The sequence below is a fragment of the Strongylocentrotus purpuratus genome, unplaced genomic scaffold (genome assembly GCF_000002235.5).
Source record: "Strongylocentrotus purpuratus isolate Spur 01 unplaced genomic scaffold, Spur_5.0 spur5_scaffold_2, whole genome shotgun sequence".
NCBI classification, from domain to species: Eukaryota; Metazoa; Echinodermata; class Echinoidea; order Camarodonta; family Strongylocentrotidae; genus Strongylocentrotus; species Strongylocentrotus purpuratus.
In genome coordinates, this window is record NW_022145605.1 from 14,111,963 (window position 1) to 14,172,910 (window position 60,948).

At 37.3% G+C, this 60,948-nt stretch overlaps 1 protein-coding gene and 1 long non-coding RNA gene across 9 annotated transcripts; one reads left to right on the forward strand and one right to left on the reverse strand.

Annotated features, from left to right (window-relative positions):
- Nucleotides 1-15,220: 15,220 nt before the first annotated feature.
- Nucleotides 15,221-60,650, reverse strand: LOC594248 (relaxin receptor 2). Of its 8 annotated transcripts, XM_030991735.1 has the most exons (21): nucleotides 60,285-60,650; nucleotides 43,698-43,832; nucleotides 35,263-35,391; nucleotides 34,069-34,174; nucleotides 33,670-33,756; nucleotides 32,876-32,947; nucleotides 31,580-31,651; nucleotides 29,999-30,070; nucleotides 29,581-29,652; nucleotides 29,271-29,342; nucleotides 28,208-28,279; nucleotides 25,206-25,277; nucleotides 24,055-24,126; nucleotides 23,365-23,433; nucleotides 22,368-22,439; nucleotides 21,078-21,149; nucleotides 20,258-20,329; nucleotides 19,607-19,678; nucleotides 19,117-19,188; nucleotides 17,803-17,874; nucleotides 15,221-16,587 (listed from the first exon to the last, which is right to left on the reverse strand). In XM_030991735.1, exons 1-21 carry the CDS (start codon nucleotides 60,391-60,393, stop codon nucleotides 15,477-15,479), a joined length of 2,754 nt encoding a protein of 917 aa, XP_030847595.1. In that variant the 5' UTR covers nucleotides 60,394-60,650; the 3' UTR covers nucleotides 15,221-15,476. The 8 variants fall into 8 exon arrangements, with proteins under 8 accessions (XP_030847595.1, XP_030847599.1, XP_030847598.1 ...); XM_030991739.1 differs by lacking the exon at nucleotides 29,581-29,652; XM_030991738.1 differs by lacking the exon at nucleotides 29,271-29,342.
- On the forward strand, nucleotides 57,740-59,225 carry LOC115926681. The gene is made up of 3 exons (XR_004065208.1): nucleotides 57,740-58,135; nucleotides 58,626-58,750; nucleotides 59,110-59,225. It is a non-coding gene; the product is annotated as an uncharacterized LOC115926681 (long non-coding RNA).
- Nucleotides 60,651-60,948: the final 298 nt, after the last annotated feature.

Below are 60,948 nucleotides of genomic sequence, written 5' to 3' on the forward strand. Positions count from 1 at the left end.
CCTTTCAGCAAAAGTCCGGTGTGTAAAGTCAATACGGGTAGACCTTTTTCTTTTGTTACGAGCCGGAGAGTTTGGGAACACGCATGGTATCCCTCCGTTCACGGAGTGGGTGGGGGGGGGGGGTGGTATCAATTTTTAAAAAAGGTTGCGATTACTCGCAATCGTTTATAAAATATCCCAACCAATTACATATCTCATCGCGGAATTACATTTTCATTCAATCATTTTTTTAAAGCATAGTGCAACTTCAAAGGGAGTAGCCTATTCAACACTTCAGTGAATGGACAAAAATGACATCCCTTAATAAGTACAGTTTCTTTTCGTTTGTCTCTCTCTACTCCATAATTTCTATCTCTCACCCACTCACCCACCTAGCACACACACAAACACGAACGCACGCAGGCAGGCACGCTCGTGCACGCTCACACTTACGGCTACACACCAACAAAAAACACACCCTCTCTATTTTGGACTCCTCGCTCTTTTTCGTACGTAGATGGTGAAATCTTTCACTATTTGATGTAGACGTTTCGTGGCCCAACGGATAACGGTCACGCGATCGTGGATCACAAAGGGCTCTACATTTGCGGCTCTTCACCCAGTTGTAGTAAATGCGTACCTGAACTGTATAATGTATTCTTTCAATGCTCTGAGCGTCTCACGGTACTATTAAAGGTAATGCAAAGTTTGGGACAATTTTGAAAAATTGGATGGATAGTAACTCTTAAAAATTTGATATATTTTGAAGCCCCTGGGGATGCATTATAAGCAATAGAATATCTAGCCCCTAAAACACTTTTGTTTTCGAGAAATTGAATAATCAAAATTTACCGGTGCTCCCGGTAGATTTTAAATATTCCAAATAGCGCCTAAGGTCATTCCATGGTAGCTGTGACCATGAAAATCTAAATATGAAATTATGATATATAATTTCTAAACGGGAATAGGAAATCGGTCGCCGATTGTAGTCAAGAACATTGTTTTAAAGCTAAAGAAATGTCAGTCTTGAGAGGGAGCTATACAACATAAAGAGTTTATTATTTACAATTTCATCACTTTAGACTGGATTTCAACTGCGACAACGATCATTGAATATTGTAAAATCGCATATGCTTCTAATATGTTCATTAAAACCAAATTGGTGACTCCCATACCAAAACTTTGTATTACCTTTAATACTTTATAAACGTCTTCAGCATCCTTGGCGATAGATAAGTGCTCCTAAAACCTTCGAAAAACAGTTTCCAAAGTGCATTTACCCTATATTACCGAATGGTAATCCACCAAGAGGCACTCATCATCTTTTCTTTCTATAGAGCAGAGTGTACGTTTATCAGTTTGACCTGGTAGATGTAATTTTAACGCCTGCCCTCTGTGAGTCTGTGGTATTTTAATAAACACGACCCACATTTATTATTGACACTTGTTACTGAGTTGTCAAGGTGAGCAAGAATTAACCCAATTTCTTTGTATTATTGTATTGGTCATTTATTTAATAGGTCCGGATTCTTCGATGCCATAACTGACAATAGGTTTAGTTACGATGAACTCTCTCTTGTTTAGTGTCAGAGTAAAATGCTCCTTTTCAATGGTCTCATTCTACTAACCCGTAAAGCCTAAGGAAGGGTCTAGCTAAAAGGTGTCTCATCAATCTTTAACGTACCACTTATCCATTTAAATTGCCTAAAATTGAAAATCCGTTGAGGTGTGCTCTTTGTAATGGCGTGAAAGTGTCCCACCTTAACTAATCTTTTTAATCATTTTTGCTTGTTTTGTTACGGCTTTCTTAACGTTATAACTCAGTGCCATTTCAGTGAAACACAACTATTATGAAATCTTAATTTCGTCCTCTTCTCGGCAGGCTGGTACCATTGGACCATAACGACAACCTATCATAAGGATATCTCTCTTAGTGATGCTTAGCCAAAGTGGTGAGTAAATAACTGGCGAAAAACTGTCTCCTCATATTATTCCTACGACTAATACACTCAGATGATCTTTGCGGGTTAGGTTTAGGATTAAGTGAGTATAACTTTCGTTAAGTTTGCGGTTTCACGAAAATGGACCGTTGGGTTATGTTTTCGTTTATATCCCCTTTATTCTGAAGATTCCTTATTCAGGACTACTCACACGAGGAAACCACACACTTTAAACGTTTACAATAAACTCTTAAGCCCCACTGTCCTACTTGTTGCTATTTGCTCCCTCTATATAGAAAACTTCCCCAATCGGTGCCTGTTGGTCCCCCATGATCCTCTTTTTCTTATGTTAGTTGAGAGCTGAGTTAATGAGATAGCCACCTCTAAGTGATCTCGCTGTGTGGTCTAATCCCTTCTGGCCCAGTAGTATTGACGGTCTTTAAGAAATGGTGGGGAAAGCTTTACAAATAAATTAAATGTGTGATAAAATAACAAATGATTTAATCACAATATTTTTTTTCTTCATGAACACAGGGTATGGAACAGAACAGTGTATTGAAATTCATCCCTGTCATCGCAACATGCTTGTCTTTAGGTAATGACCGCTATATAAACACCCCCCACCCCCCCCCTTCCCCCTTAAAAAAAGTAATATTTTTAGTTTTTTGGTTTTTGTTTTGTTCTTTGCTTAAGAGGGGGAGGGGTGTTGATAAAAGAAAAAATTGTGCCCTTCACCCCCCGCCCCCGCATATTTGCCGCTAAATATTCCTCGGGCTTGGTCGCTCCCTCCCAATGCCTCACTCTCACCTCTGGCTCAAAGTTGCAACCCTAAGAACCCCCGCTTAAAAAAAAAGCTTGTACGGGCTTGATATTCATTATATATATTTTAAAAAAACACAGATATAATGGTAACGATAATTTTGTTTATCAAGGGAACCCTCGCCACTATCATTGCTGGTCTTCCAAACTATTGTCAGGTACCTATTTACCTATGCCTGGAAAATGGAGAAGAAAAAACCTCGGATTGAGAGGTCATGTTTTAAAGATCCTGGAAACTCTTCTCTTTCTGTTACCTCGACTTCACTGTTTCTAAAATCCTCTTTTGCGTTCCCTTTTTCAACTTAATTTTCAACCTCTGTCCCTAACCATTGTTGCTCTGTAGTCTAGGATCATGTATGTTATTTATCCAAATTATGTAGTTTAATCATTCTTTTCTGGATGAACAGTTTCATGTTATAAAAAACACATATTTAAAATATTTTAATGTAAGGCTGTGTTCGTGCTGATCATCAGCTCTTAGTCAGGTTAGTAGAGAAAACGAAGTAGACAAAAATTTTAGGAGAAATGTGATTCGCAGAGAAAACATGAAATAAAAACACCTAAAATTCGAGCGGTACATCAGAAAAGGTTGTATTAAATTTAGATCATCACAGACGGCTAAAATGATCTTAAAGAGGGAGGATCTAGGTGAAACTGTAGGAACTTCTCTTCTCATATCTTCTTATTAAACAGCTTTCATCGTGTCATCGGATGGAAGCAGCAATGAGACAAAGACTAGCTGTACGGACAGATTCGGCCTGAATTACACCATACCAATGTTCTTTGTTTGTCAGAAGAAAGGACATCCAAATGGCAGTATGGTACACACCATCAGGGAGAGAGGACTAGGCATTCCTCCTGGACGTCGAGTGTGCAGATTCCCTGGTAACTGTTTCCTTCTCTTCCATCTTTTAAATCGTTAACGAGACTCGGCATGTATATTGATTTACTTACTTAATGTTATGTATAAAATAGTCCACAACAAATTATATTATAATATTTGTTATCCCAGGAAATAACAATTTAAGCTGCGTGACGATCGAACAACTAGAATGTGAAAGTCCTTTATTGTCGTTGTCGGCAACTGTTGCACGTCGAATGGTCTTAGCCATTCCTGCAATATTTGTTCAACTCGTAGGCAACAAACTATTATATATATAGGCGTGAAGAAAATGGTCTAGGAACGTGAGACCTAGCTGTACTTTACAATTTTATTACGAGCTTTCGGCTTGTGAGGCCTTTTTCAGGTTCTTGCTTGTGTGTTGGGCTGTCGGTGTGTTTATTCAGTTGATGTGATACATATTCTGGAACACCCGTTGTCATGTCAGAGTTGAGAATTCTCGCACTTTTATATATATATATATATATATATATATATATATATCATCACTGGCCTACAAAGGCTAGGCTCACATCATAGACCTACTACAAATTAAGAAGAATATCGACCACCACCTGCGCCGTGGGAGCTAGTCTTGGGACTTAACAGGTCGATGTAATTGGTAATTGGTCCTTCTAGGACTGACGATAAATGAATTCAGTATTTCATTCTAGAAACTGATAGTCAAATGAAGAACATGTCTTACTAATTACAGTAAAACCTTTCATAGTGGCCACCTCGTCTACAAAAAAAGTATTTTTTCCCCCTTTAAATGTGTATTGTAGCCTTTACAAAAAAGTACCCTGGTAACCATATTTTTATTACCTTCAAATTACCATCCACCATGGTAACCATGGTAATCATGGTACCAAACAATGAAATACATTGTTTAATGACTCTTTGTTAATCAGTGTTTGAAACCATGGTGGATGGTAAATTGGACCAAAAAAAAACATGGTTACCATGGTACTTTTTTTATAAGGGAGAACCTGTCTACAGTAGCCACATTTTCTGTTTCCTTTAAGTGGCCCTTTTAGACAAGTTTGACTGAAGGTTACCCTTAAGTATTCTTCACTTCACGCTAGCAACTATATATAACTTAACATAAGTCACTATCTATCAATATTTAAACCAGTTGACACCGACATCAGTCAGCCTGGATTGACCCAGGGGATGATTGTTGCCTGCGTGGATGATATCAAAGTAACCGTTGAGCTTGGTACCCCGAATAAGTCGGTAGAGTTCACCCCACCATCGGCTATCAGTACTTCTAACTATAAATCGGGAGATGTATTCCCAGTCGGGCTAACTGAGGTTGTGTACACCTTTGCCGTTGAGAGCGGAACCCTAGAATCTTCTTGTACCTTCAACATCAACGTCAGGACGAGTAAGAAAAATAAATACATGGGCAATTAATTCAAGCTGTTTATATAAAGTGCGATACTGTTGATTGAACGACACCTGCTTCTGTGACAATAATTGCACCAGTCTAAGTCTTAATTTCCAATATGAACAGACAGCTCTTCCTATAACACTACTACAATCTGAAACCAATTTTTATAACCCTACCCTAATTTTTGAGGAAATAAACCCTGAAGCAAATGTCGCTGAAGCATACGTCGGGTCGCCACATGTAATGTTAATACTTAGAGACATGTACATGGATCATGTTAAGATATAGGCCTATTTGAATCCCGTAGGGGTCGAGGGGAAAAGGTGCGTCGAGGCAGAAGAAGAGATATTATTGGGATTCATAGTCGTAATCGTTCCATACAATATTAAAGCCCCATTGTACTACTTGTAGCTTCTTACTCCCTCTATATAGGAAACAGTGCCTAAGCAGAGCCCTCTGGTTTGAATAGATACAATAAAACATAAACAACTTACGTCTTCATCTTGTACTAGTTGATACCACTCCTCCTGTGGTAACATCCTGCCCTTCGAACCGGATTTACTCGGTTGTCACATTGACAGATACCATACCAATCTTCTGGACGCCACCAACGGCCAGTGATGCGTCCGGAATTGCAGTGATCCTCGCTAACTATGAACCTGGAGGTAACGTTATAGTGAACAGCTCCATCGACGTCGTCTACTTTGTGGTCGACAACAGTGGCCTTGTAAACACTAACTGCTCTTTCAACATCACCCTCGTTTCTGTCGGTATGTAATCACAGTCTTTTTTTTTTACAAATTTTATGCTGCAAAAAATGATTAAGTGGTGCTAACAAATTCCATATTTCTTCTTATAATATTTTTGAAACACACTCATTTGATATTCGCTTGATCCCCAAAAGTAACTATTGCATTCATTTTTTAATTACTCCTCGTTTTATCATTTTAAACATAATGACAGCCATATCGTCGAAAATTGATGTGAGGTTATCAATTTTCCACATTCCTGCAATAAGTGGGAAATTATAGTCGTTTCCATGTCATATGAAAATGGGAGAAGGGACAAATGTCCCCAATTTTCTCTAAAGTGGATGCCCATTATGAGACAGAAAGAAAAGTGAGACTAAATAAGACCAGAAGACTAAAATTCTTATAATTTATCATGGTAACCGTTCTAGAATGTTATGGGTAAATTGGTATCAACTTTTTATTAGTTGATCTTGTAATTTGAAACATTAAATGACCCAGTATAGATCCACCGTGACGGGGGACACCAGGGACCTGTTTCACAAAGCCTTTTTTCAATAAAAAAAATGACAAAAATCAGTGACAAATCTGCTGATAACTAATCAGAAGCAAGGATTTCACTAGCCTATAAAAAAATCTGTCATTTGTCACCGATGACAAGTTTTATATATCTTAGTGTTATGTGTGGAGGGGTACCTTGATGATAACAATATTGTGATCCATGTTGAAAAAAAGAGTGCCGAATCATTTGTTTACTCATACTGATGCTCTCCTTTTGATTTTAGAGGATACTTTTAATGGTTTTGCATTATCATAATAGCATTAAGTATAGACCCCAATAATTTGATGTAGAGCATGGTGAAGCATCGTTCCGAATTTATATTCTGGCTAACTTTCGCTGGAAATTTAAGGACAAAAATGAATAGTTGTGTCTCAATTTGTGACGAGTGTAGAATGAAGATATTGATTATCACTGATCACCTTTGAATTGTTTTATGTTTTGTCAAAGCTAAGGAATAAATTATTATGAAAAGAGTCAGACCAGTCGATCAAGGATATTCAAATGAGAGAGTTAGCTTCAATAATGAGGTGTCACTGGCCACTATAGGCAGGCGATCTTTATTCCGAGGCTTCAACTAAGATAAGTATATCTTAATTGAAACATAAAATGCGCACAAGTACCTCTTCTAATTTCTCGACACATTATACTGAATTTTTGTCTCGCCCACCGATCGAAGGTGGAGGTGAGACCAGAGAATAAAAATAGCTTCCTTTCGTCTCTTTTGGAACATTAATACAATTATAATATGGTCACAGGTGGGAGAGACAAAATTCGGTGATTGCCTTTTTTTAATGAAACATCTACTAGAACATAGCAATCAATATCCTTGGGTTCTATAGCGTCAGAGTGGACATGCACGTCCTCGAAGTGCTATCGAGGTTATACGGAGAAATCCTGGCAAGAGGCCCACGACTTCTGCCTCTCTCTTAGACCGATAAGCACGGCTACAGGAGACAAGACACCGTCTCTCCTATTTGACGCCGAAAATGTGTTCAAAACACGTCAGGCACTTGGGAAAGCTTCTATGGATCAACCTAAACGACATACAAGCCGAGGGATACTACGTAGATGGCACAGGAGCTGTCCCGAATACAACCAGTAAGATTTTTTTTTCTCCTTTTTTTTTTTTTTTTTTACGTAAGGAACGCTTTTACGATTGTGCGTTATGTAGACAATGCGATAACTAAATTAAGTACAAAAATAACAAACAGATATTGACACAGATTTATTTGAATTTCAGCCTATAATTCAAAGCATTGTGGTGAACTGAATCATTAAATGTTTTAATGTGCCCACGTTTCTCAGAGGGAAATACCTTTTTTTCAATTGCGTTATTTGTTGAAAAATTGTTTACCAATTAAGCAATTATTAATTTAATAATATTCATTTCATAATTATGCATTAAAACACGGCCTTATTTTATAAACTTCGTCATTGAATACAAAAATCTTCCTTGACGCAAGTATGCAACTGCAAAGATGTTGATAATGAGGGGCGGTGATCGTTGTGAGGGGCCGGGGGGGGGGGGGGTAGAGAACATCCTACTGGAATTTCTTTTAAATTAAGAAAATACGACAATGAGTAAAGACTACAAATAAGTTCGGAATTGTTCAAGAAAAAAAAAAAATCACCATCGAAAAAAGGAGAATATTCTTCCTCGCACATTGAATATTTCGACTTCAAAATATTGTGCAAGATCTAAGAGCTATATTGACTGAACGCTGCCTCGCATCATTGAGATAAAATGTATCAAGATCAGACTGTTATTTGCCCGTGAGATCAAAAGTACTCCAAAATGCAAAAAACGTAGAACGAAGGGCTAAATTGTCATGCTCGTTACGCGACTACCCAAATGATAAACTTGACAATTTTCAAAGGGCTTTACTAGAAATACACATTGTGCAGTATGCATACCCTGACAGGGTCATCCCAATTGGCCGCTAATGGGGACTTTTATATTTGCACGACGAGAACGTGGACTGCTAGGTGTGACATCCTTTTAAGGCAATGACAGTGCCTTAAAAGGACGTCACATTGCCCTAAAAGGATTTCACACCAAGCAGTACACGTTCTCGTCTTGCAAATCTAAAAGTCCCTATTAGCTCCATCAAAACATCGCTCCCAAATGGTCATGACAAAAAAAAACAATCACCGCCGATCTTGATGATCGTGTCAAAAACATTAGTTTATTGTGACGCTCCAATATACTATTTGCGTAATGTAATCAAATTCAAAGCACAAATCTTTGTTACGTGCCTCGTTACAAATTATTGCATTCATCTGTTACGGGTAATTGTATTTCATTTAGTCAAAATGTGAATTTCATACATAACGTATAGTTCGGTGGGGCAAGACATAATATATGTCCTACCTAGCTACAATTGATAATAATTATACAATTCGCATTGTATCGTATAATATGTTTCATTGCGCAAGATTGACCACACTGTTAGCGATGGGTGCATACACAGTAAAAACGCTGTTTAAAAAAGTGATGTTCACTTACAGTTGTACACTATCTTAAACAACAGTTGATCAAATTGTAAACAATGTTGCTCGAAACAGAAGTAATTTTGTTAAACATTCGTTGTTTAAAATTTAATGACTGCTATATTTACTATACGAGAGCTTTTAGACAGTGTTGTTTACATATGACGTCATGTGTCTCGTGCCAGTTAAGTGCGTGTTGGCTAAAGGCTTTATTTCACATTGTTATGTTTAGAAACAGGTTCCTTGAAACTAACATGCAATTGAAATTGACATGCCACTTAGAAATGCAGTGCAGCTGTTAAGGCACACCTCATTGTTATTCATATTAGATGCATACACACAATGCAAGTGTATGCAAGGGTCTTTTGCTGACTACACAGATTGATACATATGTAAAAGCACATGGACATTGAGTCTGGATTAAACTACCAAAGCAACCACACGTGTTTCTGCAGGCTTCATTTTGTTTGTCTCTATACTTACATTTATTTAGCTTAATAGTTATTACTTTCCAACCCACAACACAACATCATGGCCGACCAAGCTACCGACGCGCTTCTAAGTGACTGGGGATTCAATGGCTTAATTGAAATCACTTTTCTATTAACCACTTTGAAGTTTTTAATTTATAGCGTAAGTTCACAGTTAAAATTTTCGGTATCTGTACGCAAATGTCAGAATACAGGTAGACTTAAAATCGTCGCGTCATGCAGTGCGGCACTGATCGCGCACTCGGTTATAACGTGTGCTAAATTCCTTGCCATAGGGATTGCATGCATCCCTATAGTTTATACGTGCGTGCATGCGCGCTCATGCAAAATGGGCACTGTTTTGGCGCTAATTCATGAATTGCAGAATTACCCTAGTCTTCATATACCTATATGGAGACCCAGAAGTAGTGGTGCACTTATTCAGAGTATCAAACCCAAATTATACCCCATTATACAACCCTTTTGTTGTAAACAACCCCCACTGAACAACAGCTCCTTTTTAAACAACTTTCTTTAAACAACCCAGTTGGTTTAAACAACCCCAACTGAACAACAGCTCCATTTTAAACAACTTTCTTTAAGCAACCCAGTTGGTGTAAACAACCCCCACTGAACAACAGCTCCTTTTTAAACAACTTTCTTTAAACAACCCAGTTGGTGTAAACAACCCCCACTGAACAACAGCTCCTTTTTAAACAACTTTCTTTAAACAACCCAGTTGGTGTAAACAACCTCCACTGAACAACAGCTCCGTTTTAAACAACCGTCTTTAAACAACACCGGTTGTTTAAATTGTGATTTTAAACAAGTTGTTCAAAATGTTGATCAACTAAGTGTTTAAACTTTAAACAACTCGAGTTGCTTAACATTTTAAACAACTCTTAGATCAGGTCACCCGTTAATCAAGAGTTGTTTAAACTTTTAAACAACTTGTTCACAAAAATTTTAACTGTGTATTGTATGTTGTATTGGGCTGTTTAATATGCCTATCCATGTGGCCATTTGGATTTATGTAAATTATGCATGATGCTAAGTTGGTTTACAAAGTTGAAGTCGATCGTTCCGACACAACATGGGATCACAAATCCACAAAAATAACTTCAGTGAGGTACTTCTGATTTGTTTCAGTGTTGTTGAATTACAAATATGTAGTATTTGTTGCGGTGTTCCATTATTTTTTTGATGCATTACCATGGCATCGGCTCTGGAGGCCACACCCACCACCAATTCTATGGTAAACAGGCAGATTATGATAGCTTACGGTCCTAGCTTAGAGTATAGCCTTTAGACAAGGCCTTTAGACGCCGAGCGACCAAAAAGAGACTAATCGCGAAAACCCGAGTGAACGACAGAGCGAGTGGCTTCAGCGGAGAGGCCTTTATAATCTGGTTTGGAATTTCTTATGTTAACCTTTGTTTCCGACTGGAGTTCTCTACCGAAATGGTAGCGTATCCTCGCATATAGTATCCATCACACACACAGTAAACTCTACGTGAGTACGAACATGAATCGACCTACGTACGGGCTAAAACCTATTTATTTTATATACATGGAAAGTCTAATTATCAAATATGGTGATGGTGGTTATTTTACCTGACTGCTAAGAAAGCATAGATGCTTGTAAGTAAGCAACCAAACGGTCGACGGCTTTAGGTCCTCTCCGAGGGACCTGGTAATGAAAATTAATGCCTTACCAAAGGGCACTAGCGCATCGACTTGGTTTCGAACCGGGGTCACTGGATTACGAGACCCCTGCTCTATCGACTGAGCTATCTCGCCTCCTCAGTAATGATCGTTAGCTTAAGTCATCAAATGCTTCCTATTTTATTGTAATTTTGCATGTAAAATAGATTTGAATGTGATATTTTGTATTTATCACTTTCAATATATGTTCATCTCATAAGCAAAACTTATTTACGTCTTTTACCTTTTCTTACATGTTTTGATAATGAATGAATCACGAACGAAGCCATCTGGGAGATGGCCTTTCTGATTGGTTATGAATAATTCATGCGGAGCAGTAAAAGCCAGAATCCAAAAGGCCTCGCGGATAACGCCACTCGATCGCGCGTTCACTCCGGGTTTCTAGATTCATCCCAGCCGCTGATGGGGGGAAAATAGCAAGAGTCACGAGGCCTAGTAAAAAGTCTCAGCTTAGAGGAAAACGTCACCAATTTTCTTGCCTGAAAGTGGGGGGGGGGGGGGGGTGCATAATGGCCTATAGACTAATAGTTTATCATCCCATTTTTATCATGAAACCAAATTTATCTTTCAGGCTGGATCCCTGGTTCTCCGCACAATGGTTCCGATGTAAACTGTGTGGCTGTTAGTATAGACGGTTGGGTGAACTTCAAGTGCCGCTATAGATTACCCACAATATGTCAGATACTGCTATAGAAGCATAAGGAAATAACGGATTTTTCAGAGATTTCTTTTCGAATTTTCTTAATTTTCTGGCGAATAGAGAAGAAAAAAAACTGGACAAAACTTGCGAGAAGGAGAAATGACTACAAGTTGCATGAATTATTCCGACGTCTTTTCGTGATTTTGTTTTTAAAAAAATAACAAATTGATGAACCGTTAATATATGTTTGCTTTAATCATTTAGGCTCGATATTTTAGTCGATCAATTGTGACCTATTTCTTTATTTTAATCGAGATTGTTAAATTAATCTGTATATTTCAGATTATTTCAACTTCATAGATCCATAGCAATATTTATGGTGTATAACAACAAATTATTCCATTCTGGACTATTTCTTCATTTCTGGACCGTAAAAAAATACAGGAAATACTATTAAATCCTTGTTTATTTGATCTTTTATTAACCATCAAGTCACAAATTTCTGTTATTAATTGGTAGAAACAAAGGTAAATGTTCCTTTTTATTTCCTATCTTTTGCAAGAACAAAAAAAAATCATCTCAACCTCTCTACATGACCATGCATTCACTCTCTTTCCTTGTACCTCATCTTAAAACACAAAGCAATTAAAACAAACCAGGAAATTGTTTTCATACAGGGATGCATTTTATTCTTATTTTATTGTTTAAATCACCAATTGACAGGCAACATATTTACAAATGTCATATTCATTCCTTGTCAAAATTCAAGATTCAAGATTCAAGATAATTAAATAATAATGAATAAAAAAAGATAATTGACATATAACATATTTACAAATGTCATATTCATTCCTTATCAATAATAAATGAATAAAAAAGATAATTGACAGGTAACATATTTACAAATGTCATATTCATTCCTTATCAAAATAATAATGAATAAAAAAGATAATATCATTCTACAGGGCACTAAAATAAGCGTTATACCAATCTACAGGGCACTAAATGGTATAAGCGTTATACCAATCTACAGAGTACTAAAAAGTATAAGCGTTATACCAATGTACAGGACACTAAATGGTATAAGCCTTTTCTCTCTAATTTTCTGACTTTGTCTTTCGTCTTTTACTCCCATCCCCCCCCCCCCGATTTTTTTTTGAGGGGGAGCTTATTGAATTTTGATGGATTAAAAACAAAAAACAAAACAAAAACAAAAACAAGAGATGTAACCGCTACCAGTCATATAATAATATAACTTTATGTTTCCAGTAGCATATATAGACCTATAAAAAGGCACACAGACATACACTGGTTGAGGCTTGTTGAAATTAAATCCTTCAAAATACTGAAAGGTCACACAAGTGCGAACAATACAATTGCAATTTTTATTTCCATTTGATAGAAATAACAAACCAAAGACAATTTAATTTGGGGTCCAATTTTGTTTCGGATTAGCTAGCAAATACTGATTGTTGTACGTTGCGTGTGTCGTATATATGAGTCTGTTTGTATTTGTATTTCGTATTTATTCGGAAAATGAATATTTTGTTTTACAATACATATAATACAATACAGTACATAATAATTGTTACAAACGTAGACATATTATTTTACAATTTCAAGTCCTAACCAACAGGGTCAAACGAAAACAAATATAAGACTTATACAAAATACAATTGTTAGTATTTTACGTTACGCAAAAAAGATTACTTCTTTAAACAATTTGAATTTGATAGAAATGACATTAAAAACACTTGTAACCTAATCAACCATGCACTTGAATATTAGAAGCAGTAGTAAGCAGGATATTTAAGAGATTTTAGTCGGAAACACATGCTTACAAGAAACAGCTTTTATTGCTGAGAATCTCAAAAATTAGTTCGTAAACATAGGTCCTAATTTTGCACAGGTCATCCTCACTTCAAATCATTCATTTCATTCATTTCTAGATCGTCGAAATCCTGAATCTCTATTTTTTTTGACTCGGTACAAGAGGTAGAGGTTATCGATATTGTTAACAATTTAAAAAGTTAAAAGAGCGCTCGATATGATGGCATAATAAATTTACTACTTAAATATATTATTTCCGAAATAGTCATCCCACTTAAACCCATATATTTACCTCTTTAAACAAAAATTGTGATGACGTACTCTTTTCCATGAAAAAAGCCAAAGCATGGGGAAATTCCTGTAAGACTTTAGGAGTTACCTCTCTCGATTTCCTCCATTTTTCAACAACAAAAAAATAAAGAGATATATACCCACTATAGACAGTCGAACCTTTACACACACAAAAAAAAAAAAATTATTTACACCGGTACAGTATTTTGCAATGACATGGACCTATCTCTTAAATAAAGTACCAGTCTGTACATATTTATACAAAAAACGGAAAATTAAATGTTTAAACACATATGCATGAATGTATGTGTCGTCACCGGTCAGCTGGATTGTTTACATTGTTGACACGTCTGTATATGCATGAATCTCGGTTAGTGTGACTTCCGACTCAATCTCTTTCTCCCTCATTCTGCTGATCCAAACTTCTGTTTCTAGAACTTTTGCAATCATTCATTTTCCTTTTTCCATCTTTCTTTCCTTTTTGCCTTTATCTATTTTCCCCATTTAAAAATAAAATCCCCTTCCCTAATCTTATAATTTCTTGAGTGTTACATATTTGTTACGTCTTGATTTTCTATGTATACTTTGTTTTCAAGACGTACTGTAAAACAGCATTTGAGGAACTCATACTTCAACAAGCTCTACTTCTATGTAGTTCCTATTTTCTCGTGTCATTACTATTATATTTGTCTCGTTTATCATTGTATATTTTTGTAATATACTTATAATATATTGCAAATAACATTGCAATTTCATGTGAAATATAATCATTTGAATATTAGAATTTCTTTTTCAACCTTTCTTTTGTTTTCTTGAAAAGCGTGATATAATAATAAATCAGTATTTATGTTTCTCATTGTGCATAATACTTTCCTAAGTTTTGGCAGATTTGTGTAATCATAATCAAGAGTATGCTTCCACTTCGGCTAAAATCTTTTCTTATTGACACCCAACACAGGGGCGGATCTAGGAGGGGGTTCGGCGGTTTAACCCCCCCCCCCCTCCCTTGGGCGGCCAAGTAAAGAAAAAAAAAGGGGGAAAAGGAAAAAAAAAAGGAAAAAAAAAAGGGGGGGGGGGGGGAAAGAAGGATAAAAAAGGGGAAAAACAAAAAGTAACACAGTAAAACAGCCCCTGCAACACATTTCTTAACCATTAGAAGTTATCACTCTTTATGCCATACACATTTTTGGAGATCCCATTTACAGCTTTCGCTAACTTTTCAAAATTAACAGTAAAAGCGCCCCACATCTCTGATCCATCTACAAATATCGGTCTTACAAATGAGTCAAATAATCGTGTCGCCATTCTAATATTAGGGAGGTTATAACCAGATGATTTGAACAATCTAAATAAAACTGTTTAACTATATTTATCAACTAAATTCATCATTGAGTAATTGTCAGTCAGATACTACTTGAGGAATACTGTAAACAAATCACCGTCGATTTTTTTTTTCCCCGGTCCATTATCTATTTATTTTGTTATAAGGAGAACATCTCTACAGCATGCTCGTGTATTAGATATGGTGGTCATGTACATGTATAACGGGTGTTCAAAGTAGAGTTTAAGGTAGATTCATCTTTGAGACGACATATTAAGATAGTATATTCCTACTTCATGTTCGCGTCTCAGATATGTTATTTAGGGAACGGATCTTTAGAGCAGGGTTTGTGGTAGATTTTAAACCATCACTTTGAATACTTCTACATCATGCTCGTGTTTCAGACACCGTGGTCTTTTGCGTAGGGTTTGAGGTAGATCTCGTCTTTGAACCACCACATATTGCAATGAAGGTATAGAGATATGGATTGATGGTTGCGTTGATAGGCAAGATAAAGACAACGCTCCATGCGTAGAGGGATACCGGGAGGGTGACAGCACCTGTTTGCGAAAGGATACCCATGATGATCACCGGCATCCAGCAAAAGAAATCCGTCAGGACAATGATAGACATGCGTGTTGCCAGCTTCACTTCCCGGGCGCGGTCACTGCTAACCGAACCGCTTGCCGGATTGGCCACACTGCGTGCCGACTTGCGAACGTGAACGAATATGACGACATAGGAGAGCAGAATGAGGATGAAGATCAAGAAATTCACACCGAGAAAGATGGCGATCGAGTACACCCAACTTGGTCGCTTAGTCGTTTCATATTGGAGGTATTCCCACACCCTTCTCTCGATATTAAATACTAATTCTCCTGTCTCTGTAGACTCAACATTGAGGGGGAGTCCAACACAAACATCTGACAGGCCATAAAAACCGCTGATATAGGAGCTAACAATCAAAGGAACAATGCTCACTACAAACGCAATGGCCCATATCAGCGCTACACCAACGCGAGCAGAAGTAGCCCGAAACTTCAGTTTACCGAAGGGGAACACGACGCAAAGAACTCGATCTATCGTAATGATCGCAAGTATGAATACGGACGTTTCGCTGGATAGAAAAGCGATGAATCCTGCAACTTTGCAAGTGACCGATCCACGCCATTGCTCTGCGTAGAGGTAGAAATACTCTCCATAGTACACATCTGCTGACGATATTATAAGCATGTAGATTCCCATCAGAAAATCCGCTATGGCAAGGTTGGAGATGAACAGTCCCTGAGTCTTTGCGCTGACTGAATGATCGGTACGACACCGAAAGACAAGAACTATGGTATTGCCGATGAGGGCGCCAAACCCTATGACCCACAGTGCTACCCTTAAGATTGTGTTTGGCATGAGACGGGAGCAGGAGTCCAGAAAGTTCGAGGAAGCAATGGTGCACAGATCTGTCTCGTCGAACAAACAGCAAAGCCTGTAGTCATCAGTCGACCTGAAAGATGTACACAGATATTTGCAATAAACAATGTTTCTGATGGAGTCATTTGTTAGGACGGCTATATGCCAGAGCAAGGAGGGAATTCCTTAAAGGGTTCTGATTGATGGTGTACTTAAAGAATCAAAGTTTCCGTCAACTTTGTTCAAAATAGAATCCAGTGTTATTAACTTGTGAAATTAAGAATAGCACAATATTTTACATCATGATTGTAAAATTGGAAATTGTGGTTGGAGAAAGATTTCTTGGAAAAGAAAATGCAGAATCCTGTATGCAAGGTTCATATTATGTTCCCGAAGGCACATTGTGGTTCGGCCTGCAGTCTCCCACTGATGTCAGTACGTTCCCTGCCGGCCCGTCACGTTTTGATGGGGTCTGACACGTTTGTCACGTGCTGTCAAGGCTTTCTACGGATGAAACGTGGACGCCGGAAAGCTTTGAAGTAGGTTTGTGCCCACGGTATAAAAAAGGGCCTTCCAAGCAATATGGCAAAAATCATCCAACAACGATGGAAAACGCCATTAAAATCAACAACAACAACAATAGCATTCATTGTATCCTGAGATCAGTGCGTTGTGTCAGACCGTAGAAGAAGGCAATGCGCCTTAGCGCGCCGGGCCCCTAAACCGTCCCACTACGAATCGCCTCCAAGTTGTGTTACGGCCTATACGTACTGTCTCGTTTTGTTGCGTTCACCCTGTTTTACTACGGCCTACTAGGTTTCTCATCCGCACCGTGACTGCCGTGGCAATTATTTTGACAGTTTAAAAATCTGGCCCGGCATCAAAGGCAATCAGGCCTGTCACGTTTGCCCATCCCCCCCCCGCGTTGTCTCACGTCTATCCCGTTTTATCCACGGTGGCCTGAAACGTTATTGCCGTGGCCGCCGGGGACATAGTGTAAACGTAGCATTAAATCTAGTAAGTGTCCGGACACGCCCCCCCCCCCCCATCATAAATTTGTGTATAATTTTCGCCCTGTGCGGTTTTTATTTCTTGAACACGCAAATTGCATAGACAAATTGAGCTGCAGTAAACCAATTTGGCTCTTATCTGTTGATTAAGCCTAAACGAAGTGCTTAACGTGTTTAGAGTACGATTAGAAATATATTGAACACGGGCCCATTACCAGAGGGGAGTTCGCGGTATGAATAATCGGGATTACGTCAGATTTATACATGTAAATGTCATTAATAAAGAAGTCGTAACTTACAAGCCTTCGAGGGAGGTAATCCCTTTGAAGGTATCTGGTTCGAGATTTGTCAGTTGGACATTCACCATGTTTCTATGGAGAGGGAAAGAGAGAGAGAGAAAAAACAATAAACGACAATATAATTTTGTGAGACAATTAAGAGCGAGCGCTATTAACGCCTAACATGGCGCTACATAAGCTTCATAATACACTATGAAAATGTAGGGCAATATTTTTTCAACACTTTGCCCAACGTTGTGCCAATAGTCAAGTCAACCATCTGTTGGGCAATATTTTGCCCAGTGGTATTGGTAAACGTAACTACCCTACTTCACACATGCATAATTTTTTCGTATGTTGACCAAAACTTGGGCAAAGATATGACCTTTCAACTGCCCGACTACGGTAGCCCACTTGTTGGGAAAATCTTGACCAACTGTTGGGCAAAATACGAAAATATTGCCCAATAGATGGTTGGGTTGACTATTGGCAAAGTGTTGGAAAATATTACCCAACCTTCCCACAGTGTAAGGCCAGGCGCGTAGGCAGGGGGGGGGGGGGGGGTTGAACCCCCCATCAGTTTTTGTTAATGTTTTTTGTAATTTAAACCAAAAAAATTATGCCAATGGCTGACCTAAAAAAGGTGACCTCACCCCCCCCCCAACGGATCAAAATGTCAAATTTCGAGACCCCCCCCCCCCGCTTACTCAGCGGCTCGCTGAGTCGTTGCGAAATTTTCGGCCCGATTTAGAAATGTTAACCCCCCCCCCCCTTGAAAAAAATCTTGCGTACGCTACTGTGTAAGGCACTATACAAGAAGCAATCATTATAACCTCATCATCAGATTGATGCTAGTTTTTCACGATTGGCTACAACAAGCAAATTGATTAGATTGTTGGACATTATGTGTACAAGTTCCAAAGAACTTATCAATGTAATAATTGACGTGCAGGGGATAAACTCTTAACATTACAAACTTTAGCTAGTCTTTCAGCTGCTCTATATGTATATGATAATGCTATTAGACGAGTTAGTTTTCCTAGACTAGACAAATAAATACATTATGACAGGCATATTTTGTTAAAATATCTGTTTACAAGAATTTTCATGGGGATGCGGTATATGAAACAAATACTGACTGCTTATTTTTCGGGCGAGTAAAACTAGCTCCTTGGTAATGTGGGGACTGCACTATGCCCCTCTACTGAGTCGAAATGACATTGGGCAATAGTTTTAGCCGTGCCACTCAAAGTAAATAATGTATGATATTACGCATCCGAATAGTCAATATCTGTATAGTATTTCGAACTAGCAGTGCTTAGCTCACAAACTTACAGATATTCTAGCCGACTCAGATTCTGGAAAGTCCCTGGTTCGATGTATTCCAGCGGGTTGTCAGAGAAAGACCTGAAAGAGAAAAGGTGCAAAAATAGACTGGATTAAATCATTTTACTATCTCACGTATTGCTACGTCACTACAATAAACTTTTTGAGAAGCAATATCATAATCATTATCGTTATCATCATTCTCAACATCAACATCATCGTCACGTCATCATCACTTGGAATGTTACATTCTTTCAAATTCTCTGTGGTCAACACTCTTTCTAGATCATTGATAACTCACGCATTTTTATTTTTTGTCTTCTTATATCGCAAGTGCAATATTGAAAACATCTGCTGTGGACATTGCCCACAAAGTGTCCTGTCGAAAGAATAATTCAAATAATAATCATTTCATATTCTAGCAGTGAATTCCTATTAAAAAAACATAATTCGTGCTGGAGTAGGAAGAAATGAGGAGTAAAATATTAAATCAACTTACACCCAGGTAAGATTCGATTGATCTTCAAACAATCCCTTCCTCAATTCTATGATTGAATTATTTGTCAGGTCACTGTGAAGGGACGAGAAAGGTCAGAATACATGCAGCAGCTTGATAGATGTAAAATAGCTAAAATAACTGACATTATTGATGAAAGACAAAGGGTAACAGTATTTCATTATTTAGTATCATAAAAGCATTTAAAGTACACCAATACGTCATACTGCATACGGCGGGAATATATGTATTTTTTTAACATGTCATACCTCAGTCACACCGCCAAACCGACTTCAGACCGACTCCAAACCGACCGATTATTGGCCATAGACGTCAAGTAATATTTTCGGTCGGTTTGTTGTCGGTCTTGTCGGTATGACTAAGGTATCAAGACGACTCCCCGAGGACAACTATTCCCCTGTCACTTACCTAGGAATAATTAAATAAGGGGTTACGTAGTTATCTGGGTATCATGGACATTTACTGTGACCGACTGAGTACCAGTGTTTTCAAAAACATCTATTCGCTACAGCAGAATAGGGTGGTTTCGATATCTTCTTTAAACGATATATTTGTAAGGCTTTTGGTGGCACAATGGTGGATCAACAATATATTTTCTCTTTGAAGTGTCGAATCAACATGAAATATACTTACAGAAACTCCAGAGTATTAAGTCCTTTGAAAACATCAACATCAATATTGGAGATTTTGTTATCAAAAAGATGTCTGTGGAAAAAAAAGATAAGAAGATTATTGACAGCATTATGCGACATCGTTTTTCACATCTTTGCGGGGGCAATTCAACATTTCTTTTTATTTTTTATTTTTTTTAGATACGGTATTTTTCAAAAAATGTACGTGTCAGAATTGTAAAGTCCATTTTATAAGTAATTAAATCATTATGAGTAATGATTCAGAATTAAATAAAATCATTATCAATAATTTTTCGCTTCTTATCTTCTGTTTTAGTTTTTGTCCTAGTTTATTTGCTATTTTGGTCGAATGGTTAATATGGACTAAATGCTCGATTATGAGACAAAAAGTCCACAAGATTAAAGGTTCATAAGACAAGGCGCTCATGATTATGGACGTCCATGAAACATAGGGCCCATTAGGTCAAAAGCCCATAACACTATAGGCCCAATATACCAAATTAGTCCCGCGAGACCCAAGGCCCACGTGACAGCAGGTGCAGTAAATGAAAGGGCCATGGGACCCCATTCCCACAAAACTAAATTCGAACGAGACCGGCACCCATGTGATGCATGGAGCATGAAACCAATAGCCCAACATATCAATGATTCATGAGACTGGTGGCCCATGAGTCTGAGGTCCGAAGACTGAAATTAACCCTCCACCTTTTTTCACTACGTTTCGGTCTCGGTGACCTTCCACTCTCCAAAGATTAGAAGGTATGTGAGATCGACATATAGCAGAAAAAGACAATAGCCTTGCTGGGTGTAGCAATACTTACAGGTAGATGATACTCTCAAGTCCTCTAAATACTCCAGACGGCAGTGAAGTGATGCTATTTCTATACAGTACCCTGTTTTACGACAAGAAGTTTTATGCAAATAGAAGCGGTGTACAAGGAAGCAGAATAATATTCTCCTGCAGAAAAAGGGCTATTACAAAAAGCGCTTGCTTGACAGCGTTATAGCCCCGGGTGGAGAGGGTGGATGACAAAACGTGACCTATAGTTAAAATCGAGTTTAACAAAGGAATTTCGTCTGAGGTCTAAGTTGTCCCTTTCTTAAACATTGGCATAGACCAAGCCTGGTGTTTAACTAAATAAGTAGAATACGGACAAAATAGTCGATGATCCCTGTTACGAGAAAAAAAAGCCACTCCCGAGCTGGCACTTGTACAAATGACCCCTGAATATCTAAATAAGGATACTTTTTACGTTGTGTATTTATAAAATGATCCAGACAAAAGGGATAGACATTATTCATGAATAAGCCTACATGGTGTTTCACCTCTTGAAAATAATACTTACACCTGTGTGTCATAGAATGGCTGGGCATTAAATAATAATAATAATAATAATACATGAGATTCATATAGCGCCATTATCCATTTTAATTAAATGCTCAAGGCGCTTCAAAATATTAGGAACACATTACATCATGACAAAGAATCGGTACATTTACATAAGAAAGAAAATGCAAAAATGAAAGAAGGAAAGAATGAATGAAATGAATAATTATTACGAAACTTTCACGAACACTTGTCCAGCAGTCGTCTTAAAGGTAAAGACCAGTATTGGAAACGCCCCATATTCAAAAAATGAAATGGAAGCTCTTATTACCAATCATGTGAAAGAATATGTTTTGACTAATACATGATACAAATTTTGCCGGGAAACCGCCTACTAACTGATATATTGGATAAATTAGTTTATCTACATGGTCTGTGAGAGATAAACGCACGTGTCGCGCATGTGTGCGTATAGTCCCATATACATCTTTCTGTGTACAGTGCTTGTAACTTTACGAAGACTGGGCCATATTTCTTATCATTTTGATGATTCCAGAACCTTGCAGTACACACCAATACTTATATGCTAGATGATCAACCTTTTCTGATCGATTCCACAACGTTTCTTTCACAATGCAATCGCATGACCATAACTGGTCTTTACCTTTAATGGGTTTTATAGTTTAGTATGGACGACTTTTATCTGCACAAGGGCAGTACTGTCGATGTGGAACACCCGCCGAAAACCTTGTACAATATACAGTGATAGTAGTATCTTTCTTACAAATTTTGAAGGGCCTCCAATCCTTGAAAGCATCCCGGTTCCAGTTCTATGATTCCCGCGTGATCAATAAGTCTAAAATTACAAAAATCAAAGCAGACAATTAAAAACTCAAAGTTGAATTGTAAAACAACGAGAGATTTTATTTTAGACAATAAAGCAATATCTAAAAATTTTAAAAAATATTTTAAAAAAGAAAATTTAAAAAAAAACAAAGATATATGAAACAAAAACATATATAACAATTTTTTTTTAAAGCCTTACAAAAGAAAAGCAGAAAAGAAAGATAATTAGTAAGTTCACATAGGAAAATCACCAATTAAAAAAAAAATAGTCAAGTTTTAATAAAGGGAAATTAAGAAAGGCTTATCACGCCACGCTGTGTTTAAATCAAAGTTGAGTATTATATGTCTTTTATTCCCTAAAAAGCGTAGCGATAGTATGCACAATCGGTCACGTCAAATATCATATAAAATGTACACATACAGCGTTTATGCACACTTGTACAAGTATTGCTTTTTAGTGGACCCCTCTGTTTCCAATATGTATTCCTAAATTGTTGTAAATATTTATAATTGATTTGTAATGTTTTGTTGGAAACATATATAAATTGAAGATTGAAACTGAAAACAGTATCAATAAAACAAAACAAGGAACTTCAGCGCAATAGAAATAGTGAAAAACGTAGATGAAGAAGTGTATTAAAAAGGCACAGTTAATATTTTATGGAAGTCTGAAAATATTTCGTTATGATTACTCTAGATAAATAAATAATATTAGGCGACTGTTCTTACTTTAGCCTCTGTTGGAAACAAACACGAATATTCCGGTTTGTTTACCCGATAGGGGTAAAACTTTCCCCAACTCTCTTAAGATGATTCGATTTAAAAAAAAAAAATTAAAAGTCACGACAAGGCTCATTGTAGAATATCTACCCATTTATTTTTTTCGTGAGGGGGGGGGGGGGGGGAGACAGGGAGGGCTAGATTACTTTACTCACAGGTCTTCCAAGTGAAAAGCTTTGAAAACGCGCGCTGGTAAAACCGCAATTCTGTTGAACCTCAGGTCTCTAGATAAAAACAAAACAAAACAAAACGTACATCAGTGCAGTTAAATCAGTCTTAGTGGCTACCACTCTATAAAGGCGTTCTGTCTACAGTGGATACATTTTTGTGTTTCCCTTGTATGGTCTTAATTAACAGGTTTGACTGTATAGGACTTTAACGTTATTCGGAGAAAAAAAAAGAAAAAATGTAATGTATACAAAAAGGAATATGATTTTCCCCACGTTCAGAAAACCACAATTAATTAGGTAAAATTATAACTTAGCGATATGAAAAATCCCTTTTCTTAAAATAACAACAAAAATTCTTTCTGAAATTGACGAGAACAAAAAATCACGAGTGAAACATAGTTTGTAAAATGTGTGAAAGCTGGTACTTTCGGACTAATCGTGTACAGCCTTAAAATATTACAATGGACAAAATATTAATATCATTATTAAAAAGATGATATGAACAGCAATGTGCTGCAAGATTGTATTGAAACGTCTGTTTAATTAGTGTTAATATCATTATTATCATTTTTTACCACTGATAATATTATCATCACTATCTTGTTCATGACCATCATTATCGTTGTTAATATTATTATTAATAATGGTATTATTATTATCAATTATTAAACTCACATTTCTGTAAGACTAGTCAAACCGGAAAATGTGTCACTCGACAATGATTCAATCACATTGCGAGACAAATACCTGTAGATAGAGAAAGGAGAATTAATTAACTTTATGTATTTACAGTGAATGGTAAACACAGAGTCAGCTAGGGATAGTGGGAGATAGAGAGAGAGATGAAGAGGAAAATAAAAAGGGCACTAATATAGCACATCGACACGGTTTTGTTCCTGGGGGCTCACAGTAACGAGGCCATTGCTTAGCCAATGAATGAATCAAATGACTGTACGCAGCGGGCGCTAGGGTACGTCGACGCCCCCACAAAAACAAAAAAAAAACAAAGAAAATGCAATAAATTTTCAATAACTCATTGCATTTTCCCCCAGTCCCTAACAGGAAAAATTCCTCTGTAGGGCCATGCATTATGGTTCAAGGCATGCCCACATAGAAGAAAACAAATTATGTTGGGGTCGGGGCAAAATACAATGAATTATTGAAAATGTATTGCATTTTCTTTGTTTTTTTGTTTTTGTGGGGGCGTCGACGTACCCTAGCACCCGCTGCGTACAGTCATGATTTATTGGCTAAGCAATGGCCTCGTTACTGTGAGCCCCCAGGATCAAAACCGTGTCGATATGCTATATTAGTGCACTTTTATGAGGCATTAATCCCCATTACTGTCAGTTATGACTTAAGGACGTAGGTCCCCTAGTTGATTAGCATAGTAGCACACACATGCTTTAGCAGTCACGCAAAACAAACACTCCCCAATTGTCATTCAATAAAATCTAAGAATGTATACTATTATCTAGATCTATTAGGAATAAATCATTGCCAAAATGATTCAATAAATTGAGGTAAAAATAATTATTCCACCATTATGACTAACAGTGTATATTATGTTCATATATTATTATTACTATTATTTATTATAATTTTTGCTATTATATACTATCATTATCCGTGGTAACTTATCTACCCTTCAATATCATTTAATATAATAGCATTAAAGTAGATATACAGCGAATAAGATCGACGACGCATTCAATTTGAATAGTTTGTAAATTTGTCATTCACCGATAATTATCATGATTATTCTTGATAAAAACATACTCAAGCGAAGTAGAACGTAACGCTTTTAAAGCATTATGGACACTTACAGTGATGTCAATTTGTTTAAATCACGGAAACTGAAATCCTCAATCCGTGTTATACTATTGTATGACAGGTCTCTGCAAAAATAAAAAAATATACATACAATCTGTCAATTATGAAAATTAGATCTGTCATAGTTTCGTCCCATTTAATAGATGTATTTTTTTAAATTGGAGAAATATAACGAACTTGATTGCCATCTATAATAATAATACGCTAAGGCTCCGCGGGGGGCGCGACGTCTCCGCCAGCCTTTGTATTCTATTGTTTTTTAATGAGATCGCCGACCGAAGTTGGTGCAGCTATCTCCTCCTGAACCCTCCCCTCGGGGTACCCGTGCCCTGTGCCATCGTCCGCGGGAGAGTCTACTCTGTGGAATTGGCTATACTCCGCCCGAGGTCCTCCTCCGTGTCGACGTCCAGGGCGAAAACAGACGCGATATGCATAATGCAGGATATGCGTGACGACAGAGATACCTCATGGATATTCAACATTACATCCGTAGACACACGACCGATGACTATCCACTCACATTAAGTTGCGTATTAAATGCACGACGCACAGGGTCGGGCTTACCCGAGTAAAGCATCTTTCTATAGGATATCCTTTGTATAGTAGCTGCACAAGCCACAGAGATACACACGAAGCTTCCCGTCCACGTCCAAACTTAGGGACCTATTTCCATCATTATTGCCGCGATTTTTATATAGTTTTCATGAATGGAGGTATGAAATGAAAGCTTATTTTGTGATTATTACGGCCATGCTACTAAATTTTGATTATCATTTTCTAAAGGAATGTTTTCACAAGAAAACCATTGGACTGACAATTCAGTCGCAAGCTGCCTTCAGTCAGTGCAGTGCTGCTGTGCAGTGTGTGTGAGCTGCAGTTAACTCCAGCAAGCTCCAACACCGGCTCCGCGCACCGCAGGCGTCCGAGGCCTGCGGCGCCGGTGTTCGAGCTTTCTGGAGTTACGCTGTGTGTGTGTGTGTGTGAGTTCAGCTGAGCTGAGTTCGAGTCGAAGAGATTTGACACTTTGAAATTGTTATCTGTTGGTTTGCATCATTATTGCCGCGATTTCAATATAGTTTCGTGAATAGATTTACGAAACCTGAGCTTAGAATTAGTAAAAGTATTACTAATGTCTACGTTTTTAAACGACTGTCTGATTTTCTTGTGAAAATTTTACTTTGAAAAATAATTATCGAAATTTATGGTCAGAAATAATCACAATCTAGGGTCTATTATGTTACAGTTCTTGCATCAAATCAATGCATGAAAACTTAGTTATTGAACTAGAAAAATGTTTTTTTTTAAATAGGCAATTATGAAGTATAGGAAGCCTGAAACCTGTCCTGAGCCTACTAAACAAATCTTAACAAAGTGTAGGCCTATCCTTTTATGAATTAATGAAAAAGTAGCCCCAGAAAAAAGAGCCCCCGAAAGTTGGAAAAAGTAGTCCCCGAAAATTTCCCAAAAATTTGAAATGGAGCCCCCGAAATGAAAAACTTAATTTTTTGCCTGCGCCCCCCTCTAGAATCCCTCGGATTTCCGCGGGTCCTGAGTTGAGTGTATATATAATATAGGCGTGGGGTCCACGGGTTTCAAGGGGCCATAAACCCCCAAAAGCTCGGGGGTTACGTTCTTCAAAGTTGGGGGGTGGGAGATCGAGATCAGATCGCAGCGAGTTGAGTGTATATATAATATAGGCGTGGGGTCCACGGGTTTCAATGGTCCATAAACCCCCGAAAGCTCGGGGGGTTTAGGTGTTTAATTAGGGTCAGATGAGCATATTTTTAATACTTTATTTGTGACACTTGCGGGTCACTAATTGGCGTGGGGTCAATACGTAGAGTTGCGTAGTGTTGCGTACAAACTACGCTGGCCTACGTTACTACATGCTGAGGAACGAAAAGGGGTACGCAAGATGAAAGAAAACAATTCAACATGTTTAATTTTTTTTGCGTACTTTCGGCGTAGAAACTTGACGCAGAAAGCAGCCTTTTTACGCAACACTACGCTACATGCCTACGCAACAGTACGCTACCCTACGCCAGATCGACAAAGCAGTAAAAGCTTTCCACACAGTAAGCAACCATAAGCAAACCTGTACGCCAGCCTACGCATAACCTACGCAGGGACTATTTTCCCATTAATACGCAGCCTAATTTCTGCGTAGTCGGTACGCTACACTACGGAACTCTACGTAGTTCCAGTGGCTTAAAGAATAATTACCGGTACAGTTGGATCGTTTTTTAATTTTTATATAAGGCCAAATTAAAAAAACAACATTTTTAGCATCCTGTTTTTTTCGAAAAATGGGAAGGAGGAGGCCCTTATTTTTTTTCTTTCAAAATGGCCGCTCCGTACATTTTCCCTGACATTCGGGCTATTTTTCAAGATAGCGGCCGACAATTTTTTTTTTCTTATTTAAAATCAGAAATACATTTTAGCAGTGCTTTTCATGTTTTTTTTCTTTCAAAAAAAAAAATAAATAAATAAAAAAAAAAAAAAAAAAAAAAAAAAAAAAAAAAAATAGGAGGCGGCCCCCCAAAAAGGAAGCAGGCGGGGACGCTGTTTTTTTTTCTTTCAAAAAAAAAAAAAAAAGGAGGCGGCCCCCAAAAAGGAAGCGGGCGGGGACGCTAAACATGTATATTTTTTTAATGGCCTGAATGGCAAATAAAGTTCATGGTGGTTTTAATTTAGACAGTCTCTATATATCTATTTACACCCCCCCCCCCCGCCCACCTCTAGAATCCCGCGGATTTCCGCGGGTCCTGCTAGTTAAATTATAATTGTAGAATTTATGGTATCCTCCAAACATGGAATATTTAGGCTTAATTGTAATTAGCATATGGCAGTAGTAGAAAATGGAGAACAGAATATCATACAATGATTACAATTAGTGCTCACTTCTTTATAAAGTTATGTTATGATTCAATAGTTGCTATTACCGTTGCTAAATTGACACAATAAATATATATAGAAAAAATATTATTTTACTCACATAGTTGTCAGACTAGTTAAACCTATAAAGGTATCATTTGACAATGATCTAATAACATTGTGAGACAAATCCCTGCAAGGCAAAAGAGAGAAGAGTTCATAACATACACTTAAACACACACACACACATGCACTCCCACGCACGCACACGAATATGCGTACAACCATTATGTACCATCGTTATCACTATCGTCATTTATTTGGTAGAAGTATTATCAAGGATGAGTATGACGATTAAAATTAAAAAACGCAAGAGATGTAGGCTTTGTGATACAATGCGATGTAATTTATAAACATTTAGCACACCGCAATTTCTGAATTGTATCCATAATCTTAAATTGACTATTAAATTTTCTACTCCCGCATTGGTTCCCTATCACAAATTAAAATATGTAGATCATTCCAGGAACTTTCTGACCGTGTCTTGAATTTACGTTTAACAAATATGATTTCGAACATCTGGACATTGCGAAATTTAAATATTTTTATTATCCATTTTTAGTTCATTCAATTACGCTAAACAGTGATCGTTTGCTGGAAATAGCAAATGTTTTCCAACGTTTAAAAACTGATAAATGTACAATTCAGAAAGGAAAATTTAAAGGCACGCATGTAATATGAGCCTTAAAATAACTAAGCTTATGTGTAGAAAGTTGATTGTTAAAACTTATATTTCTGACAGACTGTTCAAACCGGTATTATTCGACAATGAACCGATGATATTGTAAAATAACAACAAAAATTCTTTCTATAATTGACGAGAACAAAAAATCACGAGTGAAACATAGTTTGTAAAATGTGTGAAAGCTGGTACTTTCGGACTAATCGTGTACAGCCTTAATATATGACAGAGGACAAAATATTAATATCATTATTAAAAAGATGATATGACCAGCAATGTGCTGTAAGATTGTATTGAAACGTCTGTTTAATTAGTGTTAATATCTTTATTATCATTTTTTACCACTGATAATATTATCATCACTATCTTGTTCATGACCATCATTATCGTTGTTAATATTATTATTAATAATGGTATTATTATTATCAATTATTAAACTCACATTTTTGTAAGACTAGTCAAACCGGAAAATGTGTCACTCGACAATGATTCAATCACATTGCGAGACAAATACCTGTAGATAGAGAAAGTAGAATTAATTAACTTTATGTATTTACAGTGAATGGTAAACACAGAGTCAGCTAGAGATAGTGGGAGATAGAGAGAGAGAGAGATGAATAGGAAAAGAGAGAGTCAGAGATAGACAGAGAGAGAGAGAGAGAGAGGGAGATTATTGATTATTGATTATTCTAGATAAAAACATACTCAAGCGAAGTAGAACGTAACGCTTTTAAAGTATTATGGACACTTACAGTGTTGTCAATTTGTTCAAATCACGGAAACTGAAATCCTCAATCCGTGTTATACTATTGTATGACAGGTCTCTGCAAAAATAAAAAATTATACATACAATCGGTCAATTATGAAAATTAGATCTGTCATAGTTTCGTCCCATTTAATAGATGTATTTTTTTTAAATTGGAGAAATATAACGAACTTGATTGCCATTAAATTATAATTGTAGAATTTATGGTATCCTCCAAACATGGAATATTTAGGCTTAATTGTAATTAGCATATGGCAGTAGTAGAAAATGGAGAACAGAATATCATACAATGATTACAATTAGTGCTCACTTCTTTATAAAGTTATGTTATGATTCAATAGTTGCTATTACCGTTGCTAAATTGACACACTAAATATATATAGAAAAAATATTATTTTACTCACATAGTTGTCAGACTAGTCAAACCTATTAAGGTATCATTTGACAATGATCTAATAACATTGTGAGACAAATCCCTGCAAGGCAAAAGAGAGAAGAATTCATAACATACACTTAAACACACACACACACACACACACGTACGCACACACTCCCACGCACACACACACACACACGTGCCCACACATGCACTCCCACGCACGCACACGAATATGCGTACAACCATTATGTACCATCGTTATCTATATCGTCATTTATTTGGTAGAAGTATTATCAAGGATGAGTGTGACGAATAAAATTAAAAAACTAAGCAAGAGATGTAGGCTTTGTGATAAAATGCTATATAATTTATAAACATTTAGCACACCGCAATTCCTGAATTGTATCCATAATCTTAAATTGACTATTAAATGTTCTACTTCCGCATTGGTTCCCTATCACAAATTAAAATATGTAGATCATTCCAGGAACTTTCAGACCGTGTCTTGAATTTACGTTTAACAAATATGATTTCGAACATCTGGACATTGCGAAATTTAAATATTTTTATTATCCATTTTTAGTCCATTCAAGTACGCTAAACAGTGATCGTTTGCTGGAAATAGAAAATGTTTTCCAACATTTAAAAACTGATTAATGTACAATTATTGAGAGGAAAATTTAAAGGCACGCATGTAATATGTGCCTTAAAAAAACTAAGCTTATGAATAGAAAGTTGATTGTTAAAACTTATATTTTTGTCAGACTGTTCAAACCGGTAAAGGTATTATTCGACAATGAACCGATGATATTGTAAGATATATCCCTGTAGGCAAAAGAGAACCGTTAAAAATGTTACTAAGGATGTATTAATACAACTAATACAATTACTAGGTGGTTCAATCAACGGCAAAGGTTTTGCTCTCGGTGCAAGAAATTCTATACTGTATTCAAAATATGATCTTCAAATATTTCTTATAGAAAGGCATAATTGCAGTTTGAAATGGACTTCAAGTAACAGTAAAGGGACTTGTTGAGTTGACTAGTTGACGCACGCGTTCACAAGTAAAGTCGGACTCAGGTTCCTGTAACCAAATCCTTTTGCATTACAATGACCAAAAACAATGTCAAAGATATTTAAAGACCGTCAATACTACTTGGCCAGAAGGGATAAGACCACACAGCGAGGTCACTGACAGGTGGCTATCTCATAAACTTAATTCTCAACTAACATAAGAAAAAGAGGATCATGGGGGACCAACGATTGGGGAAGTTTTCTATATAGAGGGAGCAAGTAGCTACAAGTAGGATAGTGGGGCTTTAAATGCTCATTTCTGTAATATCATTACGTTTATTATTGTCTGTCATTGTTTGTATTATGTGAAAAGGTATGAAAAATAAATTCTCTCTGTATAAAGCTACTACTACTACTACTAATAATATCTATTATTTTATTCATACTCCTTAAATGGAGTGCAATTTATTTGTTAAGGTTGATTTTCTACATTCTAGCCAAACAGCATTTTCCCTCGGTGATTGGTGCTCTATAAAAACCATTAAATTGTATACATTACATACTTTATTCAAATGATTTTTTTCATACTCACAGCATGGTCAACTTGTTCAAATTGCTGAAACTAAGATCCTCAATCCGAGATATGTTATTGTACTGTAATATCCTGAAAAAGTGATTAGAAAATTTCATATACAGAACAAAAGAGATTTTAATTCGGTGATCTAGATAATCTACGTCGGGTCAACCGTTTACTCAGTGAAAGACAGGTCGGACTAAAATTCTACCAAAGCTTCTTCCAATCTCTACCCAATCTTTCAATACCTAAAAAAAATATTTCGAAACTTACCTGCTCTGTTTAGCATAATTGCAAATCGTAGTTGAACTTTGAAGATGCACTACAAAGTGCATTATTATTTTGTTTTATTGTTATTAGTAGTAAGCATTTCAATGAGCAAGATGAGATATCAGGGGTGAATCTGGAGGAGCGTGTTACTAACTTAACGTTACTAGCGCCCATGGGCAACTAGGGTAAAAGCCAGGGCACCGTGACTATTAATAATAGGCACCGTGATCTTTCCAGGGGATGGATATGCGGGCAATATAGTTTACAATTGATGCATTATTATGATCTATCAACACTCGAGTTGAGGCTGTATGCATATATCGTAAGAAGCTGTCAGGCTATAGGTGCATAAACAGTTTCAACAAGAGCAGATATATTGTTAATGAACGAATGAAAACATGCACACTTGATGTAAAACTAATTCATTGTTTCGTGTCATTGTCACTGAAGAATAAATAATCGGGATAAATAAAAAGTCTAATAGGCTTACTTTAGCGTGTACTCAGAAATAGTCGCATTATATACCTATATACACATTTACGGACAGTGCTACTCAAGTTTGGGCCCCTACAAGATATAAGTACACAAACCTCAACGCGCCCTGCTATGCATCGTGTACTTAAAATCGTTGGATAGTACTAGAAACTACTGCACGTTTTTTCATGAAATGAAGAAAATAACGTGTGATAGTCTGATGAAATTAATCACACGTGGTTGGCCAATCATTTGATTAGGATCTACGAGTTTTTGTTGAATAGATGTAGATATTATAATCTTTATTATTATTATTATTATTATCATTATTATTATCACCATTATCACTATCATCATTAGCATTATTATTATTATTATAATTATCAATTTTAGTTTTACTATTTTTATTATCATTCTTCGTCTTAATATCAATCACCTTCCCCTGTGCATAGTTTTATTGCCATTTACAATTCTCTCTTTTTTTTTTACAAATCTCACACTCGCATTTGCCTATAAACTATTTTCAGTTACATATTGATTCATGGTAATATAAACATTAATAAAACTTACATAATTCTGATTTCTGTCAGTGTCAGGAAATCCGCTCGAAGAAGTTCCCTTAGTCCGGTGTTGTAAATCCTTCTGCAAGTCATGACATGATAAGTATATGGAATTCCTTATTAATAATAGACGTCAATTAGGTTTCTTAGCCTTTGGGGTGATTATGATAGTTCTTCGTAGGCCGAAACAGAACGTTTCGATAAATGTAGATACCTGACGGAGGTAAACAGCTCGAAAACCCAGAATTCAGAAAGGAAACGATCAACATATTATAATAATAAAAATGTAACTTATATCGCGCCAAATCCACTCTGTGGAGTGCTCAAGGCGCGTGTAAACAGGAAAAACGATCAAGACTTGAAAAGGAATGTTTTGAGATGAGTTTTGAAAGAATCAGAAGACCACATACCACATAACCACCCCAAAATTCGCATAGTGTGGTTTTTAGATGGAGCTCAATAAAGGTCTATTTGGTCAGGATAGTCAAATTTTAGTTTTCTCCCTTTGTCTAAAAGAGTATACTTGTTTGCTATATAATTTATAAATTTGGAAGCACAAAACTGAATTGAATTGAATTGATTTATTGTCCATAATATGGAAATTCATTGTTCACTGAAACAGATTTAAAAGTGGTGTTTTTTGCAGTATTTTGTAGACTTATGTTTTTTGTTCTGAATTTGTTGTAGTAGTTTGGATTTATTTAGGACTGGTCATATTTTGATATTCAATATATATATATAAACTACAAAATTCTAAAATACTCTAATGAATATTTTACTAAGCGCTAGCTTTGTGGTCCTTACAATCGTAGTAAAAGCGGGTATGTTGTCACGTTGAATGGCATCGATAATGGCATCTTCGTTCCGTTGATCCATTGCCCAATAAAATATCTGCAAAGAAGAAGAAGAGGAAGTAGAAGAAGAAGAAAGAAAGAGGCTTAAGAAAAATAAAGGCTGTCACGTGTGCCTTTGGATTTAACAAAGAATATTGTATAATACTGTCCAACATAGGTTTTAAAGATCGTTGAAATGTGCTTCTAAAATTCATCAAAATGGTGCATTTTCAAATCAGCTGTCAAGATAACCAACCTCTCCAGACACACGACGTGTTGCTAATGTTATTCATGTTTTCATATTGCTTGAAAAATGAAGAATTTAGGGGGTTAGCGAAAATTCTAAGATGTAGTTTCTCCTCTAACTTACAGATCTCTTGATGATTTTGTAATGTTGGTATCATCAACAATGTTACGCCCTTCACAAGATACACTGTAAGCAGAACATCGACAAGACGGCACGCAATCTAGCGGATCTTTAAAAAAGAGAAACAATGGTGTCTTTTACTGATATATGACTATTAACTATATTTCAATACCACGTAATCGTACACTTATAAATCTACATCAACAGTAAATGTACTTCGTCTATTTATCTCCTTTATAGATCAAGCTTAACTCCTTCCTTTCTCACTCCCAAATCCCGAAAACAGACTGGCTTCAAATCCTTTGAATCCGTTGCTCTATGCCTATACCGTGTGAGCCAAAAAAAGTTTACACCAAGAAAATTGCTAATTATTTAAAAAATCATCAATGAACACTAAATTAGTATACATCTTATGAAAGGGTGTCATATCTCAAATCGTTTGGAATTATTTTGGTGTGGTACACTGTATGTGTTCACGCTTAGATGAACAGGTGGCATTGTTTGCGAGAGTCCAAAAATCGACTTGCGCCAAAGTGATGCCTACAGCATGTATTATGTTGGGATTAGCGGAGTGAGAGAATGAAATGAATGTTTCAAATGAAATGCATTGCATATGGTCTTTGCAGAAGCAAAGTCACACACGCACACACACACTAGCACAAACGCTCGTTGATATTTGAAATTCAATATTTGATATGTGTGGCATGATTAATTTTGTTAGGGATTTCGTAAGATGTATAATAATTAACTTTTCATAGATGATTTTTAAAATAATTAGCAACTTTCTAGGTGTAAACTTTTTTTCTGACTCACACTGTATAACAAATTTCTTTCATTTCTAAGAAATAGTAATTCACTTGACTTCTTAAAAAACATGTGAAAACATACCTCTGTAGGTCTTCTTATTTTGTTCATAGACTAAGGGACAGCGCCTTGTATCCTCTGGAAGAGGCGCAAAATCTTCTTCTAATTGTTATTATTATTATTATTATTATTATTATTATTATAATTATTATTATTATTATTATTATTATTATTATTATTGATATTATCATCATTATCGTATAATTATTATTGTTTGTTCATCATAGTCATCATCATCATTATTATCATTATTATACATGTATCATTATTGTGAGTAAAGAAGGATGTGGATTTATATACGAAATAACAATTTGCAAACAAATCAGACTTTACCGCATAATATCTCATCGATGCCGTTCTGTTCACAGTCAGCATATCCATCGCAAACATAGTCCAGTGGTATACATTCATACGAATCCTCGTAGTCACACATGTATTCTGCTGAACTGCAATATTCATTATCTGGCGGCGTAAAAGAGAAAGATAATCATGACATTTCTACACAAAAAAATAAGTGCATTATGCATGATAAAATCTAGTTTGCGGCCGTCCCAGGACAATATTGTGCGACACTTGCTTTCGCGACAGCTCCGCGACAATCTCCTATACTAACCGAATTCCTACCTTCAAAAATGGACCCACCACAGACTATACCTAATCCTAACCCGAAACCAAACCTAAAACCCAAACGATATGCCTCGGTCACAAATGCCATTACGAACTGCTACGAACACCGTACGAACGATTTCAGTCAATGGAAATTCGGGAAGACAATGGAAAAACAGGGAGATTCGTACGAAATTATCGTTCGTACGAACCTTTGTGACCGTATCATTTATACCCTAACCCTAAAACCTCACATCTCCAAAGCGACTCCAAGCCGACACTAAACCGACTGATACTTGGTAATCGGCGGTCTTGTAATGCATTGTTCATTATGTTGTCGGTCTCGGATCGGTCTCCTTGTGTGACTAAGGTATAACCATATACCTTTGACATATATGACAAAATGAAGCCTTAAAGATGAAGTTGAGTTCTGGTCATGCGATTGCATTGTGAAAAAAACGGTGCGGAATCGTCCGAGCATGTAAGAATTTGTGTGTATTGCAAGGTTCTGGAATCATCAAAATGATAAGAAATTTGGCCAAGTCTTGGTAAAGTTACAAACACTGTACACAGAAAGATGTAAATGGGACTACACGAACACGTGGCGTAAAAATCCTACCCTGGAGTTTTACGATGTTACATGACATATTTAGAATATGAAGGCATTTAAAGAGCCATGCTTTTTAGGGAACATGTCTTTATATCTGATGTTCTTCCACACTTGCATAATAAGAATGATAACGCTCACAAATTATTTTCACCTCTTCCAGGGGCGTAAATCCCGGGGGGGGGGGATGGGGGGGCGGGCTGCATCCCCCCTGGTTTGAAGTAGGGGGATTGCCTGTACAATCATCCCCCCCCCCCCCGATATTACAAAAATTATAAGAGGGGGAAAAAAGGAAGAAGAAGAAGAAGAAGAAAAAAATGTGATTGTTTCAATTGCAGCATAATGCATGAGAAATGAGTTATGTATAGCCTACACGTATACAGTATGTCACGATAAGGAAACGTCAAGGCTTCCGCGCTTCGCGCGAGAGGGGAAAACTGAATTCAGATATATTCAATTCAATTCAATTCAATTTTATTGTTTCTCATTTCCAGCAAAAGAATACAGTATTCATAGAAATATCATTACAATAAACAATCAAAGTAGTAACCATGCAATACAAAATATGAATTTAACAGAATTACATATTTGACTATCAAGAAATATTGCTGCTTAAAATAATTTATTAATGTTAAGCTGGAAACCGAGAGGTCCACTGTGAAGCGATGCTTGTAAATCGTGGACCCCTCGGGTGGTAGTATTCAATAATAGTAAGTTACATGAGTAAAATAAGGATAATTGCCAACAGAGAGGACACAAAAGGAGAAACAAAACAATACGCATAACACGAACAATGTACAAAGAAAACAAGGAGAGTGTGAGAGGAGAAGGGATACAGTAAAGAGAAAAGGTTTGCATGTGGACTACAGAAATAGATGAAAGGTGATAACAAACAGAATGAAGGTTGCGCGCAAGATCAAATTTTCAAAAAAAGAAGAACAGTTCAATGAGAGGAAGTACTTGGTAAACGAGTGGTGACGAGTTCTCTGGAGAACATAATACAATCTCAACAATAATGATCATAATTAAAATAATGACAATAGTAATAATCATGAAAATTCCTGCATATAATATACACAGGCAATATAACAAGGAGCTAGGTTTTGTACGGGGCCAGTAAAGATTTCTTTAGATTTCTTTTAAAGACTGAGAGAGAAGGGGAGTTTTTCAAATCAACACGCAAAGTATTCCAAAATTTAGGGCCTTCAAAGATGAATGTTTTTTGTGCGAAAAATGTTCTCAAAAAAGGTAAATGAAATTCTTCTGACTGTCTTGTGGGATATTTATGAAATGTACGATTTTGTTTAAACATATCGTGAAACGCAAATGGAAGAGTACCAGAATTGAATTTATACATAAATTCACCTAGATGTAATAAGTATCGATCGTTAATTTTTAGGATATTATGTTCAAGGAACAGCGGATCCGTATGGGCAAGAAAAGGAGCATTACATATGATACGAATGACTTTCTTTTGTAGTAATACAACTTTTTCCACCAATGTTTGGTACGTGTTTCCCCAAAGCAGAAGTCCATAATTTAAGTATGGTAAAATAAGAGAAGAATAAAGCATAAGCAAAGATCGTTGTGGAAGGTGTGATTTAAATCTGTTAATGATACCAACATTGCGAGATATAGTTTTACAAATATTTTCAACGTGGAGTTTCCAGGATAGTTTACTATCAACCACAACACCTAAAAATGTTGTATGAGAAACTTGCTCAAGAGGGGTGTTGTCAAGAATAATATCAGTGGGTAATGATGTTAAGGAGTTACTGAACAATATGTAGTTCGTCTTCAAGAGATTCAATGACAATTTATTAGCTCTAATCCATTCTAATATTTTTCGCAACTCTGCGTTAATTACATCAACAATAATATTTGGATCACTGTGTGTGAAAAAATAAATTAGTATCATCAGCAAATAAAATGAATGACATAGCATTGGATGATTTATGAAAATCATTCATATAAATAATAAACAATAGCGGGCCTAAAAGACTCCCTTGCGGAACACCACAAGTAATATTTTTAAAATCAGATGCCTGCTCATTTAAAAACACAAATTGTCTTCTGTTAGAAAGGTAGCTCCTGAACCACTCCAAGGCCTTTCCACGGACACCAATATTGGCGAGTTTGTAAAGTAAAATTTCGTGATTTATCGTATCAAAGGCCTTGGAGAAGTCCAGGAAAATACCAACTGTGTGAGAAGACGAGTCAATTGAATGGGCAATTTTTTCAACAAAAGACATTAAAGCATGAACACTACTATGTTTTTCCCTGAAACCAAACTGAAAGTTGGATAAAATATCATATTTCTTCAGGAAAGCAATCATTCGAGTAAATACTATTTTTTCCAAGATTTTGGAAAATGAAGATAACAAGGAGATTGGCCTGTAATTACCTATTTCAAGTTTATCACCTTTTTTGAATAGGGGAATAATTTTTGCTAGTTTCATGGAATCAGGAAATTCACCATGCAGTAATGATAAATTGAATATATGGACTAATGGGTCGACAATAAAAGGAATAATGGCTTTCAAAATAACATTACTAATTCCATCGAAACCCAATCGTCTGCTTTCTCTAATAATTTATGGAAACGTCAAGGCTTCCGCGCTTCGCGCGAGCGAGGGGGAAACTGAATTCAGATAAATAGAGCTTATTAAGAGTCGAAAACGGTACAACGAATCGTCTGCTTTCTCTAATAATTTAATGAAACGCCAAAACTTCCGCGCTTTGCGCGGGTGGGGTAAACCGAATTCACACAAAGATTAAGAGTCAAGCACGGTTTACCAAATCGTCTACTTTCTCTTATAATTTAATGAAACGTCAATGCTTCCGCGCTTTGCGCGAAAGGGGAAACTGAATTCAGATAAATAGGGCTTATTAAGAGTTGAAAACGGTGCAACGAATCGTCTTCTTTCTATAATAATTAAACCAAACGTCTAAGCTTTTCGCGCTTCGCGCGGGAAGGGGAAACTGAATTCAGACGAGAATTAAGAGTCGAAAACAGTACACCCAATCGTCTGCTTTCTCTAATAATTTAAGGAAACGTCAAGGCTTCCGCGCTTCGCGCGAGAGGGGGGAACTGGATTCAGATAAATAGGGCTTATTAAGAGTCGAAAACGGTACAACGAATCGTCTGCTTTCTCTAATAATTTAATGAAACGCCAAAACTTCCGCGCTTTGCGCGGGAGGGGGGAACTGAATTCAGATAAATAGGGCTTATTAAGAGTCGAAAACGGTACAACGAATCGTCTGCTTTCTCTAATAATTTAATGAAACGCCAAAACTTCCGCGCTTTGCGCGGGAGGGGTAAACCGAATTCACACAAAGATTTAGAGTCAAGCACGGTTTAACAAATCGTCTACTTTCTCTTATAATTTAATGAAACGTCAATGCTTCCGCGCTTCGCGCGAAAGGGGGAAACTGAATTCAGATAAATAGGGCTTATTAAGAGTTGAAAACGGTGCAACGAATCGTCTTCTTTCTATAATAATTAAACCAAACGTCTAAGCTTTTCGCGCTTCGCGCGGGAAGGGGAAACTGAATTCAGACGAGAATTAAGAGTCGAAAACAGTACACCCAATCGTCTGCTTTCTCTAATAATGTAAGGAAACGTCAAGGCTTCCGCGCTTCGCGCGAGAGGGGGGAACTGAATTCAGATAAATAGGGCTTATTAAGAGTCGAAAACGGTACAACGAATCGTCTGCTTTCTCTAATAATTTAATGAAACGCCAAAACTTCCGCGCTTTGCGCGGGAGGGGTAAACCGAATTCAGACAAAGATTAAGAGTCGAGCAAGGTTTAACAAATCGTCTACTTTCTCTTATAATTTAATGAAACGCCAAAACTTCCGCGCGGGACGGGGGGGGGGGAGGGGGAACTGAATTCAGACAAGGATTAAGAGTCGAGCACGGTTTAACAAATTGTCTACTTTCTCTTATAATTTAATGAAACGCCAAAACTTCCGCGCGGGACGGGGGGGGGGGGGGGGGGAACTGAATTCAGACAAGGATTTACAGTCGAGAACGGTACAGCAAATCGTCTCCTTTTTATAATAATTTAATGAAACGCCAAAGCTTTTGCGCTTCGCGCGGGAGGGGGGGGGGGATTCATTCAGACAAGGGTTAACAGTAGAGAACGGTACAATAAATCGTCTTCTTTTACTAATAATTTAAGGAAACGTCTAAGCTTCCGCGGCCTATTTAGGCCTATCACCCACACACCCCTAATGAGCGAGCGTGTGTGCGAGTGTGTGTGTGTGTGTGTCTTTGTTGTGTGTTTGTGCGTGCGCGATCGCGCGCGCTTGCGTAGATTAGTGTGGGCGTGTGCTCCTGCTAGTTATCGCCGATCATCCCCCCACTCCTCGGTACGGATTTACGCCCCTGACCTCTTCCCAGAACTCAACCTTCTCTTTAAACAATTATCGCAAGAGCTTATGTCGGGTCACCCCTTGGAGAGCTTGGGCCAGACAAAGAAAATGAAAACATCGATGTTTACTTAATAATGATAATAATAACTAGACATCGAATTCGTCAGGGCGACGAATTAGGTGATCTGCCGCTGATGAATTTTTGAAAAAGTATGTAAAACTATGGAACAATGGGAATCACAAAACAAATTGCCAAGATGGTTATCAGTTTTTGACGTCATGTCCTCACTATTTATCAATAATATGGTTGAATCCCATTAATTTCCCTTTTTATTCCCCGAAAATTGATTTCCCCTAGCCTTTGCCCAGGTTATATGATTTGTATCATATTGCGTGTATGACATTTCACATAATCTTTTATGAACTTTGAAGAATTTATATTATTTTCTGAATATTGTTTATTCATAATTATTGATTTTGATATAAATTGTTTATCAAAATTCACATTTTTCATGATTTAGCTGGAAAAAAAATTAGTCTATATTAGTGCATCCACACAAAAACATATTACTATTAATCTAACTTGTATCCTGGTGTGAAGAAAAAAGATTCTTAAGGAGAAAATAGGAAATTTATATCATCAATATAAATAAATTAATTAGTGGATAGTGAGGACATGACGTCACAGACTCAGGAGTGAGTTGCCAATTTGTCTAGTGATTTTCGAAGTTTTTAATGTAATTAAAAATTCATAACTTTCTTATTAGTTATCCGATTTTGCTCAGACTTATTTTGATCGGTTTGTCTGATTTTCCTGCTTCTATTGAAAGTAAGTTATTTTTGAGTGGACTTGGGCTTTAAGTTCCCGGCGTCCACGGTAACCCCGTTTGCCCAAAGCGTAGTGCGCCGTGGGATTTTGGCCATTTTCCTCCGTATTCAAGTTTGTTAGGTCTTGCCCAGTTTTTTGTATTACGTACTGTCACGTTTTGTTGCGTTCACCCCGTTTTACTATGGCCTACTCTAAGTTTCTCATCTCCCGCGTTGTTTTAGGTCCATCCTGTTTTGCCCAAGGTGGTCTGAAACGTGATTGCCTGGCCGCTGCAATCTTCCTTTAATGGAGTTTTTAATTTTGAGAAAATCGCCTTAGACTTTTGTCTACAAGAAAATGTACGTCTTTTTTGTCAAAAACCCTTCACTGAATAGAGATTCTTGATATACATTGTTACCTTTCAGTCTTCGCTCTAGTGATCTCGAGGCAGCGGATAGCAAGAAATTGTGTAAAAGGTAATTTTCGTAATGTAACCAAATGTAATGCATAAGTCTTTGTGAAGTGCCTCAATACAAATTATTTCATTCACCTGATAAGAATATTAGTATTTCAATAGACAGAATCCGAGCTGCATACATTAGTTGTTGCCAGGTTGGACAAACATTATGCTTGACCTACCTAGCAACACTTAATATATGCAGTTTGCATTCTGACTTTTGAAATACTATTATTCTTATCAGGTAAATGAAATAATTTGTATTGAGGCACTTCACAAAGACTTATGCATTAACTTTGGTTACATTACGAAAATGGCCCATTAGGGACTTTTAGATTTGCATGTCGACATAGTGGACTGCTATAGGTGTGACATCCTTTTAATTAGGCACTGCCAGTGCCTTAAAAAGGACGTCACACGTAGCAGTCCACTATGTCGACGTGCAAATCTAAAAGTCCCGAATAATAAAAGGGTCTGTCTTATATTATTGCGTCTGTCATCCCTCACTCCCAATGCAAACAAATAACACAATACACTTCAATGATTGTGGGATAGCCTGACACGATTCTAGCTTGAACTTTCAACAACCATGGAGACGGCCGAAGTTGCTGACCTCGTGAGCGCAAAAATTCGAGAAAGCCAAACGGGCCTTCTAAGCCAGCTCGATTCGTTGATTTCTGATAAATAAGGAACTTTTCAGCAGCGTATTAATGACAATCTGAGAGAACTTAGCGAATCTCAAATAGCGAAAATTGAGGAGATGAATAAGGACGTGTTCAAGTTCCGCAAACGTGGTAATGAGGAACAGTACAAAGTTGAAGCTAGAATGATTCAATTACACACTAATTGATGCCACGCCCTGGTCTTCGTGGCAGAATTAACTCGCACACCTGAAAGAGCTGCCTATGCAAATTACATTCTATCGGGGCACGGCCCCGGACCCAACATAAGTATGCATTCATTAACGATACAAACAACAATTGCCTGCTATACAATCGTTCCGCAGAAAAATAATATTCACGGGAGTTGTTGTTAGAAGCTTTAACTACATAAAACTCACATTCTCTCCAATTCTATACGAAAAAAGGTTAGCTTGTGAACCATTTTATCTTAACGGGTGGGGTGCAGGGGGAAGAACCTTTGCAGGGAGTCTTAAAAAGGATAAACCCTTCATTGAATGGGGATTATTGCTATACATTATTACCTTTATTCGCTCCAGTGATCTCGAGGCAGCAGACGGCAAGAAATTGTGTAAATAATAAAGGGTTCACGAGAGTGGTTGTTTAATAGAAGCTTTAACAACATAAAACTTAAACTATTTCCAATTATATACTTGCCGAGAGTCTGGAGGCGGAGCCCATGGAAGTTCTTGAATTAAAAAAATTAGGAAATTCAAAATAGTCGTCACGAGCGATAGAAATTGTAATTTCCCCCTTGAGAGTCACAGAACCCCGTTCATTTCATTTTAGAAATAACCTCTCTTTCTCTCTTATTGTCTTAAAGAGAATTGTATAGAACTTCTGTTTTAGTATTGTACTTTTGTCCGTAGACTTCTTAGGCACATGTCATGTCGAGCCAGCTCATCCGAAATGTAATCTGTTAGTGTAAATTGAAGTTTAATGTTGTTCCTTTTCTTTTCTTTCTCTCTCTCTCTCTCTCTCTCTCTCACACACATTCTCCTTTAACACGGGTTTATGATTCAGAAAGAAAAATAGGGTTTATAAACCTGAACATTTATTGTGTTATACCGAAGATCCGTTTATCCGGAGGTTCGTAATTCCGAAATTCGATACAGATTTGTTTTAAGTCATTTCGTTTTAGGAATAATGAACCTTTGGAATATCCCCAACGTAACGTATCAAAACAAAACAACAGCTCAAGCAATGTCAGCCTGCAAAATTTGTATAACTTACCGCAAATGTATTCATCATCTGAATACGGGCACTGGTATTGTCCATCACATACGTCATCAATGTCAAAGGTCAGACTACTGTTGACGCAAGTAAAGCGCCCTTCATATCCATCGATTGTAGAATTTGTTGAAATAGCTGCAAAAAAAAAAAGGTTTCAAGAAGAAGTTCATTTAAAAGTGATGTAATTAAGATTTCTTTCCAAAGGGGGGGGGGGGGGGGGGGGCTTTCAAAGTCTTATAATTGCAGTATTATGCTTTATTAGCGCATGTCTATAACGCAAATGAAATGTTTGTACTTTTCGAAGTATACGTCTCCAATAGCTAGTGTCAAGTGTCAACGACATGAAGACTGATATATCAACATATATGTTTATTATTTACATTGACCCCTATACCAATCCACTGCCTGGACTACTTCTGTATAGCGCGCCCAATATGCTGAGAATATAAGACACCCTCAACGCTAAAAGAAAGACAGTCCTTGCCTTCTTTCTTACCAAACTTTTTTCGACGGTTGTATTTTGGGAGATCGCGCGATCAGTGGAGACACAGCACTGTGCGGGGTGTGCGGGTGTGTTTAAGTAGGAGGACACAGATGATTGAAGAATACAAATATATGAAAACGGAAATAATCTGGGCTACCCATATACATGTCAACTAGTGAAGTCTGTTTTCCCGAGTTTTTAACATATCAATTATATAAATAATAATAGTTCGTTTTTTTTTAATTACCCAGACAACTTGCGTTCGTAATTAAAAATTATTCAATATAAGTAACAATAGTTGATTAATAGTTAAGAATTAAGCCGGTGTTTTTTGTGGTGTGTAACTGAATAAACATAAACATGAATTAGGACGTTTCATTATATCTCTATTCTATACATTGTGGCTTTTTCCAGCTAAAAACATGTAATTAATGCAATTTGCATTCTTACTATTAAAATATAATTATACGTAGGAAGCTAGTGGAATAATTTGTAACGAGGCACTTAACAAAGATGCATTAATCAAATTTATCAAATTCTTATAAGCCAGATTTTTTTCATTACAGACTACTATAATGTTATTCAGCCAAATCTTTTCTTTGCAGAAGCCATCAAAAGTTCAAGAATGAACATTCCTTGACTAGAAGTCGTCTTTTAAAGATAAAAAATGTCACAATTATGTTATAGTAGAAATCATGAATCTTGTTTTTAAGAAAAAAATGATAACCTTTTACCACTAAATCGTCCCAACTAATATTCAATATAGCATTACAATTTACATTCAATTCTTCGTTTAAATATTTACAGAACCAATTCATGATAAACGATGCAATCTGCATTTTAATATCCAACATAGCGGTTTTCAACCTTTTTAGTCACGACATTCTTTAAAAAAAGACAAGTTTCGTGTCACCTCAATTCTGAATTCAACATTGAATATTCATTTTGCATCACTCTGGCACTTGTCCATGTCCATTTTTACACATGAGGGCACATTTTTGGGTAATTTAAAAAACCATGCACTAGAGAGGATATAAATTATTTATGGGGGCACTTATATGCACCCGCTCTAAATTTAGTACAAGATATGAATCGAATTATCTGTGACATATCAAGATGAAAAGAAAAGTCCCATCAAATGTCAATCGATGGCTATAATCTATTGAGATGCAGTTGATTATGGCGGGTGAGTATAGCAGCTCGCATTGGGGCACTTCGCAGTGGCGTATATGCACTGAAATTGGTTACATTGCGAAAATGGCTTATTCGAAAATAATTGTATAAACGCTGCTCAATTAGTTTTGATTCTGTCTGTTTAATGTATTGGCGGAGACGCTCTTTTGCTTTCCCCATGCCGATCTGTTTGATTATGATAACCTCATCCATCTTTCATCCTTCATCATTCCATACTCCATCTCATCCACACCTTCATTGTTCACCTCTCATTGCTGTCACTATTCCAGTGGCGGATCCAGGGGGGGCCGAAACGGCCGCGGCCCCCCCTATTGGCGGCGCAAAAGGAAGAAAAAAAAGAGGAAGAAAAAAGAGAAAAAGAGAAAGGAGAAGAGGAGGAAAAGAAAGGAGAAGAGAAAAGAAAGGAGAAGAGAAAGGAAAAAAGAAGAGAAAGGAAAAGAGAAGAGAAAAGATAAAGAACAAAGCCCCCCCCCCCCCCCTCCCGGAGGGACCGAATTTGTGTTCCCAAAATTTCAGATAAAGAGGTACTTTTCACGCAACAAATTCCGGCCCGTAATCTTTTTGGTGATTTTCTGTGTGTAAACCCCCCATAACCCCCCTAACCCCCCCCCTTTATTTCATTTTTTTATTTTTTTTTATAAAAAAAAAAAAATATTCCCATGGCTGACCTATAAAAGGTGACCTTACCCCCCCCCCCTTCCCCCCAAGGGAGCAAAATGTCAAATTTTCAAATTTCGAGACCCAAAAAAAAAAAAAAGAAAAGTGTCCTCTTATTAATTGTCGGCAGGGGCGGCGATCCCAGGGGGACGGGGGACACGTCCCCCCGGAAATCCGAAAAAGTACAAAAAATTAATAGCAAACACTGACTAAAGACTGCAGCTCACTTATAAGCTCTGGAGGGCCCAAGAGTACAGCGTTTAGACTAATAAAAATGAAAAAAAAAATATTCTCGCTCGTTCGCTATAGCATCCCTTAATATCCCTAAACATACAAGTAAATATTGTAGAAAATCTATATTCCATTGGTATCACGTAAGCACAGTTTACACTGTATATTTACAAGATTAAGAGTTATAGAAATAGATCAGTGCTAGTGTGCTACAAAAATGAATATTCCGCTTGCTCTTTTCAGTAAGGAGTAATACAAGATATTAAGTGTATATATTTGCCAGGCTGATAATTTAACATCGGTAGAGCAGTGGTCTTGTAATCCGGTGACCCGGGTTCGAAACCAAGTCAAGGCGCTAGTGCCCTTTTGGAAGGCATTATTCTTCATTACCAGGCCCCTCGGAGAGGACCTAAAGCCGTCGGCCGTCTGGTTACTTACTAACAAAACAAGCATTTATGCTTTCTTAGCAGTCAGGTAAAATACCCGCTACCAGGCTGATATTTGCCATTTCAACTCCCATAGCGATATCAATATACATGTATATGACAGAGGTCTAGAGTGGGAAATAGAAATCCTAAACTGATATTTACAACCCTTCGCGACTACCTACAAGTTACCAGCAAAGTAAAAGAGGTATATTGATTGGTTTTATAATATAGTTTTGCTAAGGAAAGTAATTTTTTAATACAACAAAACCTGTGAGGGGGTAGTCAGTGCCGTCACCTTCGCCCCTCTCGTACTGATGGGGGCTTGGGGCAGTTGCCCCCCCCCCCCCCAAAAAAAAAAAAAAAAAAAAAAAAAAAAGAAGAAGATTCAAACGTATTTCTCACTTTTTTGTAAATTATACTGTCGTATTCGTTTATGGAAAATTCCCAAATTTACAGTGAGCCAAAAATATGCTTATTTAGAAGCCTACGTGTCAAGGCCCGCGGATCGGGAGGCTCGAGCCCCCCCCCCCCCCCACCCCTCACTTTTTTGAAAAAGTGTCGCAATATATGCTCGTCTGACCGTAATTAAATACCTAAAATCCCTGAGCTTGCGGGGGATCCACCCCTTGGGTCCTACAATGGACCCTATAAGGCGGGCCCCTGGATGCTTATCTGACGGTAATTAAATGCCTAAAACCCCCGAGCTTCCAGGGGCTCTGCCCTTGGACCCCACTAAGGGCCATAAGGAGGGCCCCTATATGCTCATTTGACCGTAATTTAATGCGTAAAACACCTGAGCTTTAGGGGGCCCCTTGACCCCACGTCAATTAACGACCTGACAGTGTCACAAATAAACGCCTAAAACCCCTGAGCTTCAAGGGGTCCACCCCTTGACCCCCTTTGGGGCTTTTCCCCTGGACCCCAAGCAGCAAAGGCAATATAGTCTCAAACAAATCTACACATTCAAGCTCACTCACACATGATATATTGCGACACTTTCAAGGCTACTTATTATTTCAATTTCATGTATATACAAACGGCAACAGTTTCAATATAAAATGTAAGTTCTTCTCACTTAAATCATTGGTCTGGAAACAATTATTTGCCCATTGTTACATTGTAATGCAATTTTCAAGTATCTTAGATTTATTTAGGAGAATAGAAGATTGATATTGTTTAAGTTGTTCGATAACATCACTAAATTTGATTTGATTGGAGATATATCTCAGTAAAGGCTATATAGTCTCAAACAAATCTACACCATTAAACTTCAAGCTCAATCACACATGATATATTGCGACACTTTCAAGGCTACTTATTATTTCAAGTTCATGTATATACAAACGGCAACAGCTTCAATATTAAATGAAGTTCTTCTCACTTAAATCATCGGTCTGGAAACAACAATATTTGCCCATTGTTGTATATTATACAACATTTTCCATAACGATGAATATACATAGTAATGTAATTTTCAGGAAGACCATACTTGTCACTTGTTATATTTGTTATATGATACTAAAGCAAATCGTTACGCTTTAATCGATAGGATAATGTGAATAACGTGTCGAATAATAACATCATTACGTGCTATTATTAACCGGACTAGACATGTAAACAACAATTTAAACATGCATACACTTTTGCCAGCAAGCAAGTTTTTCAACAAAGAATACAAAATGTGAACAACGTTTTACATAAATAGTCAGGACAGATTAGGAGATGCTTTAAAGCATGCCCTATAGTTGAACTGTAACAGTTGTCTTCTAAAGTCTTCCATATATAAATTTAAAGAAGGTCAATAATCATTATGAAGGTTGACACATCAATATATATTGTGCATACATGTAACAATTTGAAAATATTTTTTCTTGGGGGGGGGGGGGGGGGGTGAGGGCGTGGGCAATTCAGAAAGGGACCGATATGTGAAAAATTGGGTACTATAGGATTTCCCGGCCAAATTCGCGAGTTTGTCATTCAAATTCATTTGTCTTGCGTTCAAATTCGACGGTTTTAGTGCTGTCGGGTATATCTCGGGTTTATATTCCTTTTTCTAGATTTCAAATCTATGAAGTTTTCGTTAGAATCTATGTATGTTTCATTCCAATTAATAAATAAATTTCTTCTTTCGCTATTTGGTCATTCGATTTAGCGCAACACGATTTTCTGACATCGCGACGGTGTACTTTTAGCATTCTAATTCATTTGTAGCATTCAAATTAGCACTTTGTGCACTAAAATTAATGGTCAATATACATTTCTCGTTGTTTAAACACTTTTTATAGCTCATTCTTTTTCTTTCAAGATCGTTTTTTCATGTGTATTTCATCCTATTTTATTTTCTTGCATTCTCTTTATATACTTTTAGATTTATCAGATATTCATCAGCCTTTAAGTTTGATTGTTAAAAAAAGACTTACTGTACATTTACGGACTTGATGGTCTCAATATTTGTGTAAATTTTCATGTAAGGAAGTTGTTTGTCTTGTGTTTCATCATAAATTTATCACAATTTCATTATGGAGGAAGGGTACAATATTGTGACTGGGGTAGGTGTTTTCGTGGTATATGAACATGTCCGTTCAGAGATGCCATATCCCTTGTTTCGCCCTTTCTTTTCCTAATGTCTGACTAAAAACTTATGCTTTGTCCTCAAAATTAATAAATTGAATAACAGAAAAGACCCCAATAGCAAATCATGCATTTAATTGCATTTTTTTAAAGCTGTAAATGTGTGTTGCATTTCTTCCCCCTAACATTCCTAACTTGAATAAACATAATTCGAATACGAATGACAAGTGTTAATTTGAATGATAAAAACGACGCCTCGACAAGTAACGATTAATTTGAATGCTAGTTGAGCAGTTTCTAAATTGAATGACAGATCTATGAAATCCTTCGACCAAAATCCTAAATTAAATACAAAATCGGGAAAATTGAATGATAATTGGCATGGCAAAGCTGATCTGAGCTAACTTAAATGCAAAGTAAATGAATTCGAATGAAATCCTATACTACTAGCCCATGGACTGTGGCCTAAAATGGACGTTTACTAATATCTTTCAAAATGTACGAGTAAATATTGTAGAAATATGTATTCTGTTGGTATCACGTAAACACAGTTTACATTGTATGTGTACAAGATTAGGAGTTATAGAATAAGATCTGTGGTACAAAAATGAATATTCAGCTTGCTCTTTTAAAAAGTCCCTTCCTGCCTACTTACTAACATTTACCTAATATATATTTACAACCCTTCGTAATGCACACTAGATACCGACAAAGTAAAATTGAAGTGTGAAAAAAAGTATATTGCTTGTAATTTTTATACTATAGTTTTGCTAAAGAATGTGATTTTGTAATACAACAAACCTGTGAGGGGGTAGCATAGAGCTATATAATAAGACTTATCATATAGCTCTATGGGGGTAGTCACTTCCGTCACCTCCTCCCCGTTCACTGGCGTACTGATGGGGGGGGGGACCAGTAACCCCTCCCAATAAAATCAAACATGGTTTATTTCTAATTTGATACCAGCAATTTACAAATGCTGCTGAAATGGCATTATATTCCCCTGGAATCCCGGGCTCTACCCCCTGGACCCTTCCGAGGGCCCTAAGGCGGCCCCTAGATGCTCATCCGTCTGATCGTAATTTCATGCCTTAAAACCCTGAGATTCTGACCTGCCAGTATCACAAATAAACCTTATCAAAATACTCATCTGACCGTAATTAAATGCCTAAAGAACTCCTGAGCTTCATGGGGCTCCGCCCATGACTTTGCCCCTGGACCCCACGCCAATTTAAGCTTTTTGCTTCGCTCGCTTTGCTCTACCTGATCGTAAATACTTGAGCCCCCCCCCCCCACACACACACACCCAAACGTTTCTGCTCATTACGCCACTGGCCCCTCTTGCTCACTATGTTCCCTCGTCCCTCGCATTTCGTCCGTTCCCCCCCCCCCCCTGGTCATGAAAAGAAATCGCCGCCCCTGATTAAGATTGTAGAAGCCCTAATTGATTGGAGAGCCAGCCAGCTAGCTTAAATATATCCTCTTTTCTGTCGTCGTGTATTTCTTTGTTTTTCCTTTGATCTATCCTATTCTCTTTCTTTATGGATTTCCCTGTTTTTCCTGCTTCATATCCTCTCCCCCGCGCCCCCCCCCCCCCCCCCACTCCGGGGTCGGAATGACCACATGCGTGTTACCAAAATGTCCGGTAAAGGGGTACTTTTCACGCATCAAAGTCCGGCTCGTACATACACAAAATTGACTTTACACACCGGACTTAAGGGGTGCTTTCAAAAGGAGGGAACACGCATATGCGTACCCTAAATAACACTGAGTGGGGGGGGGGGGGTCCTCTCCACTCTCCTTATGTATTTCTTTGTTTTCCCTTTTCTATTATCTTCAATTCCCTGGGTGTACGTGCTTTATACACGTGTACCATATTGCTGCTGGTGATTGTAAGCGGTGTGCGTTGATGACTCTTTCACCAGAGCACTTCTAGGATTTTTTTTTCGCAAAAATAGCCAAACAGTTGTGTAAAAAAAAATATGCGCGTCCAGGCCGCCTCTTATTTTTTTGTACCACGGCGAGCCCAGATTCCAGTATGAACTCATTTTCATACATAACAAGCTGCGAAAGCTTGCAAAGAGGTCACAAACAATTGGACTATTATTGCTTTGCTTCACTATTTATAAAGGGAAAAAACTAAATAAACTGAGATTCCAACCTTTACGTCAACTCCAAAGTTCTATTAGTAACACGCTGTCTTTACCGATTGAAATGACGATGAGTTGATGACAGATTGATTTGTATAATTAGTATCACCCTATTAACCACCCTACCGGATTCCACGTGCGCATGCGCTGGCTTCCTATGCGAACGCGTCCAGGCCAGGGCCAAAGCAGCTAGCTAGTGAATGTTAACCATGTGTTAGATCATCATGGATGCTGTCAGGCAGTACTTGATCGGTGGGGTTTACCCTGACACTTTCTCCTCATTAAACCAGAAAAGATCATTAAGACGAAAGGCGGGCAATTTTCGAATAGGCAGCGACGGGATTAAGCTATTATATATTATATTCGAAAACATAAATGCAATAGTGATGGTCGTGAGGTAACTAAAGAGGAAAAGGACCGCATCTTGCGTTGTCTTCATGTTGTCTTCACTATATGGGTCTTGTCTTTTTGTGCATGCTACGTGTCTTCAAAACAATTGTATCATCTAACTTGAAGTATAATATAATGACTGGGCTTTCTGAGAGCAAGTTTGACCTGGCCGGGCCGGGGGCGGGGGGGGGGGGGCGTAACATCTAGGCCACGGAAGGTCCATTCAACGCAAAAGTTTTACTGGATAATCACTTGCATTTAAATAATAGCGCTAAAAATTTGCTACTCTACTGAATTATAATTCATGCAAATTTGGTATTCTATTTTTAAATATTCATTGAGAGAGAGAGAGGGGGGGGTTGAGTACCGTATACGAGAGGAAAGTTAAAAGGTGAGGAGAACCACGAAGGACAACCACCCCGATGACAATTACCCCCCCCCCCCCCGAAACTTGCCACCCTTTTCATTATAGGGGAAGTCAGTCTCCACAAAACTCTTCACAAGTATACATGAAGTATTAGTGATAATCAGTACTATGGAAAACAACATTACACAAAAGAATTGTATGATACTTTAAATATGAATATATTATATAGAACATAATAAATAATGAATTCGTGCATCTTGGAACATTAAGAAAAGCGAAAATTATGCACGCTATATAATTATACATGTAAAGGGAGAGAGAGAGAGAGAGAGAGAGAGAGAGAGAAGAGAGAGAGAGAGAGAGGGGGGGAGGGGGGGGAGGCGGTAAATAGAGAGTGGAACAAGGAAAGCAAAAGTGGTGGGGGTAAACAGTTGTGAGCACTGATACGAGAGGAAAGATAAAAGGTGAACAAAATAGAGTCGGCAGTGAGAACGAGAGAGAGAGAGAGAGAGAGAGAGAGAGAGATAAAAAGAAAGAGAGAAAAGTAATGGTATACTTACATAAAAATAGAGAAGGGAGAGCCCGAGAGGGATGAATGAAAAGATAGATGAAACTGGAGGAAGACCAGGGTTTGTGTGAGAGAGAGACTGGAGATATGCACACTTTAAGTCGATTTTTAAGTTGTAGAACGCATTTCGCCATTGGACTGATTTCGCCTTGATATACGCGGCGATATGCGTCCGACCCAAGACACATATCGCCGAAGACGGACGTGTATCTCCAACCAATTTTCGGCGTTCTGTGTCTTAGGACACAGAACGTCACCCGGTCACTCTGGCCCCTGACACCGGTGAAACACCGAAGCGCCGTGAGCAACTTTATGGTGGATATGTGCGCTATATAAATATCAAGTAGTATTATTATTAATATTATGTAATGCTATAGAATATGGAATAGCAATTTACTCTTTAGGGACTTTTGAAACATGTAGTTGATTTCACAGTTGATTTCACTTTGTTGTTTTCACAGTTGATTTCACATTGTTGTTTTCACTGTCCGCAGTGCCAACGGCTATGTATTATTATTACTCATATCTGTTCATCGCCTCTACAATTAAGGCTATTTGAATAAACAACAGCTTTAATTGTTAGGCTTCCTGGGATAAGTTTCAATTGATGTTTAGAAATTTATGTTTGCACCCAGTAGACCCCGCAGGTTCGAGGACAAAAGAAAATTCTGACTTTTTCAATAACAAGATCGAAAACATGATAATAATTTACTGGGTGAAAAGTCAATAGTTTTTTTCACAGCAATAAACATCATAGTCGTGGTTAATTTTTGTACGTGGCACTACGTGGCAATAACATATCAGATAGTTTCATTAACACCAGGTTTACAATTTTAAAGAAAATTGAATTTAAATCCTTGACCATGATCTCTCATTCTTTCTCTCTCACTCTATCTCTCTCTCTCTCTCTCTCTCTCTCTCTTTCTTACAATACAATTCAGAAAATACATGTGCCCTTTTGACCCCCCCCCCCCTCCCCTCGGAGCTTCGTCACTGACTCTTATTCCGGACCGTAAGTCTTACAATTTAACACGTTTAAATGTACAGGTATACCTTGCACAAGTCGAAACCTCTTGGGACCACATAAATATATTAGACTAATAAGAGGTAAATAACATATGTTTTGCATTATCTGGTTGAAAAAGTTGTATCAATTTATTCAAGGTTATCTACAAAACAGATGTGTAGTATAAATTAGGATTAGGTTAAAGATGACCCCCCCCCCCCCCCCTCTAAAAATAAAAACAAGTGCCGTATGTAGACAAACCCCCAAAAATGTATAGACTCCTTATGAAAAAAAAGTTAGTGTGGAGCCCCGCACATAATATGCAGGATCCCAAACTATTTTGTTCATAGGCGGTCATGATTATAATTCTTTAGGGTTTGTATATGTTGAGGGCCCACGTTCAAATTTCAAAATTGTTGGGTTCAGAGCTCAATGTGGGGGCCATCTGTATGAGAATCTTGTTTTTAGAAGTCCTATATGACACCGGCCGCTTAAAATCTCGAGCCTCGGATTCAAAGTTAAACGTTAAAAACAGCCCCTGCGGTCATCACTCTTTAGTGAGAAATTTGAAAAAGGGCACAATATTTTGGATGTCTTACGGTAGGGCCGTTTCACAACTCTTAATTTTGCCCTTCATTTGGATTCAGCTCATACCAAATCGCTTGTGCTTGTATTTGAACTCATGTTGGTAGTAATCATGGACAGGGGCGGCAATCCTTGGCCCGATAGGGGGACACGTCCCCCAGGAAATTTAGAAAGATAGCTAGAAAGAAATATAGCGGAAAGAACGCACATATTGGGCTTAGGGATTTTCTAGAATGCATAATTTCAGCATTCAACATTGCAAAATCTCGCTTGGTCGCTAGGCCCCGGCCCTTGCCCGATAACACAAAACTATGGCGCTCCCGGCCGTGATTTATTCATGGTTGGTGTAAAAGATCTTGTTTTCCCTTTCATTTCTATTTACCTAATTGTGTGCTATCACAATCATGATTGTGTCATTTTCCCTTTAAAGGTACTATGTCCCTTTTGCAGCCAACCTCAAATGCTGTAGAACTTTGCAGGAATTATGAATATGTCATGTATGTCCTATCTGTGAAATTTAAACGTTAGCAGTGTCCTCATATTTAAATTATGCAAGGAAAACCGTTTACTTGCTAGACTTCACTGTCAGACACTATTGAGTGACTGACTGGCTTTTTTCTTGCTTTGGTAATAACATATATGAAAATAGTTGTAAAGGGTACATGAGCATTTGTCTACATCAATAACCCACTTCTTGTGATGGCCAAGATTAAACTGATTGAATCTTTGCGCAGCATAAAACGTATGACCATTCGGTACAATTGTCTGAAAATCAAGACTATTACTTTTGGGCTCTATAGCCCTAAAGTCGATTTGACAACAGTTAATAGTCGTTATTTTCCCACTTGAAGACATTTTCAAGCCCCACCTTTTTTAGGGAAGTTCTAAATTAGTATTATCTTTCAAATGCAGTTGGAATTTAACTTTTTCATTTTTTTGGCCTGCAAATGGGACATAGTCCCTTTAAAGCAGGCGCGTAGCTAGGGGCGGTAGGGGCAGTAAGAGGACATAGGACGAAAAAGGAGCAGACAAAGAAACATTTTTGAAAATTCTGACAAGTCGAGAACAGTACCACGAATCGTCTTCTTTCTCTAATAATTTAATGAAATGTCAAAACTTCCGCGCATCGCTCGGGAGGGGGGCAACTGAATTCAGACAAGGATTGGGAGTCAAGAATGGTAAAACGAATCATCTTCTTTCTCTAATAATTTAATGAAACGTCAAAGCTTCCACGCTTCCACGGGGGAAACTGCATTCAAACAAGGATTAAGAGTCACGAATCGTCTTCTTTCTCTAATAATTTAATGAAACGTCAAAGCTTACGCGCTACGCGCAGGCAGGGGGAAACTGAATTCAGACAAGGATTAAGAGTCAAGAATGGTACAAAGAATCGTCTCCTTTCTCTTATAATTTAATGAAACGTCAAAGCTTCCGCGCTTCGCGCGGAGGTGGGGGGGGGGGGGGGGGGGGGCGAGAACTCAATTCAGACAAGGATTAAGAGTCGAGAACGGAACAACGAATCATCTTCTTTCTCTAATAATTAAATGAAACGTTAAGCTTACGTGCAAAGCGCAGGAGGGGGAATTGAATTCAGACAAGGATTAAGAGTCGAGAATGGAACAACGAATCATCTTCTTTTTCTAATAGCTTCATTAAACTATGGAGGGTCAAAGCTTCCGTGCTTCGCGGGGGAGGGGGGCTGAATTCAGTCAAGTCATAAGAGTCGAGAATGGTACAACAAATCTTCTTTCTTTAATAATTAATGAAAGGGCAAAGCTTCCGCGCTTCGCGCGGGTGGGAGGAAATTGAATTCAGACAAGGATTAAGAGTCGAGAATCGTCTTCTTTCTCTAATAATTTAATGAAATGTCAAAGCTTCCACGCTTCGCGCGAGAGGGGGGGGGGGGGAACTGCCTTCAAACAAGGATTACGAGTCGAGAATGTTACAACGAATCGTCTTCTTTCTCTAATAATTTAATGAAACGTCAAAGCTTCCGCGATTCGCGCGGGAGGGGGTAAACTGAAATCAGACAAGGAATCCGAGTCCAGAATTGTACAACAAGTCGTCTTTTTTCTCTAATAATTAATGAAAGGTCAAAGCTTCCGCGCTTCGCGCGTAATGGGGGGGGGGGGGGGGGACAGCGAGCTGCCCGAATATGAGTTTTTGATATCTTTTCTCGATTATTTTGGTGATAAATAACACTTTCACAATATACATATTACGCTTAAATTGTTGCTCGCTCGCTTCGCTCACTAGCCGAATTGTGAAACCAGAAAATTACTTTTTCGGGCAAGAGGCTATAACCCCCCCCCCCCCCCACGCCCCCAGAGATAAAAATGTCAAAAATTGTACCGGTATGGTGCTTCTAAAATGACCTTGAAAAAACGGTCTGCGCAATTTTCAAATTTCCGGCCCCCCCTATTGGAAAATCCTGGATCCGCGCCTGCTATTCTCACACATAAACCTTATACGCTCTTCCGTTAATATGTCCGTATCAAAATACAAGTATGTTTTTAGATAAAAATGATTCTTGACGCCATTCAGCAGTCTAGTTTTGAATTAAATAATGTGCCTTACATATTACACACCATTGGAATATAGTAACATTTTTTAGAATTCAAAGCAGAATTTAAGTTTACTTTATATAAACTCTAGAAATCTAAATAATTTTTTTTATTCTTTGGAAACGTTCCATTTTCCTCTAGATAATTCCCCTTCTCAATTGACATATTTACCTCTGACATGTTTACCTCAGATATTTTATTGCTTATGCAATTCTTTAAGACTTTTTCTAAGGCACTCGAAACTTTCTTTACAGAATTCCTAAGCTTTTTTTTGTTGTTTTTTTTGTTCAACAAGACAGTGTATTTCTTAATCCTCAATTTACATAGGTCCATGCATACTGAAGGTTATGTTTTGATGAGTCTTCTTTGAACTCCAAACAATGTCTTCAACACCATCTTTATAAGAATACATTATGAAGTATAGTGAAACATCCTGTGTTTTTGGTTTAAACTTTTTCTTCGTCGCTTTCTCGTTTTGCCTTGGCTCTTCTCTATTTCTAACTAGCCTTTGAATCATGTAACTGGTCATAATATTTTGCATCATTAGTGTGTATGTTAGTTTTGAAGGAGAAAAAACTGAGAAATAAATCTAGTGACTTAAGTTGATCATGCCATGAGCAATAGGTATTACGTAAGGATTGACGCCCATGTCATGTAGAAACAATCGTCTATAATGGGAAATTGTCTGTCGATATTTTTCCATTGAGTTGTTTGAGAGAGAGAGAGAGAGAGAGAGACGGAGAGAGAAAAGGGGGGGCACAGAGAAAGATAGAAAGAGTGGGGGGGGGGTGTGAGAGAAAGAGAGAGAGAGACAGTGAAAATAAAACAAATAATGTAATTATTATTGTTATGATTGTGACAGGTCGAAATGTTTCCTAATTCTATTTGTTGAGGAGGTCCCTGAATGAAGGGATCCATGTCTCTGAATAAGGAGATCCCTTTAAGTGTACTTCTGAGGTGGTCCCTAAAAGGGGAAGTTCACTTTGACCTTAAGTCTGAGAGGGGTGATATGGGGTGATTTGGAGAGAAGAATAGATTTTTTGCCACATCATAGGGGAAGTGCACTTTGACCTTGAGTCAGAGAGGGTATAGGGTAATGAGAGAAAGGATATTTTGCCAGATCACAGATTGAGAGGGATGAGCATAGACCATGCATCCACTCAGGACTTAGGACGTTGAATTTGACAGAGAAGCTAACTCTGAGTAGAACTTCATACTTAATAGTATTTCTGCAGCATCTATGGTAAGTTCTAAGTGGAATTATAATGTATTTGACATGCATCATTAGATTGAAACCGTATAGAGGAAACTTGATTTCATGTATAGTTGACAACTCTTGAGTGTCTTATTGAGTTGTGAGTTGTATTTCACATTCCTTTGCTGTTATTATGTGATACTACTAGAAGAATCTATAGAGAAACACTCTGTGTAGTACCCAAGTGAAATTATGTCAATATTTGGAGGCCTATCATTAATTGCTGTTCATAATGAGTTGGTTTAGAAAACCAAATATGATACGATCTGTGCTTCTCTGTATAAAGTATTGTGTATGCAAAATAAGACCTGGTATACAGTGATAACTAGGTAAAGAGATAATCTGTATCATTAGTATTGGATATTTTGTTGTCAAAGTAAAATATTTGTTATATATCAAAAGCTTGCAAGTTGCATGTCACTTTTTAAGAATTTGAAAGTTATAGAAGTTATCATTTAAGTTACCATTTATGTTACAGAGGTCTTACTTCATCACTTGGTTGGAGATGGCAGTTAGTTGGAGATGGTGCACTATCTACATGTAGTTGGTCTAATTCTAGTCTCGTTGTCTCGTTAGGAGTCTCTCCTCGAGAGCTCAAGAGGGGTGAGTCATTGTAATAATAAAGAGAACTATACAAAAAGGCAATTTATATTTCTGTATTCATGATTACTTATGCATATTTGGGCATTTTATTGTTATACCTTGCTTATTGCTCTTAGATGTTACAATGTTAACTATAAACCATATATGGAAAAGTATCCAAAATGTATAATATTTCTTTGGTGTGAGGAAAATGCCAAGTAGGGCAATAGTTATTATTGATGTATCTATTCCTATGAATGATCATAATAGTTGTTATTGATGTATCTATTTCTATGAATGATCATATAGTTTTGCTGATGTTCAATATGTGAAAGAAACAAAAACTAATCTGTTTGCCTGTTTCTTTTTGTCTCATTAAGGGTTGATCCATCCTCAAAATAAATACCACCTACAACTCTAAATGACTTCGTCGAGTGTCATATGTGCCTGCTGTTACATGATTATCATTATTATTATTATTAGTAGTAGTAGTAGTAGTATTAGAAGTAGTAAAATATATTCAGTTAAATCAGGGTTCCATTGGAGTATACCATACATAACTTGTTCATCAAAGCACAAAAAGTTACGAAATGTAGATAAAATTGCTTCAATAGAATAGATAAATGAATAATTCCTTATCAAGTATCAGACCATACCGATTTAAATGTAGATTGCCGAAAAAATGAACATAATATCCTCATATGTCACGCTCTCAATTTGACCATGGAACAAAAAATGTCGTTGTTCTGTAGGAATTTAAAAGTGGGCTGCTAAATAACTTGACCTAAATAAAATTTGTTGTTATGATAGAATGATCAGTGAACCAAAACACGTCAACAGCTTATACGGATATTGAACTGTATTGATTTGTTTTTTATTTAGTATGTCAAGCATACATGTATTTAATGCGTGAATTTTTTTTTCTTGTTTGATTGAATTTTATTTCTGCTTTCAATATGTATTACAAAATAATGTTATATCGCAGAAAAATATATCAACTCATTTTCAGACATTAACAATTTACTTTTTAACAAATAAAGAAATGTGGGAGTGAACATTTTACAATTAACAGGGGGCCCGGGAGCCCTCGTGCTATCGCAACCCAACCAAAGAAATTCGTGAAAAATCATGTATTTTACAGATTACAATACTAAAACATTTGCTGTATGATGTGTTGAACCCGTATATTAAATTATACACCCGGGCACCTACAGCATACACCACAATTCTTAAAATCCATTTTCTTGATCAAATCGTAAAATTGGACGAATATACCTTCCATATTTACATGGAAATCACAAAATCATTCTTTCCTTCGTCTTAGATGAGTAAGATAAACTTGCAAATGACTTGATCTAGATTTTTAAAAAAATCAATGAATATAATAAATGAATGAATAAATAAATGAATGAATAAATAAATGAACGAATAAGTGAATGAATAAATACATCAATAAATGAACGAATGCATGTGTAAATAAATAAGATAAAATTAAATAGGTAAATACTTAAGTAAACAAAAAGGTAAATAAATAAATGAAACCTCGCATTCTTACTTTGGTTGGACGTGTTTCCCTGTGACTGAGCCTCGACGTTTATGACAGCAATGACAACAATCATAACAACCAACCAACTCATGAACGACGTCGAGTAAAGCATCATCATGGAAAAGATGTTATCACACACCGACGTCGGAAAAGTTTGTTAAAATCAGCTCAAATGTACAGTAGCTAGTTGGTATGTACAGCGAGGTGAAGATTGACTGACTGCATGTGATTGTCTCTGCAGACCTCTAAAGCTCGAGTATTTTGCAACGTGCAGGTTGAAATTATATAAATGATTGAGACTACCGCCGAGAACAAACTGCTACTACTAGCATTGCTTCCTGTCCTTGCTTTATAGGTTAGATTTAAACGCCGGTAATCGCCACTATTCACATCAGAGTTGTGAAGGCTAGGGGAAAACACACGGACAATGAGACTTCACGCATCACTTCTCTTATATGCAGGCGGACCCAGGTTTTGTAAGAAGGGGGGGGGGGATGATTATCAGTAAATAACAACAACAATAACAAAATAATAATGAAATAAGTGGTGCATAAAATGATACTTTTCTTCCTCTAACGTTTTTGGCGCTATGTTCACATTGCTTTGAAAGTCCGAGATTTACTAGGAACTAAACGTTTTTCGCTGCTTTTAATACGTTTAAAATTTTCTTTAC

Coding starts and splice junctions, on each gene's coding strand:
- LOC594248 (XM_030991735.1), bottom strand. CDS start 60,393: ATGATGATGCTTTACTCGACGTCGTTCATGAGTTGGTTGGTTGTTATG. Junction 30,071..31,579: donor TTGAACAAGTTGACCATGCT/GTGAGTATGAAA, acceptor TTTGCCTTGCAG/GGATTTGTCTCACAATGTTA. Junction 21,150..22,367: donor TTGGAGGCCCTTCAAAATTT/GTAAGAAAGATA, acceptor GTCGTAAAACAG/GGTACTGTATAGAAATAGCA.